The sequence below is a fragment of the Falco rusticolus genome, chromosome 1, assembly GCF_015220075.1.
Source record: "Falco rusticolus isolate bFalRus1 chromosome 1, bFalRus1.pri, whole genome shotgun sequence".
NCBI lineage: Eukaryota > Metazoa > Chordata > Aves > Falconiformes > Falconidae > Falco > Falco rusticolus.
The window spans coordinates 10,941,986-11,012,581 of record NC_051187.1 but is presented as its reverse complement, the minus strand read 5'-3'; the positions used below and the strand labels follow the sequence as shown (position 1 = coordinate 11,012,581).

Genomic DNA, 70,596 nt, shown 5'->3' with positions numbered 1-70,596 from the left:
GTGCCAAAGAATTCTCATTCCAACCAGCATGAAGTTGTCAAAGCTGGAAATAATATAAGAGAAAAAGAAAACTGCTTTGAAAAAGAGCTAATTCCAGCAGAATAGTGTCTTTGGTGAATTAAAAACTCTTCTTGCACTTACCAAATGTTTCTATCCAAAGGAGGGGAAAAAATATTCTCAAAATTATGATGTTTCCAAGAATCATCTAGGCCTCCATGGACAGGTGCTCACTGCTTTTAACAAAAACTGGGGTGAAAATGTAAGGAAACAAGAGGCCAGAGGCATTCCTGGACCTCTGCTCGGTAAAGCTGTAACCATCACATGCTGAGGACATTCTGTTCCTCTGCCACAGGCAAGTCTCCTTGCAGGCAGCCTGATGGATGGGGTAGGATGGGATAGGATGGGATATTTCAGTTGTAAGGGACCTATAATGATCATCTAGTCCAACTGCCTGACCACTTCAGGGCAGATATAAATAGAAAAGAAAGGACACTGAAGAAAATTCAAAATAGGAGGAAGAAAGGGGTAGTTCAGAATGAGAGGTGACCAAAGGGAAGGACTGCATGGAGTTGGTGGGAGATAACTGGGGGATCCTACACCTAGGGAAGGGGAAAGAGGCCCATACAGACACCCCCTCCCCTTTCTTCAGCTCACCAGACATGCTGCCAAGCTGTGGGAAGGGAGCGTGTGTGTCGGGGAACCCTAGGATGGAGCATGGCCCTAAACACGATGGGGTGAAGCAAGAAATAATGGGATGATGGAGGATGCCAAAAGCCTCTGGTGTGGAGAGGACAAAATTCTGAGGACAGAAGGAAGGTAAGGCACCAGCATGGAGGAAGGGATGGGAGGATGCTGGGGGGGTCAGAGGCTGGCATGCATGGAGGTAGATGGGGAGAGCATGATGTGCGAGCAAGCCTTTGGGATCAGCGTCTTGGGAAAATTAATTTCTTTATTAGAGTATTCAGCAGGAAACTGAGACCAGCCTTTTCACATTGGCACCTCTGCAAGGCTGGGAGCTCCTCAGCCTCGTCCGTACCTGGGTGTCTCTGTAAAACGTTGAAGCGCAGTGGCAAAACATGTTGCTCTCACGCCTTCCCTTGGATTCTGCAGTGGGCAAACAGCTGTCAGGCACCAGGACTCTATTCACACTAAATATTAAGTCTGTGCCCCAGACTTCCCACGTGCTGGCTGGGAAAAATAGTGCCAGTGTGAACTTGTTTGGCATCACCTCTGTAGGCTTCGTTTCAGACTCCAGCAAAAAAAACCAACAAAAAACAACAACACCCAGCCCAGAAACTGGCAAAACTTGTGGGTTTTCAGGGGAGATTTAAAGACAACCTCAGGTACACAAGCAGTTCTCAGGAAAAAGGCATGGGACTGAGTAAACCTGAGAGAAGTCAGGATTTGAAGCAAGTGATAAGAAACTCGGTGCCCAGTCTGTCAGCTGGACCTAGTCAAAACCTTCAATTGAAAGCACTTTTAAATCAAAAACCATTTGATCCAGTGGAAATGCTCATCCTGATGATGTTCTGAGGGTTTTTTATCACAGCACAAATCTTTCAGGACTTCAACAGTTGAAAAATGAAATATGCCTACCAATCAAAAGAAAAAATCAGTAAAACCCTTTTATTTTGACCATGTAGCTAATTCTCTTCTATTTGAATTGCCAAAGAACTGCTTGAAGTGTTAACCTGTCAGTTGTCAATACCCAGAAATACTTGTTTTCTAGCATTTAGACAAAAGCCAACTAATTTTATTTACAATTTATTAACTTCCCGCCCCAACCCTTCCCCCACCTCGAAACTGCCTTCATCTCATCTATTCTGAATTGAGCTGGGGTGACCTGCTTGAGACTCCAATGGCTTTAATATTTATTATTTGCAGAGGACAGCAGCTAGGATGGAGCAGATCCTTCCTACACACCCTGGGACATTCAAGTAGGCAGAAATGTATGTGCAACATGGCTTTGTTCATAGCAAAAAGCAGGACAGAAGTGGCTCTTTTGGGTGAATGGCATTGACAGGACAGAAGCCATCGACACAGGCTTAGGGGGGCTGTATGCAGGAGATCGGGAACAAAGACCCCCTCGCTGCCAGTGCTTGGAAACCTGGGTAGGATGGCTGGACACATGAGGATGGTTTGCTGATTTTCAGCACAGAGATGAAACTACTGACCCAGCTGCTGTCTGGCCTAAATAAAATCAAATAATCAACGTCACATGAAACGTCACCAGAAAGTAGGAAACAAGGGTAAGCATTTGCAGCACTGACTCAGTACTGAGAGACCCTGGATCAAGCCCACAGACCGAACCAGCCAGAGGAGAGAGCTGAAACGACCCCCTCAGATCCCAGAAGGTGCCCCATGTGTTCAGCCCCCATGAGGTCTCTTCTGCTATTCCAGCAAAATTAAAAAAATTGAAAAGTTTTTTCAAGGCCAGCTAAATTCCCATGACAGTTTCTGCTTTGGTGAAAAAGCAAGCTTGCCATCTCCACCCTGGCCCTCTGCAGCGAAGCAGGCTTGTGGTCTCACCCCTGGATCATATGGAGTCAGCAGGAGCTTTCACCTGCCTAAGGACAGGACCACACTGGGCTGATGGAGACCATCAGGGCCAGACCGCCACCATGGAGGCTCTTGGGGTGGTCTCCTGTAAAAAGGCAGATGAGAATCTCTTGCCTCCTCCAAACAAGCTCTGCAGTGGCCAGCCAGCCCTGCTGCTTTTATTTTGGCTGAACCAGCTTTCCAAAATCCAGCCACGTGAGCATCTTGTCCTATCCGCGAGACCCTCTCCTGCCACCGATGCCCTGCTCTCCCACTCCCCCCACTCTCCCAGCAGGAGATGGGGAATGGCCAGCCCAAGCAGGAGCTGCTGATGGGAGCTGCTTCCCGGGGAGGGAGCACCCCACAGCCCGGCCGAGCTCCCCGCTCCCCACGCAGGGCTGGCGGAGGAATGTGGTTGAAAGCCAAAGAGTTGTCAGGCTCTCCCGCTGCAGATTTGCCAGGAGGTCTATAAAAATGTCATTGTCTCTCAGCTGCTGGTGATTATATTCCCCTTTACTATGGCTGCTGGTAATATGTATGTGTATATATAAGGGGGGATATCATTTCTGCACAGTGCTGGCCTCCCCCTGGCCTTTTTCAAACAATAATAGACTAAATATAAAGAGACAGAAGCCGTTACTTGGCTCTTTAACCGGTGCCAAGGAAAATGAATAATTAAGAGTGTATTACTTGCAATGAATTTATACTGATGCTTTTAAGTTAGGACCCACTAAGACCCTTTTTAAAATACATCATTCCCCCTTCATCTTTCAAAAAGACTTCATATTCCAACCTAATACTTTATAGCAGCTACTGTTTAGATCTGAGTTAAAAGAAAGGCAGGCTTTAGGTTTCCATTACTAGCCAGAAAAAGAGCTTGGGCGTAAAGGAACGAGGCAGTTAATCTGTTAGGTCTGTGTTCTACCTGCCTGCAACTTCACATCTCATCAGCCAGAAAAGGTCACTTGGGGATCTTCAGTGCAAGTTGCCAGAAATGTGGTTCTCAAGAGAGAAAGAACAGACACCACCACCACCATCCCCCCCCCCCCCCCATCCCCCCCACAAAGCTCACTTACATCGATGCTGGTCCCAAACACGAAGGTGCTGGGGAGCAGCTGGTCCCAGGGGAATCCACAGAGACGATGAGCTCAACTGACATTTTTTTTTCTTTTTTGGGGGGAGCATCTCAGTGTGAATTCAGTGAGATTTAAAAAAGAAATGGTACATCACCCTCTGCTCTATACCCAGTCAAGGTTACTAGTGGGCAAAGCCTGGCAACAGAGGGGGACTGTCCCTGTGCCCTTGCTGCTGGAAGCCCGAGCCTGTGGCATGCCAGTCTAGCAGCCTGGAAAAGGGTTTGATGGCTGGGGAACCCCGGGGGACCTTGTTTAGTGAAGGGTTGCAATCTTTGGGGCCACCCATTTGGAACCAACACAGAATTAATTTCTCAAGGGGAGAAATCAGTGCTGTGTATTAAGGAAAAAAATACCCTCTGCCACCTTCCCCTAATTGCATGGCCAGATGAGGATTTGGTAGGCAGCTGTCTGGTGTGGGAAGCTTTGTGATGTGAAACAGATGACAGCAAAGGACCAACAGCGAGAGGTTTAGGATGCTCTGTTTACAGAGCTTATTCAAGAAAAGACCGGAGAAGCGACTCGATCACAAAACCTGCAGAGAAGGCTCTGAAACCAAGAGGCAAGGATGCAGCAAGGGTTAGTGGCTGTCAACCAGAAGTTAAACAAAACTGTCTGGAAATGAGTGCAGATTCAGAAAACTTGGCTGTCTTTACACATGCGTTCAGTCCCACATGAGCACCTTAACAGAGAAGTAATTTGTGGGAATCTCGGACCTGAATTATGCAGAAGGTCAGACTGGATCATCCCTGGGGTCCCTTCTGGCCTTGCAAAAGGTTTTTGCAAAGTGGGTTTTTGCAAAAGGCACCTGGTGGGGTCTATTCCAAATGCGAGAACCCAGCTGTAAGGTCTGCAATCAGTGCCAAAAACACGGGGCAAACACATAGACGCCGGTGGCAATATAAAACCAGGGCCTGAAGCTCTGTCCAGCTGACTGCTGGGCACTGACGCTATGCCAGTAAGGATACCTGACTGCTCCGGCAGGGAGGGCCGCACGCCTTCCCAAACTCACGTTTGCCCAGGCTGGTGAAGGTATAGAAAAAGCCTGTGGGAAGTGCAAAAAGGACTGAAAAGTCCCTTTTTCACAGGCAGTTCAGCAGCAGCCCCTTGTGATTGGCGTGCTGCGGTGCAGTTATAAAGCTGGAACTGCCATGAACCACGCGCCCTTCATGGTAATTCTCTGGGTAACACCCTGGCAGTGCTCTGAGAAGGCACACGAAAATACTCATCGTTAGAGGAAGCCACAGAAAGCTGTAAAGTGACGGTGGATTTGTCCCAACAGTTTGCAAGACCTGAGTTAATACATCTTCATGTGATCCAAAAATCCTTCCCAAATTTTCCTAATGAAGAGACCACTCTTACTTCGTACTTCCTCGTACTTCCTCGTACTTCCAAATGTGAGGTGACTTAGCTTACAGAAATGATAAAGAAAACACAAATTACATCAGCTCTTCCAGAAAAGCAATAAAATAGTTCCAAATTACGTTTGTTTTCATTTGAAGAAACATTTGTGGAGCATCGTAGGTGTCCACCAGAGATCTCCCACTCACAGCTGCTTTTTGGCAGCTCCATTACAGCAGCCAGCAAGTTGTTACGTTTAATGAATCTGTAAGTCCAGTAGGTCTCATGAATCAAAGGTTTCTCATGAATCAGTCTCTTGCTGGAAAACACAAGCTCATTAAGCCTCCAAACGTTCTATCTAAAACATCTCCCCTTTGAAAGACCTCTCATTGAGGTTTCTTTCTTTCCATTCAGCTCCATCTTTCTCTCGTCTCCATTCAGCCCTGGGCAGTGCCCGAAGCGGAGTGACGCTTCCCATGCCATGGAGTGGGCAGGTCTAACCTACATTGTTCTTATTTCTTGCCATCGTCCGAAGGAGAATCTGTCATGCAAGAAGCTGGGCAAAGAGGGGTGTCCCGCTCACGTGGGACACTGGTAAGAACAGGGGACTAAAAGGGACACATTTGGGTTTGATACTAGCTAAGTGCCGTTTAAAAATGTGGATCTCCCTGTAGCTCAGTTTTCCCTGATGAAAATAGCTGAAAAAAGGAAAAACTTCAGCCAGACTCTCCTGCAGCCTAAACTGCGCTGAAGGTCTTTGCTCTTCAGGTCCCACAAACATCTGAAGTATCATCTGTGCCCTAGAGGGATGTGGATACTGGCTCAACCTCCCCAGAAAGTGGTGCTTAGCACAAAGAATGAACCCTCTCCTCATCCCCTCATCTCCATCATCACAAAGTGATCTTATGGATCTTGACCTCCCCTCAGCATCAGCAGAGCAGTGGGTAACGCAGGGAAAGTGAGCCCCTTGCTGCTCAGAGCCCCAGACCGACCAAGGGGAAAGCATGCCCCGGGTATAAACACCACGCTGCTCGACTCCAACAGTTGCAGATTCATTATTTTTTTTCCCCCAAACAACTTTGTAATAAATAAGACCTTAAACTGAAATTGCTCTTTAGAGAAAGGCATTTCCACTGGGCGAGCTCGACACACAGGAGCAGTATTTGCAGGCACTCGATGCCTCTGATCCCAGAGGCGTTAACCACACGACCGGTACCCAGGCGATTTCAAATTTCTGTTGAATATTCCTACAAGTGCCACTCCTGAGCTGATTTAACACTGTGGCTGTGGTGTCTAATAGCTCTCCAGTGATTAATAACAGCCATTTGTTCAAAGCTAACAGCCCCAGTGTGACAGTAACAGATAAATTAGCAACATTAAAAATATGCTAAAGAAAACATTTATGTACTGGATCAGTGTAGTATGTGATAGTAATACACATCAGTTGTGCCAATAATGAGCTATTAATGATGAGTGCTATATGTGTAAGCAATTTTTGCCCGGTTCTCCTGTTATCATTCTGACATTGTTCATATTGAGCTTGATAAGATGGGCTAGTTCTTATGGACGTTAATGTTTTTTATGTGCTCAGGCATGAATATTGCAAGCAGATGGTGGGAGGAGCAAGAAGAAGGTATTGCATTGTATCCCTATCAGTTCCGTTTGTCACGGAGGATTCAATGTGCCAAGTAATATTTGGGCATAAATTATAAGGCTGTTTACCAAATTACATCCCCAGCATTAGATGTCATGCAAAACATTTTAATAATGCAAATTAAAATTCTTCTGTTCAACAGATCCCAAGATGCTACACTTGCCTACCAGAAAACACTGCAGCACACTGCTGCCTGTGGGGGTGGCCAGCAGCCGGCTGAGGGGGGTCAAGCCCACACCCTGCATGGCAGCCCGGCTCCCAGCCAGGTTCCAGCCCAGAGAAAAGTGATTTAACCAAAGGTTTGATGAAAGCCTGAAGCTGGCCTGAGCCACATCCTCAGGGCAGGCTGAGGAAAGCAATCTGACACATCTCCACTTGATCATGTGGAGCCTGCGGAAATAATCCCAGGGCATCACAGCACCCATCGGGTCAAAAAACCTGCCAGTGCAACTGGGTGCACCTTTGTGTTGTGGATTATTCTCTGCTCATGACCCCAAAGAAGAACATCAGATTATTGTGTTCTGTTCAGCTGCTGAAGCAAGAAAGGAAGGTCCTTTTGCCGAAATTACACAATGCGATACCAAGCCCCGGTAAAAACTGGTGTATTGTTAGGATGGATTGGCTTTTATTTCTCTTGTTTCCACCACTGGCATTCAGGTGCATGCCACGGGACAGCACAATCTACAGTTTTCCCTGTACCTAGAATTATATGTGATTATAGGTACATACATATATAGGTACATATATATAAAAATAAATAAAAAAACCCCAACATGCAATAGATGCTGCTGGATGTCTCTGTTTTGGTGGGAACAAACTATTGTCAATATTCCTGAGCAAACCTTGCAAGGCAAGCATAAAACCTGAGATTTCGGACTCAGCAATAGAAAACCCTGAAAACAGTCCAAACCCTGTTCCCAGATCTGTACGTACAGGCTCCAACCACGCGAGCAATGGCTGCTGGTGTAGTCTGAGAGCAAAATCTACCTGTGATGTGAATTCTGCGCGGCATCTCAGGAGACGTGTCTCCAAAGGGCTCCAGGTACAGGACCGTGCTGTCAGCACACCCGGGCGTGCGGCAGCTGGATGCAGAGGCTGTGCTGACAGATCCCTGATCTCATTGTTTTGAGCAAGTTGTTATAGAGAGTTCAGCCTCCGCTCGACAGGCACATTGCAACTGAGATATTCATGAGAGAACTATTTATCTCTCTTGTCAAAAAGTAATGGACCAGGATGATTATGCTTGTTTAATCCCATCTAAACACTGCTTCCAAGTTAGGTCTTGCTTTAGGTGTTTGTTTAAACACTCCCATTTTCCATTTTGAATTTTTTTTGGGGGAAAAAAAAAAACCCAGACCATTTTCAACCATAAGCTTCCCATGTAGCTGAAAACTCATTTCTTATTTAAGAAAAAATAATTACTTTAGTGAAAAATTTCCAACTACCTTTTACTTGGGATGTTCTCCTCCTTGGGTCTCTGGTGGCTTTTGCAAGGGAAGGACTCAGCCTGGGCTGGGAGGAGCACAGCCTGCAGCCCATCCGCATCACCGCTGTCGAATGGAGCCACCTGCTCCCGCTCACCCACCATGAGCCTCGCCAACCCAACCATGAGTGAGCTCATGGGACAACCATCCCACCTCGAGCATGACCTCACGGCTTAACAGCTCCTTGGCTCCAGCACGTGGGAAAATGTGAGCGCTTCCCTCTGCTCCTCAGTCACAGTTCTCAGTCTTCCCCAGGAGCCCAAACCACCCCTGAGGACTACCCAGGAAGCAGCATGGTCTGGTGAACAGAGGCAAAGACCTTCACCTGGGTTTGCTGTGATTTATACCAAAGAGCTTCCTAACTCAAGCCCTAATTCTCCCACCTGGTTGCAGCAGAAGCTTCCCCACACAGGCTTTGCAGCCCTGCCCTGCACAGCATCTCAGTACTGCTATTTACAAACACGGCTGGTTGTCATTGCCTGTTCCGAGGCTGCTTCTGCAGAGACACGGAGATGTCACCTGAACCTCACTCTTGAGTCACACAATCTAAAACCTGGGACCTGCTGCCCCACAAACACCAGCCTGCAGCCCTGGAGCAGCAGAGGAATATCAATGAGTCACCTCAGGGTCAATGCTTGCATCCTTTTTATAAACTCATACAAGCAGGAGAATCATATTTCAGGAGATCTGATTTGAGGCAGAAAAAGGCACGGAAATACATTTACCTAAGGAGAGAGCATGGGAACAACAGGCCAAACGCTGGCTGAGCAAATGAACACTTTCAAATTACTGTGCTATGTAATATTAGTCCTGCAAACATGGCTGGATTTTTTTTTTCTTCTCAATTACATGACTCCCGAGTCTCTTCAAAACCGGTGGTGCTGCAGCTTTGCTTTCCATCTAGGGTTTCTGCCCACAGTCCAGCAGGTCGAGACATCACGGTGTGCCAGCAGCTTGGAGCTACCCAGCAAACCTGCAGCCCCCCACCCCTGCCCAGGCTGAGAGGGGATGCCCTGATGCCCTGTGATTCAGCACCTCTCTTTGCTGTCGTGCAAAGCTGCCATCTGCTCCCATATTGCACACCACCCCAGGCTGTTTGCATGCAGTAGGAACAGGTCAAGCTTTTTTTTTTTTTTGTACCCCCTTGGGCAATGCATCCCTGCAAGTCCTGAGCTGCAGGGAGCTTCCCGACACATCTCACAAAATGCCCTTTACAGATTAACGTGGGGCGCAGGTTTCAGCTGAGGTCATTTGCTTGCTGTGGCAGATTTGTGAGAAGGGCAGCTGTGATCAAAAGGATCTGGACAGGGCACAGAGGCAGTCACAGAACCTTCTCCAGATTTAATGGACATGAGGAACTGCACTGAAACTTGGCCATTTGGTTGGACATGAGCACTGAAACTTGGCCATTTGGTTTTGCTTTGAAGGCATGAGTTATGGCTTGTTCCCAAACCAGCAGGGGCAGATGTATCTCTAGATGCAGATGGTGCCAGAACTCAACCCTAAATAACCCGTTGCTGTTGCTGACCATGGCTTTAGCTGACTGACGTTGGGAAGGGCCAGCTCTTGCTGGAGGCCAGTGCTGCACAAGCGAGACAGGCAGGGACTTAGATGGCAGATGTCTACCTGGCTATCACAGGCCTGGTCCTGCTATGCCTTAATTTCATCTCTGCTATCAACCCAGCCAGAAGCTGTGGCTGGCTGTGCTGCCACTCAGAAGAGAATTCCAGATTTCACTCATTCAAGCCAAATCTCAACCTGGCTAAGGAAAAACCGAGCAATGCAGATCAGGCCTATCAATCACTTGGACTGGCTTTCACATTTTTTGCAGGCAGCAAAAGCCTTAATAAAGATCAACTGCTGGAGGTTTCCGACATTACTGGAGAAGTTTTCCAGGTTGCTGGTGGAGCAGAAGTTAACCAGAACCCAGTGCATATGCTGGAGCCGCAGGGCTGAGGAATGAAGAGGACCACAGGGAGCTGAGCCTCAGCCAAGAGTGCACAAACCACCCAGAGCCCCGTGGTGTGCAGGAAGGGTGAGGAAAGCGAATAGCTCAAAAGGCTGGAAAAAGCAGCCCAGGGAGTTGCATGGTGGCATTGGAGGACAATAAACCCCCAAACGTGCTGTTCAGATTCAAGTTAACTCTTCATTGCAAAGGAGATGGAGTCAAACTTCTCCTGCTTTCAAGAGTCATCCGTCCTTCAACCCTGAGCCCCCGAACAGTGAATTTAAGCCTCTGCGAACAGACGATTTCAGTTGCCCTAGAAGCAGCTCCCTAAACCCAGCACGGACCCAAAGCACGCATCTGTGCACCTGGCCAGAACGGGTTTGATGTCAAGACAGCTCAAGCTGAAGCACGTTGGCTACAACGCAAGGGAGACCTGAGGTAGCCCCGCAGAGCTGCCAGAGCTCGGCACATGCACGGGCAAGGGCTGTGCCCAGAAAAGCAGCGCTGGAGAGGCTTCTGCAGCAGCCCAGCCGTGCACCACCCCCCAGCCCAGCTGTGTCCCCCCCAGCAGCCAAGCCATGTCAGCCCAGCCATGTCCCCCCCAGCAGCCCACTCTGCCCCCCAGCAGCCCAGCCTCCCCCCTCTCTGTTCACACGCAGGCATTGTAACGCAGCTGATCAGCCAGTGCCCAGATATTTCCTTCAGCATTATGAGGCAGGAAATCTGCCTGTGCTGGCAGTGCAAGCTCATGTTGCCGACCTTTGCCCTGACGGTGTGAACATTGCACGCTCCCTCTTTCCCTGTCGCTAGCTCTGCTCTGTATGTGAGTCAGTGCAAGATGCTTATCCTTTCCTGGCTTGTTTCAGACCAAGACTTATTTGCAAAGGCCCAACTGTCATCACATTTATTTTTCTTCCGGATGCTTTTCTTGGCCTGGCGTGCTGGGCAGCCATGGTATGCAGATCCAAAGGACCCCAGATGTGCTATGAAATGATGCAGAAGCATCAATATTTTCACTTCAAATGGATGGGGTTTTCTGCTGATAGCCAACTCGTTGCAGTCAAGGTTGTTTAAGGGCTTGAGAGAGAAGAAAAGCACTGATGGAAACGAAGGAGGGAAGAAATGCTTGAGTGCAACGGTCTGAGGGAGGTGACTTGGTTTAACAGGGCTGATTATGATGCAGAAATGGAGTTGCTGAAAACCTGCTCCCCCGACTTCACTGCTGATAAATCTCTGTGCTTCGCTATGAATGACTTAAGCAGCAAATCTGACAGAGGCACGTTCCCAATAGCTTTATTTTAAAGGCATTGCTTCTACAGAGCACGCTCTGAAGGGTCTGCAAAGGTGGGGCCTGATCCTGCCAAAACAGCTCCCTGTACCGAGCTGCGAGCATCCACGGGGGATGCAGGTCGGTTCTCTTGAGCAGAGCCAGAGGTGGTGTGGTGCAGTGAAAAGAAGAGAGGGGTGGGAGGCTCAGGGGCAGGTTTGGAGCCCAGGTAGCCCAGTGGCACACAGACCAATGGCAGCAGCTGCTCCACCTTTATAAAGTCATTATTGATGGATGGACTGGAATAAAAGCAGAATAAGCAAGTCTTGAAACCCCCTCCAGGTTACAGTCACACCAACCACCTTGTTTACATTAAGACCAGTTTGGTTCAGCTAAGGTAAGGCACAGCTGTGCTAGATCCTGTGCAGACACCGGGACCCATCCTGCCCTGGCTAATCTATGTCATCAAGAGAGAAAGGAGGTGGGAGAGGAGCACGCTTACCCTCCCAGGCAACTTGGAGGCATCCCAAAGTCTGTGCCTCAGTTTCCCGGTTAGAAAATGGGCATAGCAATACCCACCAATTTTTAGCACACACCAAAAAGCTCTGTGTCATATTCACGTGGTTTTACCATTAGGGCAATATTAGGATGTGCTGGTTCAAACTGCAGGAAAACAGCTAGGCTATAATTAACTACAGCAAAACCTTGTGATCAGGTATAGCTTTGATGCAGCTCCATCAGATACAGACCTTCTCTCTTGAAAGAGGAATTGATGTTCATGTAATACAGCCCTGCTCATCTCCCAGGGGCTTTCAACCGTGTGAGGGACCTTAGAGCCAGCTGTGTGATGCTTTCCAGCTCCAGCACTCCCCAGATTTTTAAACCGAGCACCCTCGGTGTGATTTCTTTTGATTTACTTATTATAGAAGTTTTTTTTAAAAGCCTCTGATCGTCTGGGTTTTGTACATTGCGTGACACTGGGAAAGAGAAATTTGGGCTGTGCAGCTTACTTCTAGTGCAGTTCCAGGACACATTAACACCAAAGGCAGGAAAGTATTCCTAAGTAGTAATAGCTTAAATAAAAAGGAGAGAAATGCAAGCCAGAAAAATGGAGAAACAGAAGTCTATCAAAAACATTATTAATAAAGGAGAACAAATACACTGAACAGACTCTTTCAAATGGAAAACCGCAGATACTGCAGGGCACTTTGCCTGCTTGCAATAAATGGAAGGTGGCATGAATTGCTACATGCCATCAAGGGGAGCAGGGCAGCGTGAAACCAGTGGAGTACACTGAAAGAGGACTTACGCCCAGAGCCAGGTGCTTTCAACAGAAGTTTATAATTTCTCATTCATTGTTAAACTTCACATTTCTCCCTGCACTGGCAGATTCAGGCTTCCATGGGAATAGAGCAAACTTCACCCCCTTCACAGACGGACTATGAAGGAAACAGCCCCTTCCCAATCAGGGGATTAAAAGTTACATATATATATCCAAATAAGAAATGAATACAACATTCTTGTTGAGAGCAAAAAGGTGTTTTGAGCTCCCACTCATAGACAGGAGACAAGCGGGCCTGTGAAGAGCAAAGCAACGTACTCTGTTTTCTTACCGATGCGCGTCTCCACCTCAACTGATTTTGCAGCTTTGGCTACGATTTCTGTCATCTCTGCCCACTCCTATAAGTCCCTCTCTTGTTCCTTGTACAACTTCCCTCACAGGACAATTTGGCTGTGACACATCAGCTGCCATGCTCGGCTGCAGGAAAGCATTACAGCGAACTTGAGGCTGTCCAAGCCTCAGCAGGATCTGGGCTTCCACCACCACCACCACCACCTCTCAGCAGCCAGTTTCCCATACAGATACACAAATTTGTTATTTAGTTTTTACCTTCCTGTCAAATTCAGTTGAAACCGGGCAGAGCGTTCAAGCATGAGAAGGGGCACAGGGCCAGACAGAAATACACATCCCTCCACCAGCTGAAATGCTCAGATGCCCTTTACCAGGCGGACTCAAAATATATTTCCTCCTGATAGAGGGAAAAATGCTCACAGGAAGGTCTGTGGTCTCACAAACAAAACTCTGGCAGCCGCAAGCATCCCTCCTGGATGCTCCCTCAGATCCCAATGTCAGCAACATCTTCTTGCTTTGTGCTAAAATGTTTTTCCTCTGCAAACAGCATTTCCCAGGGTGGAGACATTTTCAAAGATGTTAATTTTTCCCAGATGCTGAGAATATAACATGGGGGGCAGAAAAAGAGACCTCACCTGCACCCAGTCCTGCCCTGTATGCAGTATCCAGCAGTGCCCAGTACCTACACCTAGGCAAGGATTATAGGGGGCAAGGCAAGAACACAGCCCTGCCATCCCTGGAGAGGCCTCAGCTCCCACTGAGCAGCAGGATGGGAATCTGCTGAGCTGGAGACAGTCTCTGAGCCTTGGTCCCTGCAGAGGAAGAACCCAAGCAACTGGGTTGCTCCCCTTGCTACAGAAAGAGGCAAACAGCTCCCATCCCACTTGCCAATGTGACCAGCTGAGGGATGAGAATGACCCTTCCAAAACCAGATCTGATATTTGCATTCAGCAAGCATCCAGACAACATTCCCAGCCACACTGCTCGCCCACAGTAACTCACGCTATGAGATTTTAATTGACAATATACATTTTTTTTCCCTCTGCAACATCTTTTTGCTTAAGTCTAGCTTAATCTACTTGACCAAAGAAATAGCAGCTGGAAAAGCTAAATTTCCCCTTTGAACTAGTAGTTCATGCCTGGCTTACCAAAAAATGTATTCAAATCCGGTAATATTCATCATAAAACTGCAGGGAAGGAAGTGGGAAGGAACCTGGGGGCATCATTCCTCAAGCATTTAAAACCAAAGCTTCATGTCACTTCCACGAGAATAAAAGAAACTATTGACCATTTGATGGCTCCCCTTTATAATCAATTCAGAATTAGGCTTTGAATATTCATTTGGTATTTCTGCTCCCCACGTTTTGCTTGCTCGAATGGAAATGCATAGAGAGGACTTCTGTGTTGATTTGCAGTCCCTTCACAAAGCACCTTCTGAAACCCTGCGACCAGGAGTAGCCACGGACCACCAGCATGAAAATACCTGAGCCAATCTGTTCTCCTTGTCTCAGTCCAGGATTGACTTGGCATAACCCATTCCTGGCCAAAATAAAATAAAATAATAATAATCCCCCAATGCCAGTGCTGGTGGGTGCGTGCAACCTCTTGTTTCCCTGCTGTTGATCCAAACAGCCCTCCATAGTCCTCAGGCTGGAACAGGTCCGAGCAGCCAGTTTCTCTTTTGTTTGGCAAGAAGAAACATCGTTTTTTAAATCATGCAAATGAGGAACAAGTTCCATGTATAAAATAAACAGACAACCCATTTTTCACCTGTAATTGTTTTTTTGCCACATTAATAAAAATATGGTGCATATTATGGCTAATGAATATGTAAATGAGAGATGATTAATAGCTTATTTGGAGAGAAATGGGTAGATTCATTTACCTTCTGTAATTCCTCTGTGCTTCCCATCTTCTGTTCGATGTCCTTCCAGCTCCCATCTCTTAACGCCTGAACTGGGTCTCTTTGATGCAATGAAATAGAAGAAAAAATATTGTCCATATTAAACTCGAGACATGCCCAAAACATTTGTTTTTTTTAATTTCTTTGAGGACATCTATACCATGCATGGAATAAATCTCCCATCACCCTAAAACACTTGGGCTAAACAACCTGGCCTGGATGTAAAGTTTTAGGATCTGTGTCCCAGCTGGATAAATAAACCTGCTTGCCAAGGTGTCCTCCCGTGGGGGAACCTTGGGGTGTGAGCATGGGCTGGGAAAAGGTTTTCACTGAAAATCTCCTTTGATAGGTGCCTTTTTCCATCCTTTATGAGATCCGCGTCTATGAGCAATACCCCTTGTTTAGATAATATTATGTGATTTTGGTTTTACTCTGGAAGCTTTCTCCAGAAAGTGTCTGGTGGCAAAACATTTCCCTCTCTCATGCCCCGCTTTTGTATAAAGTCCACCCTGCCTGTGCTGCCTGTCCCACATAGACCCCTTTCAGCCTTGTTTCATACTCTCTGGCACCACAATGGCAATATGGACCCCAACAAAACCCTCAGCCTTCACCCTGAAAATGCTAACTAATTTGCGTTAATTCGAGAGCTGGAGGTGAGACCTGTCCGAGCCCTTGGAACACCAGGTTGCATTTATTGGGCAGCTGAAAGCCCAGAGGGGTATTTAGCTTGAGGGGACACATCCTCCTGCACATTATCATCTCATGTGTGAGACTGTTTGGGCTGCAGTCCATTCACAGGGAGTCCCCCGCATCCTCCCAGCATCACTTCTTTACCTTTTCTTTCGCAGAGGAGCGAGAGTCCGTTTGCTGCTGCTATAAGAGCAAATGAGGCAACCTGGCAGGGAGGTTAGGCTACCGAGCCTGCAGGAGGCATCTCTCATCAGCTTGTGATCAGGAAGGCAGCGTGGCTGTGCCTGCTCGCAGGCGTCCCCAAACCGGCGAGGTGGTGCAGGAAGAGCCCTTGGAGTCTGTGTAATGGAAAAAAATGCAAACCACTTTTCAGTGGAAACACTGTGAATTTTTGTTAAAAGCCAAATGCTTCTTTTCTTTCTTCTTTCTGAATTTCCCTTGCTTTCCAGGCTCTATTTTAAAGGAAAAGTGATCAGGGAAGTTTGCTGCTCAGAAGGGCACTTGCAGCTCATGCCCATGCATGACTGCACTCAGGGCAGCCTCCCTGTTGCAGGAAAGGTCCCTCCTTTCTACATTTAAGCAGGGCTGTTATGAAAAGCCAATTAGTCCTCCTTTTCCCTTGAATTACTAAGATTTCACCTGAACCGTGGATTATCCTCTAGCTTTTACCAGTCTACACAACTCAGGGTCAGCACATGCTGGGACCGCTGCAGCTCACCCAGGGCTTGACCAGGGGCCACCCGAGCGAGCAGGAATCACACAACCCGGTGCCTCCTCCGCAGCATGGGACTGCTAGAGCCAACAAAGGCTAATTTTTGAGCCATGATGATGAGGTGGGCTGCAGCAGAAGCGGGAACTGGACTGTTTGCAAAGTCCTTTAGCAATGCCCAAGGTCCTCACAGAGAAGCCCGGCTCCTGTGAGCACCAGCGCCGGCTGCGAGTTTGCTGGGCTGGGGCTGTCTCACGCCGCAGGGCTACGCGGGACAGAGGGAGCAGCCCCTCCAGGTTGTGGCAGGACTTTGCTCCAGCATGCCCGTTCATTCAGTGTCTGCATCATCTAGCAAGGGGTGCCACTCACGCCGTTCACACATGCTTTTTGGCTGAAATAAAACAGCCATGCTGAGACACCACCCCACCCCCCCCCACCCCCCACCCCCGAACTGCTCGGTACAAACCACTTGAGCGCAGGCACTGGGGTCAAAGGAATTTTCCTTTGTTTCACTGCAGTTTGGTGGGTTAAAATGGGCAGAAACCAGTGCTTGGCAGAGATTTTTTTTAAAAAAAAGATTTTTAATTTTTATTAACTGACTGGCTGCAGATTGCTAAGAGGCAACTGAGCTGGTCAGGGTCTTATTTCCTTCCCAGCCCCCCAGGACACACAGGTGCTGACTGCGCAGCGTTTTGGAGGACCTTGCATTAATCCTTTCCAACCCTCTTCCCATGCCCTGAGCTCACTGTCGGGACACACACACCCTCTCGCGGCAGCAGTTCACCCTTCAAAGGGCCCCGGCTCTGCTTTGTGCAGGCTTCGTGTCTCCCTGGTGCGACACGTGCAAACAAGGGAAGGCACCAGTGTGGGAATGACCCGCTGCATCCATCATACCCACCCTCCCCACAGCCCCGAGACCCTTTGCAAAATTAGGAAACTCTTCCTGCAGCTGCTGGGAACAGCTGGATTGGGTTGCAGAATCTTTTGGAGGAGTTGCTGAACTGGGTGTACCTTACCTGAAGGACTGTGGGTGCTTCATTTCTGTAGAATTCAAGGTTTGATTCTATTTTGGAAAGAAGATTTCCAGTGCATATTCACATCTGCCCCTTCCCTCCTAATCCCAGGGTGGTCATTTATCCCTACAGAGCCTTCAGCCCTTTCCCAGCCTTCTCCTATATCCAACACCATGGGCTTATCATAAGCCTCAAAACAAAAAAAAAAGCTTTCTTCAGCTTCCAGAAACAGATAACTCCTCAAGAACATCAGCTTTCCAGAAACACACAAAACTAATTTTTAGGCCTCCTAGTTATTGGAAAACACAACCCAAAAGGCAGCTCCGAAACATGGCTCAGATAACTACTGCTTGCATGAGCAGAGGTGATGGAGCCAGCCCTCCCTTCAGCTCCTGGGCTTGCTGTGGTGTCCCCAGCTCAGGGACAGCAGGACATGCCCAAGGTCACAGGGGAAGAGCCAAGGGAAGACTCAAAACATCAGCTCCAAAGCCCCCACCTGACTCCCTGCAAAGCACTTTCCTCTTGTCTCACCACCCTTCCCCACTGACACCCCTCCTTGTGCCCCTGCGAGGACAGGGGGAGGGACTGTCACCCCGCTATTTCATGAGGGCTCCTGCCTGAAAGCAACCAAAAGGTCCCACACAATCACTGAAGATAAACACAGATATATGCAACGGGAAGGTTTCTCCTGAACCCTGATGGAAGATTCTCAGATAGCCATGGATACAGGCACACATCGGGGCTTATTAACAGCTTGGGGGGGGGGGGGGGGGGGGGGGGGGGGGGGGGGGGGGGGGGTCAGCCCTTCCCACCCGGCTCCATCCATAATGGATGAGGCTTCAAAAGCCCATGAGTAGCCCAGGAGAAGGCAGCTGCTGTGAATCTCTGCTCCTGCGCCACGGGCAAAGGAAGCAAGCGATCCAAGCACAGAAGGAAACAGGTCTTTTATCCATCCCCTTTCAAGGGGGATTCCCATTAAGGGGAAAAAAAAAATTATCATGAATAACTGGATTTCTGACCTGCAGCCTGGTTCAGCACCATGCCATGCTTACTCATCCACGTGTCCTTTCCCGCACGCCTGGCTCCAGCATGCTGCACCGTACAGCCAGATATTTTTAATTGGAGCAAGCAGGCGCAGGCTGTCCCTTGTGTCATTGCGTGCACCCCGCTGAGCCAAGCAACCTGCAGTGTCGCAGATTGAACCCAGACATTGCCTAATTTCCTGGGTGAGCCCAGGCAGGCAGAAACTCAGCAGCAGAGCTGGCTACACACCCGCCATCAAAATGGAAATTTAGCTGTAGACGTGTCACTGGAAATTAAAATTTTTGCAGGGGAAAGAAAAAAAAAAAAAGAACTATTATTAATCATTTGTTCCAATTTTTCATTAAAAGCAAGAATTTTCCTTAAAGTAAATGTTGGTTACAGAAAAGCAGCTGTTTGTTTTGTTTTCTCTAACCAAAACCAGAAGATTGGTCTTGAAAAAGTTTTTGAAAACCAGCTGCTTTGGTCAATAAAGCAAAAACAAAAGGAAACTGTTGCAATGATTAAAACAAACGTTTCTCTCTGAACTTCCAAGAATATAAAGAAAAGACACGATTCAATTGATTGTAGTCAGTATTTGAATCACTTGACACTCCGCAGATGATGAGTATTTGCTGCCTGCAGCATCCCAGACCTCTGCAGCCCCTTCCTGCTCCGGGTGTGCCGCAGTCTCAGCAGGACGGGATAACAGCCATGCGTTGGCAAAAAAAAAAAAAAAAAAAAAAAAAATAAAAAAAAAATATTCCTGTGCCCAGGCTTTCAAGGACCAAACCCACAACAGGACAGTAATTGTCTCTTGTTGGTATTAGATCTGAAGCCCTTCCAGGCAGCCCCCCAGCACCACGTGCATGGGGAGCTTTCGCATGGCTGCGGGTGCAGAAAGGACCCCCAGAGCCCTGAGCTCAGCTCCAGTTGGTCACAGCTCATGGAGACACGTTGGGAAGTGCTGTGCCACAGCCCTTTGCAATCCCTTGGTGCTTTCTTAGTTACCTGGACTGGTGTTTCCATCTCCCCCACCTTGACCATAGTTCTGTCTTTCCAAGGCTGATGAAGTTAAGCAGATCACTCTGGCAGACTTGTCTCTCTGGCTTACTCGCAGCATTTCAGTCACTAGGAAAAAAAAAAAAAAGAGAGAGAGAGAAAAAAAAATAAATCAAGATGTCTCCCTGGATCTTATGTTCTTTATTGATTTTTCAATTTGGACAAACAAAGCGTCATTCAAAAACCAAACTCTTCCTCATTAATGCACCTTCTCTGTATCATGTTCTATAGCAATCAATTAACACATAAATAATTAAAACAACATTTTACAATAAAATGTTTTGTCCATAAGAAGGCCTGTGATGTGTGAATTACAAGGCATTAATTCATACCTAGTTTTCTTAATGGACCTTGACCTTCGGCCTCATGTCTAGTGACAATGAAGTGTGAATTAATCCACCGTATTTCATGCACTGTCAACTCATCCCATCTAAATGGAGCACAGCCCCCCCGAAAGGTCACCCAAATCTGCAGGGAGAGCAGATGTGGATGGTGTCAGCTTTACTGCAGCCCTTGGAAAGGTTTGGGGTGCACTGCATGGGGTGCCCCAAGGCTCCAGCGGCACCAGGCAAAGCCCGAGACCATCTCGCCTCCCCAGCCCTGGGCTTTATTTAACTCAACGCCAGAGCATATGGGCTTGGGATCCCCTTGCAGGGTAAAAATGCCACCATCAGCCCTCCCGTTGTTTAAGCAGAAGCTCGCCTAATGCCTTAGTCTGGCCTCTGCAAAGCCTTGCGGGATCCAGGCATGGGCTGCTCTGCGGAGGTCGCCCACCCCACGCCAGCCCCACCACCCAGGGCTTCACATCCCTTGAGGGCTGGGTGAGCAGCAGCACCCCCTTTGCTCTGCACCCCATGCATTGGGTCCATGGCCATTACGGGAGGAGCAGAGGTCCAGAGCTCAGACCTCCAGTCCCTAGAAAGCCCACATCCTGGAGGACACCGGCCCCTGGTCCTCTCTAGGCAGCGGGTTCACTCAGCCTCATTGGAGGGATGCTTCGAAGGAAAGGATGCAAATTCTATTACCCATCCCTCAAGGTTTCCTCCGTTAAAAAATCAGATCTGGGCTGTGAACATGTCTGTGCTCCTGCACTTTGAGATGAGCTTTAATTAAGAGGTAAAATTATTAAAGCTGCAAGTTATTATAGCCTTAGGACCCCGGCCAGTGATATGAAGCAGATGGTCCAGGGGCAAGCAAAAGCCCTTTAATAAAGAAGCGTTTGCAATTCATGAGCATTAATTATGTCCACTTCTCTCATTTTAAAATGTTATGCTTGTCAGCCCTGGTATTGTGTGGAAAGCAAGCATGATGAATTAGGCAAACCCCTTCTGGTTCAGGACATATTCTTTGTGTGACGAAAATTAAAAGTATTATCTCCCAGAAGATAGAGTGATTAGAATATTTAAGCACTCGGGGTTCCCCACCCTTCCTCAGCCTCCCTCCCCACCACCTCAGCTTCCCTTTTCAGGTTTTGGAGGGCACTGCTGGGGTCCGGCTGCCCCAGGAGGCAGCAGGGGATGCATCTCCCCGGTCCCTGGGGTGCTGACTGAGGGCACTGGGGTGCTCCAAACAGCTGTTAAACGGGGAACTGGTGCCACCCGGAGCAAGTCACTTGTCCTCGTGCTGCACCCCATATATTATTTATAATAAGACTAGCCCATGAAACAAAGATGAGGGAGAGGGTCTATCCCATTGAATTCCTTGCTCTGCTGCAGTTTGCTGTCACCACCACCATGCTTCCTCACCTGATTTCCATGGGTGTGAAGTGCCACACCATGGTACCTGCTTGCCAGATGTTCTGTCCTGCCACCAGATCCCTGGCCGGAGCTGCAGCGTTTCAGTGGGACCACGCACAGCTGGAGAGAGCCCTGCCAACCCAGGCAGTGCTGGGCTGGGGAAACCAAGGTGATACCACATGGTACAGCAGACAGGAGGCTCAGATCCCAGCCTGGACCTCCTAAAGCTGCAATCACAGTGCCCACCTGCCCTGCTCACCTGGGTGGTACAACAGCTTCAGGGCTAAAAGCAACGCACCTGGGGGCTGTTAGGGGAGGGCAGCATCCAGGATCCAAACGCATGGACAGCCCTGGGTAAGACCAGCTCTGCAGCCATTGCTGTCACTCCTCTTTTTGCAATGAGAGCCATATCTTAAACTTTCGCTAGTCCAGGGGCAGGAAATACTCTGACATCCCTGCAACAGCACCCAAGTCTCCAAATCTCAGCGCACCCACACTGCATGGGAGAGTGGGGCAGAGATTCATGCAGGACTTCCCTCAGGCCAGTTTACCTCCATATGCTGCTAGCACAGCCTCAAGCTGCTGAATAATCCCAGATTTTTGGAGTCTCAAAAGGGGAGGAAATATTGAATCTGTGCTACTCTTTTCAGAGAGCATCCATGACTATGTGGATTCAGGTAAATGCATATATGAGACCTTCCATTTGGGATGCAACAGATGGAGCAGCCTTGCTGTGCTGCTGGGAGGGAGCTCTGGCTGATGCCTGGGCCAGTGCTAGGTGAGCTCTGGTTGCTCATCACTTTCATTGATGGACTGAGAGAGTTGAATCCGTTTGTCTTGGTGGTAAGAGGTAGGCTTGAGACTGGTTTGGGCTGTAAGGGACAGATTGAGGAGGTGTGGGAAGCACTGGGAGCACTTCAGAAAAACAGCCACCGACAGCACTGCCCATCCTCACGTGGAACCTGAAAACATGGCACAGGGAACTGGTCACGCCGGCACATCAGGAAACCCCGCAAAGCCACGTGAACGTACCAGTCTGTCTTATTGTTGTCCTTTGCTTTCTCCCCTCATCTTTTTTCTCTGGGCACTTGAAGCATTCGTTAAGACCATTTAAAACATAACAGTGAATAATTTCTCCTACCACCCTCAACAACGAGAATCTCAACAAAGAGCCGAAAAGCCTCTCCTTGCATTTTCCTAGGTAGAAACTCAGGTTTTCCATGCAAGGGAGGTCTTGTGCCATGCCTGATGTTACAAGGTCGGTGGGAAAGGGCAAAGGATCTGAACTTGCTCAGACTGCTCCCCAACCCCCAAAGGCATCAGATAACCCAGTCTGACCTTACAGCATGAAGCCGCCTGCCCTCCCTGTAACAGCTTCACCCACTACAGAGCCTCATTTAAATATGACATAGTTTACATTCACAGAAATTTACTGGCTCTTCCTTTTGCCCTAAATTAAGCCCCATTATGGGACCATTTGATTTTTCCAGGGGTTAGTCAGAGAAGCCCAGGACTGGAGGAAATCATCTGTGTAAGCCCCCTGCAGAGTCCCAGCAAGGGCTGAGCACCAGGCTTTGGGAGGGTGCGAATCCACTCTGAAAATGGACCAATTCATCCCAAAAAAGCCATCCCACACACTGTGCTGACCACTGCTAAGCACCAGCCTGAGCTGGTCTGCGTTGAAATGAATCCCCAGCCTAGAGCCTGGAAGCTGATGCTTTAAGTGAAATGGGTCCTGCCTGTGAACCCTTACACAAAATAAACAAACCCAAACGCTTGGGTCTGGCTTTATTCAGGCAGCCCAGAGGAGGAGGTGGCTGTGGGTGCTTGTTTGCTGCAGTGATGGCTCAGTGCAATGGCTGGCTCGTACCTTGGTGCCTCTGCATTGCACCAGAGCTTGGGTCAGCTCATGACACCCTTTGCCCCCCTCCCTGTGCAGGGGTCCCAGGGGACAAACCCACCCGCTCCCACTGTGCAATGCAGGCTGGCAAGTACACACTGCTCCTACCTGCGCTTTGCAAGGGAGAAAACTGAGGCAGCAGTGGCTTGCCCACCGAAAAGCATTGCACAGCGTTGGTTTTAGGTTGGCTTGGTCGAATCGATCCACGAGGCCGTGTGGATGCTGAGCTCTGTCAGCACAGGAGCTCCCTAGGACCCTGCATCCAGCAGCCTGCTGCAAGCGCTGCAGGAACCTGCTGCCCCCTCCTGCACGTTTCTAGGGATCAGGGATTTTGTTTGCTTGCCTGCCAGCTTCACGGGATTTTATTTTTGCTTCCCGATTTAATTTGCCTGTCATTTATTTATAGCTATGCTTATAAAATATGCGGCCCCTTCTGAAACCTCTGTCCACATCAATGCTTGCAGGGACCAAAATAATTGCCACGTACACTGCTGGGCAAGACCAGCCCCAGAGGTAATGATCTCAGGCTGCTGCGGGACTGTGGAGCATCCTTTCCCAGGCCAGAACATTCAGCCATGCAGCCGTTTACTGTATTAACACTAAATTTCATGCTTGTGTTCCCATCCCTTCCCTGGCCACGTCTAGGCACTTCTGGTCACTCCCTGCCAGAAGAAGCACAGCTGGTGCTGCCATCTGAGCTCAGAGCCACTGCATGAAGACATCTCAGCACAGGGACAGCATCCCGACAAGGTCGCCAGGGTTTGCTCTGAGACCTCTCAGGAAGAGGAATGGGCGACCCTGCTGCAAGGTTCTCTAGTGAACCCCAAAGTGTTGTCAGTTGTCTCAGGGGCATCCAAACAGGCTTTAGGGGCAGGTATGGGAAGCATCTAATGCAAACTCTTCTCTGGCATGGATCCTGCCCAAAGAACCATGAGCTAAACCTGCCAGGAGCGCCCAGGCAGGGCTCAGCCCCAGCGCTGGCTCCCTGCTGGGAGGGACCAGTCCTGCAGCCATCCTTCCGAGGGCACCGAACGTCCCTGGAGGAGCAGCTAACAGACCATGCCCAGCAGACACCCAGGGCTCAGAGCAGACCCAAGGCTCATCCTTGTGCCCGAGACATCCAGCCAGGGCCGGGGGATGCGGCTCAGGTCTCCAGGAGGGCAGTGCATTTTTGGAGCAGCACCTGGAGGCCAGGTAGGGCTCCCCACAGTGACTGGAGCCAGCCTACAGCACAACTCTCCCAGGTCAAGCACCAAAGCACGGGCCTCTTCAGCTACTGAAGGATAAATCAAATACACAGCTACCTCCTGCCACTGGTGGGTTATTGACATATGCAATGCTTCTCTTGCACATGCATGCATATAATTTGCATACGCAATTATCCCTTGACACAGGTATCTCAATTGCCTTGCTGTGAGCCTGCCCAGCTTGCAGCCGGCGAGAACACACGCTGCTTTTCCAGCGCAACACAGGGGCCAAAGGAGGCTCAGATCCCCCCAGCGCTCATTTCCCTGCCTCACGCACATGAAACCCAACCCCACACCACCGTTTTCGACCAAGTTCAACACCAGCACACCTCACCCTAGCTCATTGCCAAATTCAGCTGATTCCTCGGGTCCTGGGCCGGGCACACGAAGGGCTGTGCAGGGCTTGGGGAACATGCACCCCCAGAGCTCCGACAGCCACCGGGGCTCGGGAGCCTCCTGCTCCACCTGCTCCTGGCTGCAGAGGGGTCAGGTGCAGCTCCACCAGCGCAGCCGGGGGCACCGGGGCGCCCCTGGGCTCAGGGGGTCTCTCATTAAGGAGGAATAAGAAGAGAAGAGGGGGGGAGAAAAATCAGATACTGAACACAAGGAAAGGGAGGTGGAAAGTAATTCATTATCCCAGCTTACACCCAGGCCTATTAACTACTCCCCATCCCCTCGGCGTGGGCGGTAGGAAATCCTGCCCCGCACCAGGGCAGATGGCAGCGCCTCCAAATCACCCCCAGGTGCTTCACGGTCAATTAGAGGGAGTGTGGAGCAAGGGAGAGGGGTTAAAGATTACGCAAAGGGCCAGGCCAGTGACACAGCGGGGAGCTCTGCTGCTCATCTATATCATAGACACTAATTTGGTTTAATTTACTTCAAAGACTCTCCTGTAGGCTGTGGCATACGCAGGGCTGGGATCTATTTTTCTCAAAAGATGTTTGAAAGAGGGCAGGGGCCTTTCTCTTGAAAGCATCCCAAAGAGTGCTTTGGGGTTTGGTGTTTTTTGTGTTTGTTTGTGGTTTTTTTGTTGTTGTTGTTTGGTGGGTTTTTTTTCTTACAAGAGCTGTCTCTAAAGGCAGATAAGAGGGAGCCCTGGGAAATGAAAGCCAAAAAAGTATATATGAAAGGAAACACAACCAACAAAGACTGAAATGAAGCAGTTAAAGCACTTCAGAATAAAGCCTCTCCCCACCCAGTGCCTGCCGAGGGGCAATAAAAGCATCCTGCAAAGTACTAGCCACAGATTACCCCGGGAAAGTTAAAGTGTTGAATTATCTCCCAGGAAGCAAATAAACCAGGGAACGACTTGGAGCTTTTATCCTTTCATCAGTCTGGGAAGAAGTGGCTTGTTAATGCTGGGAGGCTTAGGGAGAATGGGAACACAAGCAAAACAGGGCAGCAGCTCAGAGCAGGATGCCCCTCGGTGGGCAGGAGGAAAGCGGGAGGACTGGGTCCTGGGTGCAGCATCCACCTGCTCCCTCCTGCACGGTGGGCGAGGTAGAGCCAGGGCCAGGGAGCTCCGGCTGCCAGCCCAGCTCTGAGCATCTTCCTGCAGCCTTGGGTGATCACAGCTGCCCTTCTCCATCCCACCCCAGGGAAGGGGCAGCACCTCCTTGGGGGGAGGGGATGCCAGACACAGCAAGAGCTAAGGGGTTTCCCTGTGGGAGCATCCCCGGTGCCCTTTCAGCCACAGCACAGATCATCCTTGGCTGAATTCAGGGTTAGACCCACTAAACACTCCTGGGGGTCTCTGCAGCATCTCAGGCACCTCCTGACTTCCAGGCAGGGCACTCCAGCACTGGCACCAGTGACTCACTGCTCAGCAGCCAGGCCAAAGCGTCATCCCCTGACTGCAGCCCCCAGTCAGCCTGTCCCTGCGAGGGGAGAGAGGAGCTGCAGCAGAGGAAGCACTCCATAAATCACCCCACAAAGAGGCTGTGTTCAAGGAAGCATCAATAATCATGTTAAATAATTACGAGGGAAAAAGTTGACCAAGTGAGAATGGGAGGGCTACGGGGTCAGCACCAGAGGGCAGAGAGGGGAGGGAGAGTTTTGAGGGCAGTCTGGAGGATGAGGGCAGCAAAGGGATGGGAGGGCTCAGGGGATGGGTAATAGATGCAGAAGAAAAAGTGTTGCTAGACTCCAAAAGCAGGCTGAGACTGCTCCAGCCAAGTCCCAAATGGATCTATATATTCACTAACCATATCCCAGCTTCAACCTGTTTGAGGAAAATGCAGCCCTCAGCACCCCTGTGCTAGGGAGAATCCAGCAGGGGAGATCTGCCATGGATGCTTTTATTTAAAGGCCAGTCCTAGTAGTGGTGGTGTTATCACATTTAGTTGAATTAACCAGATTACAAAACAGCAATAAAGCCTGTTCAGACAACATACAATCTGAGTCTTCTGCTAGTCTCAAACAGGGCTGAAGTGGGCAGCCTCAGAGCCCTCCCATCCAGGACAGGTTATCTGACATTATTTGTGTCAAATAAAAACAACAGGAAAAAAATTGCCACCTACCTCAGTTCTTGCAACAATAAAACAAACATGGAAGTGGTTCATCTTATTTAGTTGATAAAAACAGACTAAGTAACCAAGGTAGACAAAAAAAAATAATAAAAAAATTAAAACAGCAACCTGCATCAGGGCTGTTCAACTTATAGTGCCAGGGTCACTTACCTGTACTGCTTCCTCCACACGGATTATATAGGATGACTAATTGCATGTTGCCAGCAAACTCTGCCAATTTGCTAATTGACTTGAGTTTGTCATGAGGCTATCTGACCCTCTCTGCAAGGTGTTGGCCCTTGACATGGTCCTGGATTTGCTTCAGGTGTCTTCCATGTTCATTAACTGATTCCAGCAAGGGGGTGGGGAGGGACTGGAGCATCTTTAGGCGACTTGTGTGATGCCTCCAAAAGCCTGGTTCTCTATAAAGAGCCATGCTTGCTCCCACTTGGTTCATCTTTGTGTGTCTGCAACTGAGCACTCCCTGGCTGAGTCACACTCGAGTGAGCCGACTTGTTCATTTTGACAGACTAAAAGACTCTTGCAACCTGTCAGCCACCATGGGCTGAAGAAAACCTTTCCTGCACGAATTAATGTGACATTGACCAAAGAAGTCAAGCCAGAATGAACTAATTAGCTAGCTGGCACTTAGGGCAGCAGCAGCTGCATTTCCCCAGCGTAGCCAGCGTGCTAGCACCTGCCTTATCGGCACGTGAAAAGACCAGGTCGGTGCCAGAAGAGAGGGCTTCAGAACCCCAGCCAGGGCTATGCCCAGGGTGGGAGTGCTGCTGCGAGCTTTGCAAGGAGACCCGGCTGATACCCTGGCCCAAGAGATCTGGTTGTCACCCCGGGCGAGGACAGTTGGTTGGCACCCCAGCCATGCTCACCGGAGCCCGCAGCGTGGCCAAGCTCAGCCCAAACACTTTCTGTCCGCTCAGGGCTGCAGGGAAAGGCTTAGCTGCTCCTACCCATGCCAGCTTTACAGCCAGGTCCTGCACGGGGACCATGCCCCTGCACCTGCGAGGTGTCCCCCAGAGCAGGGTTGGTGGCACCAGCGGGGCTGGGGGCTGCTCTCACACCACAGCCCGGGAGGGCTCTAGGAAGCGCGGTGGGAGCTGGGAGCCATGGCGGGCTGTGTGGGGAAAGGGGGCTGCATGGGGAAAGGGGGCTGCGAACAGAACGGCTGCTCCCAGGCACCCAGGATTTTTATTCCTACCATAATTTTTCAATTTACAAGGCAGTAAATGAAAGAGGAAGACGAGATTTGCTCAGCGCATTTTTCAGAAGTATTTACTGCTGAGAACGCTCAAAAAGCCATTTAAACAATTGCTTTTATGATACAACACACATTACAGAAACTTCCCTAATATTTTTTTTCACCCCTCTGCCACTTTGCATCACGCTGCTGCCGTGTTGTTCAGTTAGCTGGTTTATGGGCTGTTTTGATTTTAATTGGGCTGTAGCCCCAGGATGCACTGAAATTTTTGAGTTTCATTTAGCTCGGTGTGCTTACAGCTAATCGGGCAAAAGTGCTGGGTCCTGCCTTAATGTCTCCTGTCATCTTGTGAGCCAGGAGAGCCGGGAGCGGGGAACACAGCACCCGATGGGGGTGACGCACCTCCAGCCTGGGTGCTGGTGGTCCCCCACAGCCCTTGTAGAGATGGGTTCCTGGGCTGGGGTCTAGAGGATGGTCCCTGTGGCCGTTGGATGGCATGAGGGGTAGGCTGAGGCCTGGGATGCTCAGGCTGGTGTTTAGGAAAGGCTTTTTCACGGGGCGGGGGGGAGGCGGGGGAGTGTCGGGGACTCAGCCCTGGAGGGTGCCAAGGCTTGGCTGAGCAAAGCCCAGCTCAGCCCGGGGCATGGTCCCACCCCAGGCAGGGGACAGGACTAGAGACCTCTGGGGCTCCCTGCATTTTTAATTCTTAATTATCTGCACTTTAACCCAGCCATTCCCAGCGGGCAGTAAGTGACGCCAAGAGGGGGGGACAACCCTCCACACCGCCAGCACCGCGGCTGGGAGCTGCATCCCACCTACCGCCCCCAGCCGCCCCCAGGGACCGGCGATGCTCCCACCCCGGGGGCACATCACTTCAGCCCTGTCCCTGCTGTCATCTGGGGGGACACCCGGACCCTGCGCCTTCAGAGCGCGGCCCCCGCAGCGGGGTGTCCTGCGGCGCCCCGCACCCTGCCGTGCCGCCTGCAGCCAGCGGGCGGCGCCCACGCACCGCGCAGGGCCGGCCCCCTCCGCACCGCTGCCCTGGGGCAGAGGGAAGGGAAAGGGAAGAAGGGAAAGGGAAAGGAAAGGAAAAAAGATCAAAAAAAGCCCGTTCCAGGCCAGCACGGGGGCTGTGGTGGAGGGACAGGACGCAGCTGCCGGGTGTCGCCCAGCTCCTGTCGCCACAGGGCCACCCAGGTGGGAGCACGTTTGCAGTGGCTGTGAGCCAGGGTAATGGGGGGGGGGGGGGGGGGGGGGGGGCAGGTTCCCACCCAGCCGAGTCAGCCCCCAGGAGGCAGGCTGGGGGGATACACATCAGCCCTGGTGCAAATAGGTGGCAGTTCCCCTTGGGCCCATTTCCAAAAGGGATTCAAACCTTCGTGTCTTTTCCACATCAAAAGTCACCTCGCTCCTCATGCTTTTAAAAACGCATCCCCCGGACAAAGCCAGGATGCAGCACTGAGGTGTTGGCACTGATGCTGCTCACTTGTTTACACCTTGAATGGATGGAGAGCACCGCGCTGAGAGGCAAAAATTAAGCAGTCAGCTTTTTGTGCCTTCTGAGATAACTGATTCAAACTAAGAAAGAGCATCTTTAATTTTCCCACAGGAGGAGGAAAAAGCACATGTGTTCCTACCTGCTCCTCAGAAGGGAAATGTTTGTCCCCTTTGCATGGTGAGTGGTGCCAAGCCCAGCAGGACCCAGGGTGGCCGTGTGTCCCAGCACTACAGCTCGTGGGGGCTTAAATGCTGCTTCAGCAAGTGAGATACCGCCCTGGGCTTAGTTGGAGCTCAGCAAAATTAGCACATGGGGGAAATACTCCCAGCTGGAAGGTGATGACCAGGAGCACCCAGATGGGGTGGTCCCGCTGCGCTACCCACGCTCTGCATTGGGTGGCTGAGAAGATGCAAGGCAGCTCCTGCTCCTTTCCTTTGGGATGTGGCTGGGATGAGGGCTTTGGGATCTGGCCTGATGTTAATAACTGGCCTCAACAGGCAGCCTTACAAGAGCCATTGTGTTTCTGCCAGCACCGGTTGCTACATCAGCACAGACATTTAACAGCCAAATGAATGGGCCAACGGAAGTGTGAGCGTCTGTGCCAACCACTGGGGCTGCAGGTACTGCCCACAGGGTGCTAATCCCCCCGGCCATAACTGCACCCCCCGGCTCTGGGTGTTTCGGCACACAGGACTGAAAGGCTCCTGCTGTTTGTGCTGGGTGGCAGAGCCAGCCGGATCCCCCCAGGGCAGCTGCTGCTGACCTGAGCCGTCCTGGCTTGGGACACTGGGAGGGGTGAGTGTGGTCCTGCCAGCTGCTGCCCGGCTGCTGTCTCTGGGGAGCTGGTGGTCACATCACGTGAGCATCCTAGGACAGAGGTGGAATGATAAGCACGCACCAGCACTATGGCACTGGGCTCAGCTCCTGGCCCCAGTGCGAGCTCTGGTGCAGTCTTACCCCTCCGGCACAGACACATGTGCCACGCAGGCAGCCCAGCGAGCTCAGAGCCTCTCTCAGCACCATGAATTATCCCACAGATCCGCTACATGGCATCACTCGGAGCCTCTCTCAGCGCCATGAATTATCCCACAGATCTGCACATGGCATCGTCGAGAACTTCCGAGGCGTGGCCGGGCAAGCAGACTGGTAGAGCACAGCCCAGCTCTAACCCGCAAAAACGCCAAAAGCAACTGAGTTATTCTGACTTTTATTTCATTGCTTCTTAGTCCACACAGTCGGTATAAAATCAGAAAAGCAAAGCAAAAAAAAAAAAAAAAAAAAGAACCAAAAAGAAAAAACAACCCCAAAATGAAACAAAAACAACAACAGCAACACAGTGTCTGGAGTCCTCAGAAGGCAGCCTGGGGTCTGCGCAGGTGCCCGTTCAATTCATGGCCAGACATGTCACTGCCACACAGAGAGAGGACAGACATCCCGCTCCGGCCGAAAACAGACCGACGGGCGCAACCCAGAGCTGTTTCTGTTCCTCTTGACCACAGCGGGGGGAAAAACGGAACGTCAGTTATAAATGCTTTATTAAAAATAATAGTAAGAGCAAGTCTAAGTACAAAAGCAGTTATAGCTCATTTATATTACACAGAATTATTTTTCATTTCTAGCTTGGTTGTTTACCTCCAGATTGTTAACTGAATTTCCAGTGAATAAGGTTAAATGGCTAGCAATATAAGGAATGGTAAATAGATAGCACCATTTCATATATCTGGTATTTGATTTCATAGATATACTGGGTTTGCTTCTTTCTCATCGGTGGTTTAGCTCCACGGCAAGGATAAAGCACATTTCACGGTTGGGAGCATCAGTGCCCCAGCAGCTCGGCTCGGCACGGCACGGCACGGCACAGCACACCCCCCGGCCCCACTGGCACAGGTGCCGGGGGCACCCCCAGAGCCCCCGCGGGCGAAGGCAGACAGCCCGTGCTGGATTGCAATCCAACCTAAGTGATTTAAAAGCCCAAACTCCCAGCGGGTGTGGTGGCAAGGCAATGGGACTTAGGCACATAAGTCATTTAGGCACTTGGGGCAATCAAAGCCTTTGTTCCAAAATCCTTCAAACCTTTAGGAAGCATCTCCCATCAGATCTGGATGTGCACTTCAGTTACCAGGATCACAGCATGTGGCAGGAGTGGGGGGGACTAACCCTCCGGCTGGCGTAAACAGGCATAACTCTGATTTATGCCAGCCTAAAACCAGTCAGAGCTGGGGTTTTCTGATGGTTCGATACAGGCTGGGATGGGGAAGGAGAGTTCAGGTCAAAGAGGATTTTGCATGAGAGAAAAATCACTGCGCTCTTGTTACACTGTTAGGAGTAATAATTCCTTAGGCACTTGCTTTAGGCTTTAAAACATAGCATATGGTCAACAAAAGCAAACAATACTATGTACATATATGTAAAAAGTGTTATAAATAGGTTTTTTAAACCATAGATACTATATACATCTTCAATTAACAAGTAACCCTTTGAGTGTTTCCTTTTGGGGTCGGTTGGGTTTGGTTTTGGTTTTGGTGGGAGGGTTTATTCCTTTTTTTTTTTTTTTTTGTGTGTTAATTTTCTTTTCCGTTTTCTCGTCTATTTTCCCCCGCCTCCGTCTCCTCCGTGGACATCATGAGTGCCCTTGTCACACCACACCACCTCCTGCAGCATCACTCGCGCTTCCGTAGGATGACGTAGACGATGCCGCTGGCGAGGGCCAGGGGGAAGGCCAGCCACGCCAGGATATAGGCGAAGCCGTAGGAGGTGTTTTCTGAGGCTTGGTGCCAGTCCGTGTGCCTCACTGTGAAGATGGCCGCACCGGTCATCACGCAGAGCCCTGCCAGGGAAGCACACATGGGTTAGCAACGCCATGCACGGAGCAGTTCCCTGCTGGAAACCTGGAGCCGGAGTGGATAATACCCAGTACCAATATGGGAAACTTTTTATTATTGCCCCCTTGTTATCGTGTCTCTTGGACAGCTACAGATGATCGGGGCGGGGAGTGATGCTGTGGGCTCTGCGCTGGCTGCAGGTGAGTGGGGGTGTCTGCTGGACTGTGGAAGTGAAGCAGAAGCCCCTGGAGCAGGCAAAGCTGGAGCATCACCCGGGCTAACCCATCCTTCAGGCAAGCATCAGGCAGCCCCCTGCTCCAGGCTGCTGCTCCAGACCAACCCTGCTCCCTTGGGCAGCTTGTTCAAAACCCAGAGTGTAGCCTGAGCAGAGCTGCTGCAAGAGGGCACACACAAACCCGGCTTGTTTTAAAGCATGAGAGCTTCTGTATCACCTGCTCAGGCAGACAGCTGGGGTGAAGGACGCCCTGGCCTGGCAGGGTCTGTGCCGTGCGATGCCTTGTCCCCTTCCAGGGCTGAGCGAGGAGCTCAGCTGCAAGCCCCGCTCGCTGCAAGCCCCCCTGCGCCCATGGCTTGTCCCTCTTCCCAGCTCCTGGCACCCACCCTTGCCAGCCAGGGCCCAGCACAGGTCCCCGAGGGCTGTCCGGCCAGGCCCAGCTCCGGTAGGCAGCATTCAAGCTTTGTTGTAAAAACAACCCATCAACGTTGGGGACTGCCCAGAGCGAACACAAAGCCACCTCTATTTCTGCCCGAAAAGAAGCTCTTTCAGTCCATCCCAGCAGTTCTATTATACAGTCGTGGGGCTGTTGTCGGAGCTGAGTTCCAAATACCCTGCACGGACCTCGGGACCACCTACATTTAACCACCGTGATATTTGAGCTGTAATTCCACTTGACACTGCTCCTTTGTTCTGGGAAAGTGCAGAAGTGGGAATATGTTTCATTAACACGCCGCTGGTGCGGTTTCCATTCTCTGAGCACGAGAGCCAACTCCCACTGCCCCGGCCCATGCACAGGGAGCACAACAATTGTCTGCCGAGGCTGGTGGGACAGAAAGCAGGCGCGTGGCCATGCCAGTCACCTACAGACAGCAGAAAATACAGCAGCAATTGTCCGTGCGAGGAAATTGGCAAAATGGAGGCAATGGTTCTGACTGCACTTCTGCAGCATCTGCACTACTTTCGGCCTGGAGAACACGCTCGGGAAGTGAAGCACAGCTGCATTTGGCTGCTTGCACCAATGCAAGCAATAATGCATCACCACTTTAAAGCCTGGTTTTAAGAACACCCTCTAGTTTTGTTTTGACAGGCCAGGAGGGCAAATGCTACCGCAAATGTGCTCCTGCAGGTTTGCACGTGCTGCCCTAGCCCCGCAGATGAAGCAGGCTGGGTGCTGGTGCAGGCTTGAGGTCAGCTCTCCAATGCAGGTTTCTGCAAAAAGCTGTGGGATATGTGGAAAGCGCAGCCCTCGAGGCTGAGCTTACCCTCTCCACCCCTCAAGGACAGCAGCTCCAGGGTGGGAGGCATGACAGGAAAGGGATGAAAGTGATGCTGAAGATGGAGAGAGTGATGGAAAAGCTGGGTCAGACCTGGAGAGATCCAAACCAATGTCTCTCCCATGCTGGGCTTATGCAGCTATGGGAAGTTACCTGTCAATGTGATGGACCCGCCAAGGATGGAGGGGAGCTGTCAAGGGCCTTTTGATGCCTTTGTGATGGCTAAAATCCCATCAGGGCAAATTTAGCTAGACTTCAAGGCATGTTCCCAAGCAGTGTGGAGAAGGTGCGGGGGATGCATCCTGCCCTGCTGCCGCACAACAGACCCGAATGACCTTGTGCATCTCTTCTCACCCTGACCTCCACTCCCCAGCTCCCCTGAGCCACAGCCTAAGCCACAGTGCAGACCAGCCCCTGACCTGCTCCCCGGCTCTCAGGACACCACTGCCTGGCTCTGCCACGCAAGAGCACCCAGCAGTCCTGCTCCCGGCACCCGCTGGTTCAGGTCCAGCGCTGCTGTCTTTCAGGTTCCAAAACTGGAGACCCTCAGCATCGCCAGGCTGCATCACGCCGCGAGGCGGTGCAGGGTGATGGAGGGCTTCAGCAAGAGCCTTCCCATCCCCTCCCAGAAGGAGGGAGGTCCTCTCCATCTCTGCTGGAGCTGAAAGCAAAGCACTCAGGTGGGTAAGACCTTGTCCCTGGCAGACCTGCAGCAGGGCTTTGTGGTGCCAGGGCTTTGCAAGGCATGGATAAATACCTGCAATGCCTGAAGGCCACAGGAATTTCTTCCATTGGCTTTAGACAGCAGTGGCCTTCCACAGCAAGCTGCAAGGAGACCACATGAGGTTCAGCTCCTTTGACCAGAACCATCCATACCTCCTCCAGGTGGGATCTCCTGAAATTCAGGGTCACAAAGGCCACAACTGCCCTGAGCCCCCTTCTCCAGCCCTGATGGGGGAGAACAGCAAGGATGGCCACCAGTGCCCACCTCTGCATGGTCCGTTCCAATCCAGACCTCTGCCTACAGGTTCCTCAGGCCATAGGAATAAGATCACTCTTTTCCTGTCCTTCTTACTGGCTGGGGATGGATTTTGACCCATGGCTCAAACCCAACAAGGAAAAAGACAGCAGGTCTATAGCCTGACCCTGCATCCCCTTAGGACACCCAGCACAGCACGGACAAAAGGATTGCAGTCCCATTTTTTCTTCCTCCAGGAATGAGGATTCACCACCAATCACTCAGGAGAGAGAAGCCTTCTGCTCCCAGATCTATTAGACAAGCTCTCAGGCAGATAATTGCATTATTAATGCCCATTTCCCCTCCCTGTGTCCGTGCCTGTAATGTGTTTCTACACATCCATCTTTTCAGAGACAGTGAACTGATCTGAACTCATCACCTGCGTCACGGCCAGGCAGATACGCTTATAACAGATTTCATGCCACACCTGCTAATAAAGGTTAGCCCCGAACTTTTCCAGGGTTTGTGAAGATCGGTTGCTTAGAGGATGCTCAGAAACTTTGTTTAAATTCAGTGGATGAGTTTTTCCACTGATTTAGGGGCAGGACCTGGGGTGGCTTTTAGTGTAACATCTAAAGCTCTAGCAAACAACTAGTCTCCTTCCCAGACAGTCTGTCATAATTTAGCCAGAACCTTGCTGCACCATTTCATTTTTCTGGTCTTGAATGCTTGAAAATCCTCCCCACTGGTTTCATATGTGGAAACGTAAACGGAGCCCGTGGCTTTACAGCATCTATATTTGGAGAACTGCAACGTAGGACATGAACCGTGGCTCATTTCCAGTGCTGAGTTCTTTAAGAGTTAAAAATAGTAGCTGACAGTTCAAAGTCAGCTGGCTCACCCTGCACGCTCCAGCGCTCTTTGCTGAAGTGGAAAGCACCAGGCCCCCTTATGGCAAGTTTATAAATAATCATTGCATCCTCTTTTGCCAAAAGAGGTTTGCCACTACTTCCCCCAGCCCGCCAGCAGTTGCGGAAACCTCGCCCAGGCCAGCGGAGGTGGGTCCCAGAGCCAGCGTGGCCGCCCTGGACCCTCAGCATCCCACCCGGTGCCATGGGAGGAGGGGGAGGCAGAGCCCCCAGCCTGGCAGCCCCCGCGCCCTGCTTGCCCCACCACCCACGGTGGGCACAGCTCTGCCTCCAGCAGGCACCTGGCCCCTCTGAAACCTCCCCGGCCAGCACAGCGACCCCCTTACACCTTCCACGATCCAAAGGTTTGGATGCATAACGCCCTGACAGATGGATCCCATCCCGCAGCGTGCGAAACCTCACCAGACCTGAATTATTCATCCCCTCCCCCCCACCCTGAGCCAGGCAGGAGCCAGCTCAGGGGTCCTGCTTCCTGTACCCCAGGGTGTGATCATTCCCACCATTACCCGATCATTCCCACCGTTACCCTCTCTTCTGCTGGAAAGCCCTTTCCCCACCGCTGACAGCCCCATCGATTGGCCCCCACTTACCAGCAAGGATTTGGAAGATTCCAGTAACGTAAAACCGCCCGCCCTTGGTGAGTGTGAACAGCTGGCAAAAGAACAGGAACAGGGATAAGACGCTGAAGATGATGGAGAGGATCATCATTGCTTGGACTGACTGCAGCCATTCTGGGGAAAGACAGACAGACAGAAACGTCAGTGTGGGCACCACAGATAGCAAGCGCCCACCACAGCCCGTGGCCTCAGCATCCTCCTCATGCCACCATCCCATCCCTGGCTCCCATTAAGTTTAACAGCTGGGGGATGCAGCCACATCCAGTGCTGCACCAGCTGGTGTGGTCCTCAGCACAGGCAGAGCGCTGCCTGGGATGGAGGATGCCACGTGCACAGACCTGCATGCTGGGGTAACATGAATTGCGGGGCCACACACTTTCACAAGGAACATTTCTAATAAAATACGAGCAGAGAGACGAGCTCCAGTCTGAAGCCTGCAGAAACAGTGACGAAGCCTCTGCCCCACCTTCATGTCAGGCCCTGGGAGTTCTGCTGTATAGAAACACAAAATCCATGTGCAACAAGCCATGAGACACCGAGCTGGCCAAGCTCAGAGGTAAAATAAATACACAGTGAGTGAGAACACCCTCTGCCCTTGTGGAGTCAAACCTTTTGGAAAAAGCCTTCCCCAGCTGCCAAACACAACTGCCTCCCAGAGCAGACCAGTTAAACCAGCCCCTGAGTGAGTCACTGCCCAGCTATTTCCAGGCTTCGTGGGTGTGTAACTCCCCACGTAAAAAATAAAATAAATAAACAAGCAAAATGCTGCTCCATCCCATGAGCTGCTGCAGCTTGGTGGAAAGAGACAGTGCCTGACGGTACTAGGACGGCGCCCTGCGCACAAACACCTCTGCCTTTGCTTCTCCTTATAGAATCTGAGATCAAAATGGGTATTCACAGCCTTCCTTGAGAGGGTCTTTAAGGATGCAATATTGATTAATTCACCATGGAAGGCAGACAGGACTTGGTACAGGTAAACTGAGACACAAACCACCCAGTGAAAGGCAGAAGAACCATGCTTTGGGCTGGATCCTCGCACAGGGGACAGCGAGGCAGCACTGAAGTCTCAGTCCCAGTATCATCTTCCTGCCAGTTTTACTCCCTGCAGCTTCGCTCCCCCGGCCGCACGCTGCGAGAGCCAGCTTTCTGCAGCAAGTACCTGAAACGCAGCAAAACTTCCACATCAAGCTATGCTTCAGCTCAGCGACCTTCGTGTGGGACTGCCCTGAGCAGCGTCTGCTCTCAGAGGAGCAAGCACGCTTCTCCCCCAGATCCTCGCAAAGCTGCACTCGTGGAGGGGAGAGAGGAATTTGAGCTGGAGAGCGAGGTACAGCCTTCAGCTGGGACAGCAGTGATGATCCATGCCTGAACCCTTCCAGCAAATCCGTGCCTGCAGGGAACATCCTGTGCAATTGAGTAACGTCTGGCGCGTTTGGCTTTGCACCATCAATCCTGCCCCTCGCCTTTGCCTCCCCGTGTTCACGCAATGGAGCAATTCAAGTCCTGCTCACCGAAGCAGACTGAACCCACCCAGAGCGGCCCCTGCTCATTGCAGCCTGCTTTTTCCTTCCCCTCCTTTCCACCATTCCCACACCAAACTGCTCTGCAGCGTTACCCGGCCCTGCTGAAGAGCTGCTGCGCTTCACCCGAGTCAGCGCCGCTGGGTTTACATCCACATGCACCAGTTGCTGCTGTTCCTTAGGAAGGAGCAGCTACCACTGCTGTCACTCCCAGGAAATCCCAGCGTAGCTTACACACCGATGCGCAGACGAAATGTCCCACAGATTTCATCACTCTCAGCTGGCCAGGCAGGGAAACCCACTGCCTCACCCACAGCTGCCCCCTCCGCTCTGCCCATGCTCGGCCAGGGAGCCCCGGAAGGAAGGAGGCAGCTCAAACGCTGCTAAAATCAAGTCATAAATCATTCCTTAGATGGGATCAGAAAGTATGGTTAGAGGATGCCCAGCTGCTGAATTGCCTTCTCCATCCACGTTCCACCACAGAAAGGGCTCCCGTCCCAGGTGTGAGAAGCTGAACCTTCATCTCACCATCTCCCGAGCCCCACAGCCCTGCCCCACTCCGTGTCCTGGCTCAGCCCACGCCTGCCCAGCCCCAAGCCCTGCAGTCAGGTCCAGGACCCAGGAAGCCAAGTCTTTTGTGATCTCAAAGGCCACGGGATCTGGCCCAGAGAGGAGCCCTTTCTGCTCCGAGGTGGATGCTCCAACTGCCAGTTATTTTAAGGAGAAGGCTCTCTAGATGGAAAGCTGAGCTGAGCTGCCCTTTTAATTGCATCCGCCTTCCCGTGCCTCTTTTTTGGTTCTGAATGCAAATGATTGATACAGGCTTTGCACAATCCCGTTGTAATAAAGAGCTGTGACAGAGGAATACAAAGGCAGGCACTGAGGGAGAGGGGAAAGCCCACCGTGACCGCAGGGCTCTCAGCGGCCAGAGAGCAGCAATCGCACAAGCTGGCAAGCAGGAAAATTGGAGATAATCCCACAGACCAGAGCTCTGGATCTGCTCACATCCAGCCCTTTGCTGACTTTTATTGGCCTCCTTTGTAAAAACAAGGGGCAGGATCCCCAGCTTATGACTCGGAGACCCACCAGTGCAAGCCGTTATACTCCCATTAAGTCCAAGCCCAGCTGCCCCCAGACTTCAGCTGTATTAGCACAGCTCATTGCCTTTAATTCCTTTGAAAACACCACTAGAATGGCGGATAAGATTGCTGCTTCCTCAGCCCCATATGCTCTCAACTCTGCTGCTATTAGTGCTCTCTCCTACCTATAGGCTTTTAAAAATAAAGCAAGTTTGCCACAGGGAGGTCTGCGCCCTGTCAGTTGTACCACGGGGCTGTCAGCACTGTTTACTCCCAGGCTGTTATTTGTGGTTTCCCCTGGGCAGTGAGTCGATTATTCCATTTTTCTCCTGCATCTCTTCAGCTCTGTGTTTATCTCTTTGTTCTTCAGGAGGAGGAAGAAAAGGAAACAGAGTGGAAAGGACAGATAACACCCTGCACGCCGCTTCCGGAGAGGACCCGTTGGGAGCAGTTTTCGAGCCCTTTCAGGCAGTCAGAAACAAAGTCAGAAGTTTTTACAAAACAATTTTACAAAACAAATTTGAAAATTTCCCTAAGCCCTGCAAACTCTGATGTGCTCATGCCGCCGCTTGTAACAGCGGGGAAAAAGATTTCACCCCGGGGATGCTGAAGACCACGTTCCACTGCCCTGAAGTCTAACGTGAAAGATGGAAACTCAGAGCAGAAATGGAAACCCAGAGCAGAAATTGCAGCTGACCCCACTAGAGCAGCAGATGCTAACCCAACCCCTTCCAGCAAAGCCCCAGCCCCCCTTGCAAGGAGGTTTTATACCCAGATGAGGGGTGCAGCTGAGCAGGATTGATGGGGCAGGCAGAAACATGCCCTTGGGCAGGAGCAGAGGGCTTTAAAAGACAGGCACTGGCTCCCCAGGGTTTAATTCACTGCTCTGTTTTAGACACCCTGTCCTCTTTTGAGCTAGCCAAGAAGAAAGAATGAAGTACAAACTGCAAAGAAACTTATATGAGCAATCAGCTTATGTACTCGCTGTAAGACATCACTAGATTAGTGCTGGGCACTAAAGCCACCTGTGTGCCATGAGCTGATGGTAACATTCGGAGGAAAGCTTTCCCTTTGCAAACTGCATATGCACTGCATCCATCAAAAGCAGCCACTTCTCAGGAAGAAAGCACCCACTAAGGAGGTAACTGCAGCACATAACATATACAAAACTAGAGGGAGGGGAAATTCACGCCCACATCTGCAGGGTAAAACCTGCTCCTGCAGTGCTGCTGACCATGTATCAGCAGGGTCAGGAGCACATGCACCTACTGGCACAAGGTACCAGCCCAGCTCTGTCCACAAAAGCCGTAGTATCTGAGAAGGGTTTTTTCAAAGCAGACTCTCGGGCTTCAAGGTCTGACCAAGAAACTGAACCCAACCTGCATCCTCACCTGTGAAGCAGATAGGTCACATCGCAAGCGCTGGGGCTTGCAAGGGTGTTAAACCTTGATACTCAAACACACCTTAAGAGGGTTGAAAAAGGGTGAACTAAAGATGCAGAAATATTAGCTCAATGGCATCGTTCTTCTGGGCCTGACCTTCAGACTGCTGCCCCTTGGCAACTCGCTGTAGCAACTCAGAAAGTCAAAAAAGCTCAGCTACCCGCAGCACTACTCCTGAGTGGCACAGACCCCCCTGCTGCCTCCCACAGCCCCGTCACCCAAAGTGAACATCTCCTGTTGGGGACAACAGCATCACAGTTCATCAGCTGCATCCAGCAGAGCTGCTAACATCTCCTAGCGAAAATCCAGCTCCGTGACACTGCAGTTTTCTTCTGCTTTGGTCCCAGACCTCCCACCAGCACGAAATCAAACCTTCCCCAGCTGCATTTGTGGCTGCTGAATGTTCAAGCCAGGAAAAGCAGGTTTTGCACCCAGCAGTTGCTCCTTTCCCATCCTCCTATGGTCCATCCTCTGGAGGGGACCACAGAGTGCTGGTTGAGGTATTCCTGGAAAAACCACCAGAAAAGGGCGATTTTAAAGGGCTCCCAAAGTGTTTGTAAGGGCCAGGGGAGGAGCAGGTGAGAAACACTGGGGCTGCGGGGAGGCAGTGAATGAACTCAGTACTGCCCGAGACTTCTTGGTCCTCTTCTGTAGCTCCTTCAGAAGGAGATGAAACCCCCAAAGCCCTCTGTTCTCCTCTCGTCCTCTTTTCCTCTCAGCTGTCCTCCCTTTTGCCTTCTCCTTGAAGCTGCACCCAAGAAGTCCCCGAGGCCAGGAGATCTGTAGCTCTCCAGAGCTGCCATGTTCAGTCATCCAGTCAGACTGTTGAAGCTCACAACCCACAGAGGCAACCTCTGATGCTGTGGAGGCAGCAGAAAGCTGCTGGCACCATGAAAAACACCTTCCAACAGCTCCACAATGCCCAAGCCAGCTCCTCTCCAAGACCCTCGGTGTGGTGGCTCCGACTTCCTTTTGGTTTGTGTGTGAGAGTGAGCTGAGGTGGTCGACACGTCACTTCAGGCTCAGGTCCTCCAAAGGGCTTAGGTACCAGCTCCCACTGATTCCGAGTCCAGGCACCAGGAGCAGGGATGGGGAGCGATGCTGCCCTGACCCACAGGCACGTTGCAGGTATACACCTGGTCTGTGGCCACAGGGGCATCCAAGAGTCTCATCAAGGCCAAAAAAACGTTGATTTAAGGGTTCTCCAGCATGGTCCTCTGCAGTGGACCCACCGACCCATTCTTCTGGTTTTGCAGTCATTGTTAGTCCACACGTCAACTTCTTCCTCCCTTTCTCTCCTCTTCTATGGGCCAAAGCCCCCCACACCGCAGGGAAGGTTGACTGACCCCCTTCCACAGAAAAATGGGAGCCAAAGAGCCCTGAAGCAGCTGAGAAGGAAAAGCACGAGTTCCCTCCCTCTCCTTATCAGATGCTCTTTGTAAGAAGAACAAGAAACAGTAAAAAAATGGCTTTAACCAGAGGAAATCCCTTTAATATCATAGGCTACGTGGTTATGGGAGAAACTGATCTGAAATACAAAATGTTCTCCGGGAATACCCCACAATTTATTTGAGACAACTAAGGGGCAAGCTGTAGTCACCCACAGCTGGCAGAGAGGGGTTCAGCCCTGCCCCAGTCAGGGCAATGAGGTCAAGCGATGGCGAAGCGGGTGTCCTGGACCCACAGACTGCCGAGGGTAAAAGCTGGCTCTGCTGCAGACTGCAAAGACCCTGAAGGATCAGCTACGTCCCCAAATCAAGATACCTGTACATGCAGTCCCTGAGCTGAACGGGGCCAGCTGATGGCTAGAACCTCAAGCGTAAAGGCTACTACACAAACAAGCTACTCGGTATTTACTGCAGGGCTCGTCATAACAGATCCAGCATCTTAGACCTGGGGAATTTCTCGCTAGTTTGCAGCTGCCCAGCAGAAGTAAAGCAAAAGGCTGCGACGGTGCTGTGCCCGCAGGCTCAGCGAGACGCGCAGCCTAAGTGTGGCAGGTTACTTCAGCATTCAACAAAAAGCTGAAACCACTTTTTAAAATCCTTGCACTTCTAACTTGCAGGGGTGACTAGACTATTGCTTCCACCTCACCCTCGTGCACTGGGAAGTGTCCCCTCGCCAGTGACAAACCCTCCAAGTCTCAATCCACTTGGTGCAGTCTCAGTCCTTCCAGTGGGCTGGAGGGGAATCTGCTCCCATCTCTTTTTGTTGAGGTATTTTATACTCACTAGCAATACTGGAATTAGGCATTGAGAAGTAATTTTCCTCAGCGCAAGGCTTCACTGAAGCCTAGCAGCGTCGTTTTCAGTCACAAAAAGGATACAGCAGGTTAAATGGCACCTCCATCTCTCAATACCTTTTCTATGCCATGTGAATCCAGCCTTGCTGGAATAAAGGGTCTGAAAGAAGGGCAGCAAAGCCACTCGGGAGGGGGGGCTGACAGACCAAAAGCGATGGGGGTTCAGATGTTTCAGTTATGCATTTTAAAGTGGAGAAACAGCAGCGCAGCTCCTCCTGGGAACAGCTGATGGGTCAGGGCACCGATGCCCCTAACTCATGCCAGGAATGAAGATCTGTCCTGCCTTCTCCAGCCCAAAGAAAATGCATTTCAAGCACCAGCAGTGCTGCTTAGGGCACCACCTGCCAGAGCAAAGAGGGACAGTCAGTGTGCAGAAGAGCGGGGCAATGCCCCGGTGTGAGGCAGTGCCTGCCCCATCGATGGGAGGTCCATCCCTGCCCACCCAGGCTGTCCAGGGCAGATCTCCATGCTGGACAACCCACCTGGGCTTTGCTTGTGGCCATCACATCAGCAAATTAGCAGGTGCATCACACGGCCCATAGCACTTAGTAATCATGTGGACTGGCAGCCTGCACATTTCCCAAGGTTTAGGGTTTTCTTTTCCCTTTAAAAAAGCCAAAAAACCACCAGCCTGTCTGCGAACAAGCCAGTCATGTGAAAGCCACAGAGCAGTGACAGGAGAAACTGTGGGAAAACAATAGGAAAAGTGTCTCCTGATGTTACAGGAGGATGCGGGGATCTCCAGGGAGGTTCCCGTTCCTTCCCCACATTCCCCACTCCCACTGAAATCAGAAGAAGAATAGTAGAAAGTAGCAGAAAAAAAAATCTTCTTGCCTGCATGAAAATTCAGTTGTGGAAGGCAGAGGACATTTTTGGAGGAAAAAATACCACCATCTGCAAATTTGGGGTGGAATCTACTTAAGAGCAGTTGGGCGGTGCAGGTCCGGCCGTGTGCCCCATGTTTGCAGCGGGATCGCACAGCTGGGGGCTGGCGCGCAGCCGTGCCGACGCACAGTTCTGGGATTCAGAGCTGAATTCTTGAGATAAGTCTTTTCCAGGAATGTCTGACAGTGCAAACGAAGCAAAGATTGCAACATTTTTTCCATAGTTCTCGGCCTCTTGAAAAAAAAAAAAAGGCATTATCTAACAAGCAAATGCAAAACTCAAAGCAACAAGCAGGCAGTTGTAAAAGGTGAAGAAGTGGGCATCTGCCCCCAGCCTGGTGTTTCCTCCTCCCTCCCTGCACACATTTCCACCAGGGCTGCTCAGCCCTCACACATGCACGGGGTTCAAACCCTGCCAAGAGGAATGTGGGAGGTGGGCGCTCAGCCCCCTCCAAGGCCAGCTCCAGCCTGTACCCCAGGTCTGCTAATGTCCCAGGAAGCCCCGGTCTGGCAGTCCTGCAGCCAACTCTTGGGCTGTTCTGCTGCTTATTCCATCCCGTGGGATAATCTGTGAAGTCCGGAGCACAGTCCCCAACCTGCCCCTGTGTTCAACACAAGTGCATCTTGCTGGCACCTGGTTTTAGCAAGTTGAGTTTCTCGTTGGGCATCTGCATAATGGTCATGGAAACAAAAGGGTCCCTGTGCAGCTGCCCCCTCCTCACCGTGCTGAGACCGAGAGGGGCACCGCAGCACAACACCCCCCAAAGCCCCCATCCGTGCTGAACGCACAAGACCCCACCCTCCCTAATTCCACATATTCCGAGTACTGAGCACCACCCCTTCCCAAAAAGAGAGGAAGAAGTGACTGCACTACAGCGGCCACTGCAATGGCCAGAAGAAACACCGTCTCTACGTCAGGACTAAGTTCTGCCAAAATTCCCAAGCGAGGATTTCTTGCTCTTAGCCCAGAGCAGACCTTGGCACTCTGCAGTTAACCATTAAGTACCCTCCTTGGCACAAGACAGAGAAACAAGTTCTTACAGCTTTCTACAACTGCGTGTAGCACGCACAGCCGTTGGAAGAGATTTAAATGGGAATGGTTTGCAGTATCTGGTATGGGATCTTTCTTATCTTTTAAAGTAAGCATATTCCTAGCAAAGAGCATATGAGGAGCATAACAAGGTTGAGGGAGGGACAAGCACAAGCCTCAGAGGTGTCTCGGCCACAGTATCCTTGCCCTGTGTTCCCACTATCGCTTCACATAGTGACCGACCACAATTCCCCCAGCAGCGTGGGGTGGTGGGAGCAAGGGGCCCAGAGATGGGCAGCGGGGAGGGAGAGAGCAGGGATCTACTGGAAAGGAAGCCACATGGCAGTTTTGTTCTGGTTTTACAGACAGATTTTAAAAGCCTTGTGCAGGCCTAGGAAATATCTTTTAATTTTGTGTTCCTACAGCACCGGTGAGCTCTGGATCCTGCATCCAGAGTCCCACCAGATGAAGACTGGTCCTGAGTAGCACTGCTCCCACACTCCTGTCATGGGTGGATGAGGCACAAGCCCTTGCCCAAGCAAAATCCCCTTCTGATGCCGGAGCAGAGCCTTCATATGAACAAGAGCTGTCAGAAAGCTCTTTCAGGCTCGAGCACCATTGCACCTCACTCACAGCAGCCCGCTGGGGCACCTTATCAACCAAACTCAGCTGCTCAACTGCATTCTTAGCAGGGTCATCTTGACTATAGTCCCATTAATGATAAAAAAAATGAGGGAAGCCCTTCTTTGAGCAGTTTCTGGGAGCAGGGCAATATAGATGCACAACACCCAGCGGGACAGTCAGATGTGGAGGAAACGATCCCAACTGCTTTTTGGACAAGCCCCTCTCAACACCGATAACTCCTCGACACGCAGCATCCTGCAAACACCCAGAATAAGCAGTGCAGGTTTGAAAAGCAAAAGAATTGGGGAGGCTTTACAGCCCTGGGCTCTGGGACTCCTGGGGGCCATCGCTGCCTTTTATTTCAAAACGCAAAGTCAGCAGTTTTGGAGCACGGATGAATGGCCGTGAAGCAGCCTGCCTACGCTGCAGATAGCCAGCACCAGCCAACTGCTGATGAAGGACATGGCTCCAGAAGGCTCCTCGGCTGGGATAGGATCCAGCCGCTTCCTGGCCAGCCTGGACACCACCAGGCGTCAGCAGAGACCAGCACGGCAGCTTCGTTCCCACCCAGAGCAGAGCCTGGGCCCGTGCACGGGAACAGCCGCTGCTTTCAGCCCAGGGGAGGTAAGAGGGAGGGTGAGCATCAGCATCCACCCCCCTGCGTGGGGGAACCACGACTGTTTTGCTCCCAGCAGGCTGGGGATTAGGGTGACCCGCATCTCCAAAAACCTCCGATAGTCCCCCATCGCCGCAACCCTTTGAAAGCATCTCAGTGTTCCCTCCTTGTCGACCTAGTGCTCCCAGTGCGACCATTCCCTCCTTGCCGACACCACGCGGCATTGGTTTGCTCCTGTGCCAGGACCATGTTTCCAGCACAGTATGACTGTGCGTGCAGTGACATCGCCATGATTCACAGGTGGTTTCACTGGGGGAATCTGTTTCCATGGGAAAGCAAAAGCCAAGCTAACTGAAAACGAATGCTGGACACACTGGCATTAGCCCTGTCTTCTGGGGAAACTGAGGCACAGGCTTGCCTGACACCCCGAGCACAGATTTCTCATTCCTGGTACCTCTGTATGCCCTGGAAACTCTGTCACAGCATCTTAGCAACTACTCCTCCCCTGCTGACCTCAGCAAGCACTTCGCTGGGCGATGTCACCCAGCGTGACATCAGCCTTCACCCAGCTTGGTCCAGAGGCGGCTGCTCAGCCACCCCAGCTGTGCAGGTGCCACGGGCACCATTTCAGCAGCAGGATGAAGAGCCTGAGCACTCAGCACATCCCACACACAGTGCTCAACAGCCAGCTGTAGGGTGAGGCGTGTGCCTGAAACCTCAGCCTGTCATAGCAGCAAAAAGCAGTGCAGCTTTCCAGGCAGGGACACGCTGTCAGTGGGGTACCACGCGCATCTTTGCGACACCCTCACAACCGGAGCAAAAGGGAGGTGTGCCAGAATCAGTCCCTCCACGCCCAGCAGGGCGATGGGTGCTCAGCAAGCCCTGCTCCAAGGACTGCCTCGTGTTTGTACATCCGAGTGAAATCAAAACAGGCTGATAACAGGACACCACCCAACAGGGCTTGAGCCAGTCACCTCCAGTGCGGCTGAGCATGCCAAACACACTACCACAGTGCTACCAGGAGCTGCCCCGCAGCTCGAGGGCAGAAGGGCAGAGCAACGGGCACTGGGTCTGGTACCCACGCTAAGCCCCATCACAACATCAGGGACTGGTAAGGTGTTAGGGAGCCATCTCTCCACTACATCCCCCCATCAAGACATCAACAACGTGGTGGAGCCCTGCCCCTCCATCTGGGGACAGGGCAGAGGAGGCAAGGGGAAGGGCTGGGAGGGAACAGCTTTGGGGGTGCAGGAAAAAGCAAGAGGGAATCACAAATAACCTGCACAGGCAAATCCCCCCTGATTTCCCATGTCCAGGGAAGTCACTAGAAGTGATGGGCAGCACCAGCCCTGACTGCTGGGCAGCACTCACCGTTCGTGGACGACGTCAGGCAGTGGAAGACGCTACCAGAAGTGCAGTTCTGCCAGAGGTCTGCCGTGTGCCCGCCATTCACCAGCCATTGCTGCAAAAGAGACGCAGCCCCGTGAGCAGGACCCTGGCAGGAGGCAGCAGGCAGCCGAACGCCCCCCCACAAGGCTTCGGCACCGGCCAGCCCCAGTGCGTACTGGTACGCGCGTGCCTGGCCAGGCGCTCCCAGGCACATGCTTTTCTTTGGGGCGTTTGGGGTTTGGAAAGTAAATACTGATATTTTCTTTTAGCTGCTTTCGCCTCAACGGCAGAAAAACAGAACCTCTTTATTCTCTTTAACATGGATCAAGTCCCACGGGGGACGTGCATTTCCCTCCCCTCTGCTGTCCTCGCCTGGTGCCAAGCCGGGCTATTTGAATGTTTCCACGTGATTTCTAACGACTCAGAAGATTTTTGTAACGTCTTCTACTACCATTACCACTCCCCCCCTCAAAAAAAAAAAGAAAAAAAAATAATATGGGAAAGAAGAACCTGGTGAAGCAAGCCTGGAATTCACTAGCTCCACAAAACTGCTGCCTTAAAACCAAGTCAAACCTCTTCCTAAGAAGATTACACATTAATTGGGCTTAAGACTGAGCGCAGTGCTGGGAACCCTCACTGCAACATCCAGCCCTTCCCACTGCTTGCAAAACTTGAGCCTTGAAAATCGCCAGCAGGAGCCCATCTGGGTTAGGAGACAGAGGCTGTGCCTAACTCACAGCCCTAAAGGAGCAGAGCTGGAGAGCAAAACGCTGGTGCTGAGCAGCCAGTGCCCAAACCAGCCCCCTTCCCAGGGGTTTTACCCACACTGGCTGTACTGGTCCTGCGGGCTGAAGCCCATGAGCAGGCGGAGCTCCTTTGCGAAAGGGGAGCGCAGCGTCACCCCCAAGGAGGGTATTTTGGGTGCTCTGAGGCTGCTCCCTGATGCGAACCAGCGTGGGGACGATGAGGAGATGGGCTTCATCAGCACCGATGCCCTGAGCACCCGCTGCCGCACGCAGCCCAGCACCCCACCAGTTCCACCTGCCAGCACAAAGCCAGAAGGAGCTCTCTGTGTGAGATGCTCCAAAATTCCACTGCTAGTAAGACCAGCAATCGGCAAGTTTCCCGCTAAAAGCCAGGCTGTAAAATAAACCACAAAGAAAAATAACACCATCTGCTCTTGCCATGCCGTGCCCCCCCCCACAGCCGCCCCTGCCCTGCCGATGCCGGAGGAGCCCGCACTTACGCTGACGATGGTGGAGACGAAGAGCAGCACCAGCACGGTGACATGGAGCACGATGATCCCCAGCAGCAAAAGCAGCATCTCGGCGGCGGGCAGCGCTGGAGGGGACAGGGATGCCGCTGGGCGCGGGCCCGGTCCGGGGCGGCAGGAGGCGCACGGCAGCGCCTGGACCCGCCCGCGCCGGGGGATGCTCGGGCAGCGCCCGGCTCCCGGCTTCCCCCCCCCCCGGCCCCTGCCCGGCCCCCCCCCCCCGGAGACCCCCGGGGGCCCCTCCGAGCCCTTCCCCCGAGCCTGCTCCCCCAAGCCCTCTTACCGAGGGGGCTACCCCCCGCCCCGCTCCCCTGGGGTCTTACCCGAGGGCGGCCCCCCAGCTCCTCTCCTCCGAGGGGGGGCTCCGATCCCTCTCCCCGAGGGCACCTCCGGGGCGGGGGAGGGGTCCATCGCGGCGCATGTCACCCGAGGGGCTACCCCGGCCCCTCTCAGCTGGGAGGGGGGTCCCCTGCCCACCTACCCAAAGGACCACTGGGGGTGACTCTGCCTGCTCGTCTCCCCAGGGCAGGCTTTCCCCGGCCCATCTGCCCTGGAGACCCCCGGGGGACGGTGGGGTCGGGGCGTTTACCTCGGCCTCTCTTCTCCGGCGGGTGCCCTCGGCCCATCTCCCCTCGGCACCCCCCGCTGAGGCTCTTTTGGACCCTCTCCCCGGAGAAGGGGGGGGCTCTCCCCAGCCTATTCCCCCCTCGGCACTCTCGGAGAAGAGGGGAGGGGGGCTGCCCTGACCCCACTCCCTAGAGGACCCCCGGAGCTGGGGGCCTCCCTCAGTCCCTCTCCCCTGCGGACCCCCGGAGGGTCTCTCCGGCCCTTCGGGGTGCCTGTTGCCCTCCCCGGGGAGCGCCCCGCGGTGCCCCCGCAGCCTGGCTGGCGGAGCGGGCCGCCCGGGCCGTACTCACGTCGCGGCGGAGCCGAGCGGAGCGGAGCTGGAGCGGAACGGGCGGCGGGAGCGGGCGGCGGCGCTGACAAGTTTCCCCTTTAACCGGGGCCACCGCCCCGCTTGCGTCTGCGGGACAGGGAGGGCTCTGCGGCGGCGCCCGGCCGCTCCTCCTATAAATGTGGCAGCGCCCCAGCCCCGGCCCGCCTCCCCCGAGCGAGAGTCACTCACCGTCCCATCCCCATCCCCATCCCCATCCCCATCCCCATCCCCATCCCCATCCCCATCCCCACACACCGCCGTTCCCGCCTTCGCCCTCCAGCCGCGCAGCGGGGACATGTGGGGCGACACCCACCCCATGGCCTGCCTGCCCCCCTACTTCTTACCCACGACGCTCCCCCCTCAGCGAGGACCCCTGGCTTGGCCACGCGTGTCTTGGGGGGCACTGCGTGTCAGGGCGGCCGTCACGGAGCTGGGCTGTGCCCCACGCAGGATGTGGCCAGTGTCCCGCAGCTGGCAGCTGGGGCGGGGGGTCCTAAAGCAGATAAGGGGAGGGCTGGCAGGGGGTTTCCCCTTCCAGGGCTGCCAGGGGACGGGGCACAGGGAGCTCTGCTGCATCAGGTGGGTGCCAGAAGCAGGGACCCGAGGGACAGGACCTGGGGAGCGAGCATCTGGCTGTGCTGAGCTGAGGGGTGCTGAGCCGAGGGGAGCGTCATCTGATTTACACAGCGGGGCTGCCTCCAGGAGAGCGACACCTTTGCCATTTGCTCCTACGATGGCGATGTGATTCTGACTCTCGAGCTGGAGTATCTTAGCACTTGAAAGCCAAATTCTGCGGAACCGAGCAACTTTTTGCTAAATAGAGTATGAGATTTTCCAAAATGCTGGAGGACTCGATAGCTCGGAGAGGAAGGGGTGGCTGCACTCCGTAGGCAGCCCGTGCTCATTCCTCAACCACAGCTAACCTGCTGAAATGAACACCCTAGAGCCACCCACACCCACACAGCCCTAGTCCCCACAGGAGACGTGCACACTCCTCCCCTGCACACTCCGGGGAGTCCTGAGCACTAGCACCAACCTCCCATCACCTCTCCCCTCTTCATGCACCAGCTCCAAACTAGTCCTGCTTTGTTGCAGAGACGAGGGAATTCGGCATCCAGCCACCAAAATTGTAAATCTTGGGAGAAAAGAGGGAGAGAAGCGTGCTTGGCTCCTTCCTCCTGGCAAGCACAGGCGTGTTCCCTGCAGCACAGGCTCTGGCTCCTCCGCACTCGTGTAAGTAGTCCCATAACACACGTTAGCCAGCAACTGGGAGTTCAGAGCACTCTGGGGGTGAGGGGGAGATGGGCCAGCGGCTCAGACGAGGCCCCTGGCCTCACACCATGCTCCAGCCTGTTTCAGTACCTGCCTGCATGCCCCACTGCAATGCCACCAAGCCAAACTGTGCTCCAGCAGTGCCAGCTCTGCCTGGTGCAGGTTTGCCCAGCCTGGTTCCAAAGGATGTGATTTGCCCTTTCTTCTGAAAAATGCCCGCCCATTCCCCTGCTACCACCACCGCCCCCCCGCCCCCGCTGCTGCTGCCTGCCACAGCAGCCTGCTGCATGTGCCGCCGTCAGAAGCCAGTGCCATCTGTGACTGCAAGCCCCACAGGACTACAACATCTGCACAACCATCAGGACATTCCTCACTAATGAGGCTATTTCAGGCTGTCTTGCCTCTGTGGGTCGGCTGCCCGTGCTGCTTTCAGAGCAGAAGCCACCACGCTCCAGGCAGCACAAACACAGAGCGAGAAGGGTCTTGTCCCCAGGGACTGCCACTCAGCCTGCCGTTAGAGACTATCTTCTGATTCGGGTGTGTAGGTCTGAGATCTCAGCTGCTGTCTCTCTGGATAAATAATCTAACCTGCTCCCCCAAAGCAGAGCGGGAAGATGCACAGTGGTGAAAGGCAGCTGGGAGGTGTGGGACTCACATACTGCACCCGAGCTCCTCCATGAATGCGGGAGAGCAAACCCACCTCTGCTCCAGTTCTGAAAATGGTGCCAAAAGCAGCTTTTTAAGCACAAAAGAAATATCTGAAACTCAAATCAGGGAAAGAGTAGCCTGCGGGTAATGAAGCCTGTTTTGGCTGAGAGTCGCAGATTAGGAATGGTGGAGGCAGCCCAGAGAGAAGAGCACATCACTCCCGTGCTCCTCAGACACTTCTCTTCTTGGAAAGGTGCACGATCCAAAAGGAGAAGGGCTTTGGAAAAACATCTGCTGAGCACGTGCTATGACAGCAGCTCTGGTGATGGGACCATGCTGCCCCAGGGAGCATGGCGAGTTCCCGTGAAAGTGCTGGAGGCAAAGCTCCTCCATGTGCCCTCCATCAACCAGAGGTGCTGGATGGCGACTGTCCGGGCCAGGACAAGAGGAGGCAAGAAAGCGAGGATGCTCACAGCAGAGCCCTTGAGGTTTTGCTGCAGAGACAGCATCGCCAGCAGAGCCGGCACAGGCTGGAGCACTGCAGTGCTCCCCATCAAGGGGCTCACAGTTGCCCCAGCTCAGTCTCCATGTGAGTGTGGGTAGCAGTGGCCATCACCGCCTAAATAAAAGCAGGCGCCACAATAAATTTAAAAAATGTTTTGTGTACAAACAAGATTCGCCACAGGCTGTGCTGGGAATACTGTAAGATTGGTGGATTGTATAAACACTGGGCAAGAAAATGTGGATTTCTCACTTTGAAACTATTCCATGGGATCGCTTCAAACTCTTTATGATGCTCAAGCTTGAATTTTTAGAATAAAATAATGAGAATTCAGGAGGGAAAGTGGGGTTTATGTCACTTTGAGGGGCTCAGATGCTAATCTGACAAGGTAGTGATGGACTTTGAAGACTTTGCTGAAAATGATCTAAGCTTTGTTTAAGTGTCTGTGGCATCACCTGAACCAGCACATCATGGGCTCTGCTGCCACTGGTCCAGCGTACACTTGGCACCATCCCCTTCCGCAGGCCCGGTGAATGACACCGCTCTTAAAACAAGCATTTTCAAACTACACAGAAAGACAAGATTTTCTCTGTATGTCTTCTTGTTTAACCCCAAGATTTTGCTTGGTCATCACAATTTTTAGGGACTTGCTTTCTGTTCCCTGCCCTCGTGATTAAGACCATTAGCAACAGAGGGTTTGAAACACAGAGGGGAAGGGGCAGACATCTGCACTGCCATCAGCAAGCCCACAGCTCATCTGGGGCTGGGAACAGGACAATGGGGGGGAAAATCCTGTTGTCAAACAGCTGTGCAACTAGGGAAAGGAGGAGAGCAATCTATGGTTTAATTTGCATTGCATGGAGAACGTATAGTGCTCCCCCAAGCAACGCACATACATATATATGTATGTATATATAAATACACCTACACAGAGCGGAGTAACTGTCTCACTAAGTTTTCCAGCTCTCCACCTTGAGCGCACGTCCCCAGCTGGCAGCGAGAGCCGGCTCAGCAGGCTGCCAGGACCTTGCCCTTTCCCCAGCACACGGAGGGATGTGCGCTGAGTGCACTGGGTCTCAGCCAGGCACCCGGGGGCAGGCAGACACTGTGCCCTGAGCAGGGGCACCGCTGCGGGCTGCTGAGCCCCACGGCCGGGCTGAGAGAGGAACGGGCCTTTTCTCCAGTGTAAAACGCTTTTTGGATCAAAAGGCACTGAGTGGTTTTTACCTTTTTGGATAGAACTGGTAGAATGGCTATCTGAAAAGCCATCTCTAGCAGAAAAAAAGAGAAGACATTTAAATTCAGCAGACTTCTAAAACAAGAGGTCTAATATATCTTGGACACATTTACTTACTTTTCCTGACATTTGTTCTCCACCAAACCAAGAAGAATTTGCAAAATATTTTAGTCCTGTCTGCATTCATGCCCAAAACCCAGCTTTGTCCAACTTTGTACTTTGAGCTCCAAGCCAGTTGTCATCACTGATAGGGGCAGGCTGAAATCACTGGAGAAAATCCCACTGGCTTCAATGAAACCAAAATTTATCCACTGACTCCAAAACCAAAAAAAAAAAATAAACCCACTCAACCAGGCTTCCCAGCTGGGACACGGCTCTGTGCCAGATGTATTCAGATACTTTCAGAAATTGTGATTTGTGCTCATCTCCTGCATACTGACAGCATAGAAAAAGAGCCAACCCGCTGCGAGCTCCTGCGGTGAACCTACAGAGGATACAGACCTACGCCAGCCTGGAGCTACCTTTCTGCCCAAGCTACTGGGTTTTACACTTCTGCCTTCAGCAGTCCCAGGTCTGGCCCCTTTTTCAGTCACCTCCAGTGTCCCAAGAGTGGCCACCGATGCTCTGAGCGTGACGATGCTCCATCTCCTGCAGCTCCCTGCTGAGGGACACAGCAGATGCTGTGAGTCTGCACAGGCTCGAAGAACAGCTAGAACAAGACCATGTGAAACAAATCCATCGGGGGCTATTAAATCCAAGGACAGCCCTGTCAGCTCAGGAAGTCCTTGAGATACTAATTGCTGGAAGCTGGGAAAGTGGACTGGGAAACTATCACAGGGTGCTTGCCCTGCTCTGGTGCTTTTATCTACGCATCCTCTGTTGGCTCTGTCAGGGGCTGAATCTGGGGCTTGCTGGACTTTGGTTGGAGCCAGCACAGCCACTTCGACGATCCTACACTGCCCGAGTTTTCCTTAGCATTTTGCCAAAGTTTTCTTCCCTCTCTTCCCCTTTCTTTTTTCGTAATAGCAATGAGTTTGGGGTTTTTTCTGACTGCTGATGCTGTTTTGGGAATTCTGTCTCCCTTGAGCATAATAATCTGCATTAATTATGCAATATACTGTTAACATGGGGTTTGGCAAGCTTTCACTTCACCCAAATTCATATCAGACTCCTCCAGGACATCTAATAATTTTTCTTTTCTTAGACAAAAATATCATCCAAGCCTCCTTTCGGAATAGCTTCTTGATAGACTGGCCTTGACAGTTCAGCTGGGTCCTGGACTGACATGAAGCTTAGCTTGCATGAAGCAACGCTGTCCTAGTTTTACTAATTTATTTTCTTTCCTCCAGTCAGTAAACAATCAGTTTACAAACCCGACTCTGCAGGGTTTATTGGAATGATGCAGGAGGGTGGGAATATGGCTGTGGGATGCAAAGGAATTTCCACAAACCAACTTTCTCAGCAACTTGGCTGATAAAGCCAGCAATAAAAGCAGCCACGTCGTTCTTCAGACTGAAGGCATTTAAAGAAAGGAAACATCACATCAGTGCAGAAAGGCAGCCGAGGCAGCCGGGGATACTATTTAGAAGTGATCTATGAAAGCAAATCATGTAACGGTACGAAAGCAAAGGCATCTCGCACATCAGAAGCGGGAAGGCAGGGCAGTTGTTTAATGCACTTGGTATAGATCAAAGACAGAGGCTGCTCGGCTGCAGCCCCACAGGCAGCCCCACAGTGACTGAACCCAGCGGCTTTACCCACCAGCAGCTCAGCCATGGGAGGCAAACCCATCCCTGTGCAGGAGACCCTGCCACAAGCCACGTGTCTATGGGAATGTCACCCAGAGCCCTCTCCCTGGAGACCCATTTTTACAGGAGCTTTGTGGCAGGGCTGGCTGCCACCGTGAGATGTGCACAGGACGCACTGTCAGAGTGGGGGGAAAAAAAAAAAAGAAAAAAAAAAAAAAGAAAAAAAAGACTCAAACTGAAGCACATGTAGGATTAGACAATCAAATCCTACAACTGGGCGGGATTTCAGAGTATCAGCTGCCAGAAGAAGTAACATCAATATTGTCAACTTATGGAAAACTGGCGTGGGGAGAATGAAGCCCCAAAGGGACCTGGGAATTCTCTAATGTCTGGGAAATCTGCTGCAGGAAAGCGGAAAGTATTTGTGAAAGAAATTAGAGAAGCTGCAACTGAAATTCCTCTGGTCACGGCTCAAATGGAGGAAAGAAACGCACTGCCAATATTGTGTGAAGAAGCACTGCGAGGGCAGGACGGCAAGATAAAATTTAGAGAGAGAGAACTGTGACACCACATAAATGCTGTCAGTTAGGAGAAAGCCTTAGAGGAGTTGGGCTGGTGGGAAAGATGAGTGTTTGGGGGGTGCTGAAAGCAAAATCGGAGAAAATCGGAGGCTCCGGGTGCTGACTGTTACCGGAGTGCCCTCAGAGTAAAACGGAGCTCAGCTATATTTTTTGATGTGGCTCAGAAATGAAGGTGGAAGTAAAATGAATGTGAAGCTGTCAGCGATGCCAGGACCTCGCACAAGTTACTTCAAACCATGAGCCTTTCAGAAAAGGGCTGGGGACGAACTCACGGGGCCCATTTCTCAAAAAAGAAAACGGGCAGCTCTGCCTGAGAAACCAGCTGTCTGGAGCCGGGCTGCAAAACAGCAGGGCAGCCAAAATCACCAGGATTTGGGCAAGTCAAAGTAAAGGAACACGGGCAGAGCAGGCGCACAAAGCAGCACAAGGCTAGCGAGGATGCTAACGAAAACCGGCAATCCCGGTGAACTCGGCATGCCCTCGGCATGTTCTGGGGAGGGAGTTTAGTGGAGAAAGGGAAGGTGTGATGAGCTGGACAGTCTTTTCCTGCTTACGGTTGTATCTTCTCTTTAGAAAGGGTGGCTTCTGTCTCTGACAGACTCTGGCTCCAAGATACACACAAAGCAGAGGAAATCTATTTTTAGTTTCCACAAGACAAAAGTGCTAGTAAAAAAAAAAAAAATGTTAAAAAGACAATTGCTTCCTGTGTAGGGCTGCTGCTGCCGAGGGAGACCCTGCCAGGGTGCTGAGGTTGGGGCAGGACCTGGGCACAGGTCACAGCTCTCAGGGGCTGTCCCGGGGACAGCAGGGAGGGCAGGCAGGTCTGTCGGGACCTGTGCTGTGAGATGGAGTCATCCAGGGATGTGGGACAAGAAAAGATGCTCTCAGCTCCTGAGAGCCCCCACACTGGACCAGGAGGTCCATGCCCTGCATTCCCCAGGGAGGAGAAGCGACTTGAGCCTCTGCTTCTTGGGGATTCTTGGCTTTAGGCTGAGCTCAGCTCTGCTGGGGTTAGAAGATTCAAGAGTGTCTAAGTGACACGTGAGTATGGAGCCAATTTGCAAAGTGACTTTCACACTGAACCTGGGATAGATTGAAGGCTTAGCCCTCTGAAAATTCCGATCCTTGCAAAACAGGTCTGTGTCACAGCAGGAGAGCAGGTGCTGTGGCAGCCAGGGTGGTGACTTCAGGACTGATTCATTCCTCCGTCTTCAAAGCGCTTTGGTGCTCCCACCACCAAGCTACACGCAAGAGGTTAAATTAGGAACCAATCCATACTCACCAAAATTAAAACCACAGCATTTTCTTCAATTACCTAGTTGAAAGTACTTCCTCATTTTAGGACCCCAGCACTGACATTTTAGATGACATCTAAAATTTTTCAAAAGCAAGAAAATGATCATTAGAAATCAGCTTAAAATATAGGGCTTTCTATTTAGGAACAGAACATACTGCAGCGATTTACAGGATAGTTTGTGTTTCTTCTGCTGCACCATTAAAATTACATCATGGATGTCAACAGCTAATTACTCTGACAACTAGCTTTACCTCCCCTTGTGATTTTTCCACAGACTCGGGCAGACTCAAAAGGAGGAAGAACGATAGTTTTGCTCCTAAAATCACAGACTGGAAGGGTAGGAATAAATCCCTGTGGGTGGATTTACTCTTAGTTGCATACAGGATATTTTCAGCTACTTTCTGGCACACTGTGAAAGAGCGGTGGAAGGAGAGAAACCAAAGGAAAAAAAAATCCTGGTATACCATGTAACACACAAAGCAATCATTTAATTTCTACTCAGGGCTTTCAACAGGAAGTGGAAGTCTAAACATGTATTTTCAAAGCCAAGCATCTTAGCAGAGCTGGAAACGCATCCTAGCAAAGCTGGGAATATCCCCTGCAACAGATAGCGTGGGCCCAGCAGAGCCCAGCCTAGACATAACCCAAGAGTCGCGTGGTGCTGGGAGAGGTCTCGCGCATCCCCATGCAGGTCCCCTGGTCGATGGAGAGCCAGCTGGCTGTGACGGCCAGGCTCCAAGACCAACTTGGCACGAAGCAGCACTTGCAGCACACCCTCAGCACGTCTCAGCTGCTGCTGAAGGCTTGGGATCATCTCCTTGATTTCATGGACCTCCTTGATGAGGCTGGGGAACAGCAAGAACCCCCCATCTGACAGTCCCATCACAGGGCTGGTTTATAGCACCGTGTTGCTGACGGGCCCTGTGGGCACAGGATCTCCCCCTCCAGCGGTCTCGGGCTGACTCGGACCCCCCATTTCTGGCAGACGTGTGGGGAAGCCGAGGGCAGAGCCCCTCTGGAGGGGAGGGAGGCACGGTTCGGTTTGCTCTAAGGCTCTGCCAACGCACAGCCGCATCTCCCAGTGCAGCTCATCTCCCAGAGCAGCTCATCTCCCGGAGCAGCTCATGCCACCCAGAAGAGGGACAGGCAGCGGCAGTTTCCCGTTCCTGTTTAGTTTTGCGGGTTTGTTGGTTCCCTCGCCTTTGATTTCCCTGTGCAGGGGTCCTGCCCACACCCACGGATGCACATACAGCAACATAGGACAGATGGGAGAGGCTGGAAGTGAAACAAGTGGAGGATCAGAAAAAACGACGGGGTGTGAGATGCTGAGCAGGCTCTGGGGCGGTGCTGAAATTGCTTTATGAAGGCTTCACCTGGAGTCATGCCCAGAGGGCTCCCAGGAGGAGGTGGGAGGTTGGGGGGCCTCAAGGGGGGTGCTGCTGGGTGCTCAGGGCAGCCTGCTTCTCCACGGCCCCTTGGGGTGCAATCCCAAAGAGCTCACTGTGTCCTTGAAAGGATTCCTGGGGTCCCTGGGGAGGACAGGACAGCCCCTACTGCTTCTCCATACGGTAACCCCCCTCTTGTAGCTCCCCAAGAGGAAGGAGCCGAGGGCTCTCAGCATGAGCCTGGTGGAGAGTAAAGGGGTTATTCCTCAGAACTGAGCACATCCCACCGCTGGGAAGCAGGCACGGAAGAAGATGAGGTTTACCCAAGTGGGAAAAATCCAGCCCCTCATAGTGGGGCATCAGGCTGCACCTGGCCGTGGTGTGCAGCCTCCTCCACGGGTGCAGAGCTCTCCCAGCACCCAAAAGCTGGGATGCCTGCTCATTGCTTTTGATTATATCAGTGCACACTTGTGGAAGGACTATTTAGAAAAAAACCACATGATTAATTAATGTCTTACCAGAGCTGGGCAGCATCCTGGCACAGCTCCACATCTGGTCTCCATGTGCGCTCATCCAGCCGGGTCTGAGCCACTTTTAAGGGACACCTTTTGTCCTTAATGGCTTTTCAGATGGCTCCTATGTTCACATTGATCTGGAAGATTTCCTGCAGTGTCTGGTGTGAAAAGGAAACATATGCATAAATTAAAAAATGTATTCTCAAGTGACCACTTAATTTCCCTTTTCTCCTGCCTGTCTGCAGAAACAAACGAGTTCAATAAGCAGACCCTGAGCTCAGACCACTGCCCCTCTGCCACATATCCAGGCACAGATCCAGCAGGGATTTCTCTTCAGGGAAAGGCCTCTCTTTGCTGTTGCTGTCACATCAGAAGAGGTTTCGGAGTAGTGATGGATCCATTGAATTATCAGCTTCCCAATAGCACTGCTTGCAGGAACTGATCATCCATCAATAGCAACGACTAGAGGGAAGTTTTTAATGGATCCTCATTTAAGGATGTGGTATCAGCCCACAGTGCTGCAACTCTGCTCAGTTAATCAATACTGTGTCCAGCACTTTTCAGGGAGCTTCCCGTGAGCCCCACCAACCTGAGCCCGGTGCCCATCACTGGTCTGCGCTCCCTCTGCTTGGCAGAGCAATGCAGGAAACACAGGCAAAACCACGCAGCAAGCAGAGCGCTGAGGCTGAAAGCACGTCCTTGGAGGGGAAGCAAGCCTGCGACCCCCCCGGCAGGCACCCCAGCAGAGACCTTCTGCAGGGCAGCCAGCATTTCTGGAGTAACTACCAGGAGATGCAGCCAGAATTGGCACTTCCTGCTGGAAATCCCTGTGCTGCCAGGCTGTCAGCTAGGATCACAGAATCCCAGACTGGTGGGGGCTGGAAGGGACCTCTGGAGACCACTTAGTCCAAACCCTACTGCAGCAGGTTCTCCTCCAGCAGGCTGCAAAGAGTCACGTCCAGGTGGGTTTTGAACATCTCCAGAGGAGACTGCACAGCCTCTCTGGGCAGCTAGCGCAGGAGGCACAAGCAAAACACAGTATCCACGGAGATGAAGTTACAGTGCCAAATCATCCTGCTCCAAGAAGAAAGTCCCCAATACTTTTGAGTTTCAAACAGAAAATGATACTGTAACCAACTTCTTCTGGTGACCATCCTCGGGCCAGGTCTGCATGGAAGGTGGCGTCACGGGGAAGTGACAGTGTCACACCAAACAGGAGGGGCTAGGGCTACCTTGGCCAGTGGGTCTGGTCTTGCTCTTGGCTTCAGCAGTCTCAGAGATGCGGTTGGTGAAGGTGACGCTCACCCCGCTGAAATGCTGCCACATCTCGTTGGCCATCACCATCAGCAGGTTCCTGATGTCCTGCAGCTTGGCAGAGGCCGCCTGTTCACACTGGGAGGGGAGGAGGTTGTTGTCCGTGAACATGGTCCGTGACTCTGGCACCGAGATCCTGGTGAGGGAAGGGACAGGCCCCTGGTGAGCCCGTGCTGCTGCTGGCTGTGGGCAGGCACGGACCCTGCCAGGGAGCAGCGTGGATTAAACATAGATCAAACCTGTGTTCTTAATTTGACCACATGGAAAGTGAGATATCTGGACACCATTTGTTTAAGAATACTTATCAAAAAATTCCACATCCATGAAGACAACTGTGATACTTATGAAAGCTCAGACAAAAAAACAATTATCCCAGAAAAACAGGTATTTTAATCAGACCTCATGTTTACGTGTTTGAGGCATTTAAGTGCTTCCCAGCTTCACAACAGCGCGCAGATTGCGGTCGATTCACTTTGCTCATAACTTGCTCAGTTTCACACTAAACTGAACGAGCATTAGATGATACTCGATTCCCTGTCTGTGCATACAGGATGAAGTTCACGCCTGTGCAGTAGTCCAGAACAAGGTCAACAAAAGACTTAAATACCACATAAGCTCCATTTAAAACATGCTGATCCTCGGCACATTTTACCCCCCTCTGAATTTTAGCGTCAATCCTTTGCAATTCATTTGCCTGTCTAAATATGTCTGAGCTCTGCTGTGAATAATTATCAAAACATTAGAAAAATTGAATCAATCTATGCCCCTCCATAAACCGCACGTGCCTGTGCGAGCAGCAGATTTATTCCCTCAGCCCTTTGCCACTTGGGGCATATCTCTGCAAGTGCTGGTTTAGGTCCCCATTCATTTACTGCAGAGCCAAAGCTGAATTCCTGGCACCCAAAAGCAGCTGAACTCTATCCCGGGACCATGCTCTCTATTTCTTTATCTTCTATGTCATGTCGGCTCCCTGCCAGGCCCTCTCCATGCAGGGGTGAACCCCCCCCGACCTTACGTCAATGAAGAGCGCTCAGGCAAGCACTGACACATCTTTGAAAATATGCATAAACTTAATGAGCTGTGCAGAGGTGCTGGACTGAATTCATTTCCAGGCTGATCTCTGAACCCTGATATAATGTTTAATTAGGTGGGACTCGTTTTTACCCGTTGGATGTTCAGCATCCAGCTGAAAGCAGAGTGGTGTTCTCCCTTTATGGTGAAAAACGGCCCCTCCGAGGTGGGTGTCTCTGGGTGGGATGGATGTGATGCCCTTATAGTGGGCTGAGGAAAACCAGTTCTCTGCCGGGGAGAGGCACCACACATCCCGGGGACAGCCCAGCACTCGCGGGCTGCCTGGCATGCGCTCACGTGGCGTCAGCCTGCTCCAGCCCTGGGCAGCAGCCGATGCCATCGGAGGTGTTCCTCAGGTGGTGGCACTTGCTGTCGATGCGGTGGGCCATCCGCTTGTTGGCCAGGTCCCTCTCCAGCTCATGCTGGGCCACCCAGTTGGACCTTCAACACACAAACAACAGCCATGGGTGGGGATGTTTGGGTGGGAACTCTACCCTCCCCATCCCGCTTCCCTGCAACTCCCACAGCTACGTGCTCCCATGAGCATCACTGCCCACTTCCCAGGGAGCCTGCACAGGTTTTACACCTGTGGCATGTGGGTAGATGTCGGGGGTCACCTGGGGGTTTCAATTACTGCTGTCAATGCACACCTGCCCTGCAGCAGGAGATAAGGAGTTCCCCCTTACATGAGCTGGGCTGCTGCCTCATCCAGGCACCTCTGCATCCTCTCCTGGCAGGACCCGATGACGCCGACTTCCTGGGCGAAGGCAAAGCGTGACCCCATCAGCGTCCGTGCTCGATCCTCCTGGTCACACTCATCCCCTCGGGTCCCTCCAGCCTTGCACACAGCAAGAACGTGCCTGCCTGTCTTTCTGCCCAAAGCAAACAGGCAGGGAGTGGAGAAAGTGCCCCCCAGCCCCAGCACACTCGCTTGTGCAGCTGAGCCCGCCCGCAGTGACCGGGAGGGGCCGGGAAGCTGCTGTGGCCGCGGCCTCTGAATTTACTTTCGGGGTGGATTGGCAAGTGTTTTTTCATCTTGACATCAATGTCAAGTGTTTAGTTCCACTACATCGAGACAGGGACAGATCCTGACCTAATACGAACAGGCATAGTGGTTCCCCGGACCAGCAGCGCTTCACATCCCCATCCCCAATGACTACTTGCCCTTTTGGCTCCCAAAATTTTTTCCTCCCCATGAGAAATCCCATCCATATCGGACAAGAGGAGATGCACTTCACTTTGGTGTAAATCCCCAGCTATTTCTGAGAAACCCCCAGCTCCACCAGAGGAAGGCATGTGCTGCTCTCAGCTCACGGACTGCGGCACGAACCTATTGCGCTCGTAAAGCCCCAGCTGCTGGAGCCAGGTGATTCCTGCTCCAAACCCAGGAATTTTTAAGCCCTCCTGTCTGCAGGTGCCAGCTGAAAAAGCACAGCCCAAACATGTCCCAGACACTTAAAATCCAAAATGCCATTACGGAGATATCAGCTTTGATTATTTTCCTAAAATCTCATGACCTTTAAATTAATCCTTTAATTTTTCAGGGCCTGACTCATAAGAAAATAAAAAAATCTTCTAACGGAGCAGTGGCTTCACAGTCCCAGGGGCTTCAATGTCCTTCCCAGTTCCACGATGCCTTTGCACGATTGTACTTCGCTGTACCCCGCGTTCGCATCTCATCTTCTGTGCCAGCTCTCATCGTGTTTGCTTTTTATTCATAATTCAAAGCAGACTATATAAAGACAGGCAGGAGTGCACATTTTATGATTTCTCTAAAATACATTGCTGAAGGGTATGGAGCACCAGGCTGATGGGGAGCTCAGGGGGGAGCTGGGGGGGTTCAGCCTGGAGAGGCGGCACCTCTGGGGGGCCCTGATGGCTCCCTACAGCTGCCTGGCAGGGGGTGTGTAGGCAGGGGGGGTCAGTCTCTCCTCCAAGTAACAAGCAACAGAACAAGAGGAAACAGCCTCAAGTTGTGCCAGGGGAGGTTTAGACTGGATAGTAGGAAAAATGTCTTCATCAAAAGGGTGGTCAAGCCCTGGAACAGGCTGCCCAGGGAGGTGGTTGAGTCACCATCCCTGGAGGTACTTAAAAGCTGCGTAGACGTGGCACTTAGGGAAATGGTTTCGTGGTGGACTTGGCAGTGCTTGGTTAATGGTTGGACTTGATGATCTTAAAAGTCTTTTCCAACCTAAACGACTCTGTGATTCTAAGCACACACGGCGGCGGCCCTGCTGCAGCCATGCTGCTCTGAGCAAAGCAGAGCTGGGGGGAGAGGTAATATCTTTTATCAGACCAACTCATAGAGTTGGGAAAACCAAACAAGCTGTCAGGCACTCGCTGCTTTCTCCATACCTGTGTGTGCATATGTGTGTAATACATATAGATACGTGTCTGTGACATAGATACATACAGGACCTGTTCTGCAGGGCTCCGGAAGGCAGGAAAGGATCACAGACTCCTTGAAGAGGGACAGAGGACCCCGATATACTACAGACACAGAGAGCTGGTTGTCACCTAGTCCTTCCTCTGTAAGGGTAAGTCTTACTCCCACTGTGTGGGGGAACGCCGCCCCCCGGCCCAACAGGGTTTGGGGGTGGGAAGAGTTTATACCTCAGCAGCACTAAGGAGCCAGTGAGGGAACAGGGCTGAAAAACCTGTTTAGGGAGGTTTAGGTAAAAATAACTTCATACACAATCTGTGTTGCCAAACTTACTGTGAAGAGCCGTTTCTCCACATCGTCATGGACTAGGTCGATGCCCATCCTCTTCTCCTGGTGACACACGCACTCCTGAGTGACCTGTTGGGGACACGCCATCACTGCTGGCTGCTGGGGCAGGGCTCCCTACAGGGATGCTCCCTCTGCCAAGTAATGTAAGAAAAGAAATTATAGGTGGTCACAGAGATGACAGCGCAGGAGAAAAGTGCCCAGGGCAGCTGGTTTAGCTGACAACGAGCAGCTGAGCTGCAACATCAGCATTAAATCAACATGAGGGAGCACACGTGTCCGTGGTGCAACCGCAGCTGAATGCAGGGACCTGTGTCAGGCTTGACGCTGACCTTGCCAGAGCCTCGTAGTAAGGCATGGGCTTTTGTCTCCCAAACCGTGATTTTGGATATACCGCTTTATAAAAATATTTGGTTAAGCAAATACTGTTCCGATGCGCTCAGCATGCGCTGATCGGGGATGCAGCAGATGGCAAGGGATTTGTTTATCGCTAACTTAATTAATGGCCTCTTAATAAAAACTTTCTAGATGTTACAGAGCTGTAATGAAACTTCATCAGACGTTTGAAAGGCTGCAGATGCTCCAGCAGGAGGCTACAGCCTGCAGCCCACTGGACAGGGCGTACCCGGAGAGGGGTCTCCATCCCAGCCAGGGCTCTCTCCAGTCAGTTCTTCATGTCTGTGAGGGCACTGCTTGCCCCAGCCACCTCTTCCAGCTCACGGCACAGTTCTGACTTCCAAAATCCTGTATCAGCGGCATGTTCTCCCTGAGTTTTGGTGCTTTATTCTTGGGGTTTTTTGTTTGCTGAAATTTACCCTGTATCACGCGGGAGGTTTCAACTCTCAGATGCTCCACGTCGTGCCGGGAAGCCTCTGACTGTTCATAGTTGGTCAGGTTGGAGCTGTACCAGTCATCGGGAGTGTACTGGGTCAAAGGGGGTTGTTCTGTTGGAAATCAAAGGAAGCGTCTTGCTGGGAGCCAACACCTGGGAGCTTCTGGAAAAGGGAGCCAAAGCTGAGTTGATGGCACCTGCTTTATAGAAGGCATTGAGCATCCAGAGGAAGCTGAAGCTCTGGGGCAAGGGGTGCTGAGGAAAACAGTTCTTATAGCTTGAAGCCATGGTGCTGATGGAGGCGGGAACTTGGCAGGGCTTGCTCTTCGATGGGCATACGTTGCTGGGAAGGGAGAGCCATCCAGCTCTATTCCTGAGTGCTGCTATTTGGGTACGTGTCCTGCACAGAGGCAACAGGAGGAGACAACCTCACTGACAAAGCTCCTGCACTTGTGTTACTTCTTACAGCAACACACGCAACTTATAACACAGGCAGTGATGCGCACAGCACCCACACAGCGCCTGTCCAGGCCTAAAACTCTTGAAAACAAATCCCTTCTGTCAGCATCCCAAGCATTTGTATACATAAGGATTTGTCTTTGTTGTTAGTATCCAGCGTCAGGTCTTGAAATACAGAGAGAAACAAATCACGGCTGCTAAGGAGGACGACAGATATTATGCCTCCATTTTCCTTAAATCTGTCAGTCCAGTCAAACTGGAGTTGCTGATTCTCTGCTGTTCATTTGTTTCTTTCGGCTAGTGTACTGCTGATCTTAGAGTACTCCAGATACAATTTTCTCTTTAAAAGTTCCATTACCAGCCCCAACAGCGCTGGACACACAGCTGGTACCCACCCAGCACGATTTGTGGGTGAGGGACTCCATCCTCATCATCTCTACCTTCACTTGCATTAAATGCTCAAGCGAGGAGTCTGCAGGTGAGCTGAGTTTTACAGGACTAGATCCAAATTTGAAAAATCCCTCCTATTTCAACCTAAAAAGAACAGCCACGTCTTCCTGCAAAGGAAGAAAAATGTCTTTGGCTCACCTGATGTAAAATAAATGCACTTGGAAAGGAGATCACCCACAAAGTCTTTTCAGAGCGGCTCGTAAACACCAGCCTTGCGGTAAGCCTAGGAGGAATGGCCACACAGGGAAGTTTTGCTACCAATAACTGCAGACAGCACTGTGGGTGCTATTGCCCTTTTCAGACGGAGGCTATCAATTATTACCAGAAATATAATGCAGAGGGCCACCAAATGCACCCAACACACATAACCCGAGGACAAATGCTCAGGAGGGCACGTTGTACTCATGAAGTTCTTGTGCGGTTACAGGTGTCTCCCACTGGCAGAATAAGTCTCCATGGCTGTTGTCACCCACTGCGCCGTTGCAGGGATGTGTCCTTCCCCTAGCACCGTCCCGTCCCCACTGCTCCCAGCCTGGCTCAGAGCCCCAGTGACAGATGAGGACACTGGCGTCCTGTGATCATGGATGGGAGTGGGGCTTGACACGAAGCATGCGCTAAATCCTATTTGTAACAGCATGAAATCAACTTTATTCCTTTAAAAATGGGATGTTTGCATGAAATAAACTTGCTTTCACTCCGGAACAAAGCATCCACAGAAGCAATCACGTAACTAGAGGTGTAATTGTTCCTCCTGGGCTACCCTGATCACTTTGCACGTGTAGGTGAGCTGGCAGAGACTGACTTGTTTTAAAAATCAAAAAATCCTTGGGAAAGACAGTTGCTTTCGTTTTAGTCACCTCTGCAACAAAGAATGCATCTTTCTGCACAAGGGCAGGACCAAGGACTCAGGCTTTCCTGCTGGAAAGCTTAATGGGTGGTAGATGGGAGACACAGAGCCAGGCAGCTCTGCTCTCGAGCTAGTGCCAGGGTCTCAAAACGCAGCTATTAAATAAACAGCAAACGCAGGAGAATAACAGGTCCTTTAGCTAGGGCAAACTGCAGAAAAATAGGGATGAGTCAGAGGGGAAAAGTGCACAGCCTGCAGCTGGGAAATCTTTGAACTTTCAGGCTGTAAGCCTTGCCCAAGTCTGGCCGTGCTGGCACAGGCTGCCCCAGTACCTGCCTGGGCACCGTGCTGGCACCGCATCTCGCCCCAGATCCAGCCTGGCCAAGGAGGCTGTGGGATAGGCAGCGGGAAACTCACACCCTCACATTTAGCAAAAGAACTCTCACAAACACGACCCTCCGAGCCAGTTTGGCAGAACTGAGGACAAAATGTCTGTGCTCAGGTCCAACAAAAACCACTGTGCGTGCCGGTTCCCACAGACCAGTCGTTTCAGCCCTTTTGTCCCTGCTCGGGATAGACGAGTGCACTTTCCTTTGCTCCACACCACTTATTTATACCTGAGAAACAGCATTCAGAGAATGGGAGATGGCTTCCCCAGCTCCCACCCTTGCCAATAAATTACTCCCTTTCAGATACTGGCAGACACACATTTAAGAAAGGGAGGAAAAACCCTTGGGAATGGACTGGAGTTACTTTTCCCTGCATTTCCAGCTGAAATAAATGCCCCATCTCCCTGGGGAGAAACCATCCCAGGGTGACATGTTCTACTACCCCTGAACACAGACACATGCCTGGAGCTACCGACGACCTCATTTGGGTACATCTGGACGATATAAGAGATACTGGGGGCGATTAGGAGAAATACTGGCTTTTTCAGTCCTCCCCTCCCAGTTAGAGCACATGCTCCCCCTTAGCTGCCTGGGTGAGGGATGCACGTTCCAGGGGGCTGGGGTGCCCGGAGTCGGGGGACTGATACTCACCGCTGTGCTGTCAGGCTCGGTGGCAGCACCGTCAGGCACTGCAGCATCCCCGGTGCAGTCAGGCACAGGACCAGGGGAACGCTGCCACGGGCGCAGGTTGCTCAGTGACTGGATTCTGCCTAGGTGACTCCCTGCAGCCATTATGGCAACCTGGTGCAGCAGCTCAATGGGCAACCCAGGGCCACCCCTGGGCAAGAAAATACCCTCAAACGGCATCCTAGTTCATGCCCTGGACAACCTACTGCCCTCGCTGGGCAACTTCATGCAGCCCCTGGGCAACCAGGTGCAGCTGTTGAGCAGCTGGACAATGCTCTTAGTCATACGATTTAATTTTAGGTAGTTCTGCATGGAGCAGGGAGTTGGACTCAATGATCCTTCTGGCTCCCTTCCAATTTGAGATATTCTATGATCCTATGAACTCAGCACCCTCAGTGGGAAACCCAGTGCCACCCCTGGGAAACTCAGTGCAGAATCTGTGCAACCTAGTGCCTTTGCTGGGCAACTTGATCGCAACCCTGGACAACCCCTGGTACCATCAGTGGGCAACCCAGCACAGCCCCTGGGCAACAAAGTGCCAGGCATGGGCAAACCAGTGCTCGTGACGGGCAAACCAGTGCCCTCACTGGGTAACCCAGTGGCAGCCCTGGTGCTCCTGGGCCAGCCTGCGGCCAAGACGAGGACTTACTGGGACAGGCAGATGTAGCACGGTGGGGGTGCTGGCACCCCAGGTGAGGAGATGCACGATGTCCCCAGGAGCCCCACCACGGCACAGCCTCATGTGGCACCAGGGCAGCGTGCAGCAGGCACTTGGTGACATCGGGAACACTTCCCAGGAGAGGGACCTTCCTTGGTTATTTCAAGCTTTAGCCTGAGAAAAGGCACTGGAACAGGAGGAGCCCGGTGGTGCCGGTGGGGGTTAGCACAGCCACTCCAGCTAACCCAAGGGGGTTTCTCTCCAACTTTTGAAAACATCCATCAGGTCCTGCTGTGAGGACCTTGGGTCCCACTTCATCCAGAGGAAACCTTTCCGTTTGCTTCATTTTACCACTTTGATTAACTGTGAGCTACGTGGATGGCTCACCCAGGCTGATTCATCCGTCTTCTCAGAGTCGTTTTCAGTCCCCTCTCATCTTCCCAGCCATTGCAGACTGAGATTGCACCAAAATGTTTTACAGCTTCTGAGTGCAGTGACACCCTGCCCCACCGCTCCTGCTCTCCATGCACGCACACGGAGCTGCTCTCCATGGAAAGCCGTGCCTCTACTGCCAAAAACCTGACACAAAAAATAACTCAAACTGTTTTGTGTATACAAAGTTTAGCACACTTTGATTTAACTTTAAACACACGTCTGTTACGGTGTTTAAACCGGGTGAAGAATCAACTTAATCAAACTGAAATAAAAAGTTCAGCACGTTAAGTTGTATCCTTCTACAGCTAAATCAGATAAAATAATTCCAATTACAGCGAGCCAACCTCCACCCCTGGGCAAGACACGCACACCCCCTTGGACCAGCCCCGCTCTCTGGTCCCTGCGTGCTCCCAGCCTCCCTCTACACCCGCTCTCATCCCTGCCCAGAGCTATTTTTGTGTAGATGAATCACTGCACAACGAGGGACACCACTAATTGTTGTAGGCAACCACGTGGGTTTTGAAGTATTTGCTAAATTAAGCAATAATAATAATTAGATAATATTGTAAATGGCCCACGGGCGCGCTGCAAAGCACGCAGAACAGGACTTTCTGGGGAAGCAGCCACAAGCACCATGATGCAGCAGAGGGACAGCTGGGGACATCAAAACCGAAGAAGCTTTGGTCCCACCATAGCATCTGGAGCGGCTCTTCGAGCGAAGGGTTCGTAACATACCTAAAAGCTACAAAGATGAGGAGAATTGGCACGGGTAAAATAGTCACATTCACAAGCTAAATGACTCTCCAGCAAGAAGTTATCGACTGCATGCAGTAAGGGGTCTCCAAATCCCTTATGCCTGGGTCCCACACCAAATTAAGTAGACTATTTACATCATCTCCATTTACAAGTAATTAAACTAGGTTCCTTCACTGTGGCTGCAACTCCACAGCAGCAAATTCACTGAAATTACAAAACTACCCTTCCCGGTTCTGGTGGGGCATACCCAGTTTTGGTGGGCACGTAGGAACATAGTTTGTCCCAAAGCCTCGACCATTTTAGCTCAGAATCAAAAAAGAAAAACAAGAGAACGCGAGGCTGACGTTAAGCAGGGGGACAATTTTCAGCATGTCAGCCCAGGTTTGCCTAGTTGACTAAACTGGAATTTCAAAGGCTAAGTACAAAATCTACTGCCAAAAGCTGTCAATCTTTCTGTCACAGCTCTATATTCTTGCTATTAATACAGCATTACGCTGGATCATAAGCTGCCCTTCTGAAAATACCCAGATCCAGATCTTTTATAGCATCCGTCATGAGTCTACATTCACCTATAACATTGCCCAGATGCAGGTTTACGCCACTTTTGAACATTCCTCTCCCTCCTATAAACGCTGTACCTGCCTGAAAGGGATCAGTTGTCTATTCAATAGCAGAATAATTTTCAAAAGCCACATTCATTTATGGAGGCTTAAAAAAATTTAAACTGTGCACCCTGCATCCCCTGCTGTCACACTGAAGGACCAGGATGCTCACAGGCAGTGCACGCTGCAGCCTGGCCTAGGGCTGCTTTAGGGATTCAAACAGGCTTCGAGATGTTATCTATTTACAAAAGCAAGGCTGGCTCCTAGGGATGAGCTGCACAGAGCTGCAGCCGTGGGGACCCCCAGCGGGCTCCATCTGCCCATGAAACATGAGACTTTCCAGGGTATTACTGAGTTTCCTGCGTTTTGGTGAAAATGGAGTTGACCATAAAATAGAGTGTGCCAAGGACTCTCGAGGTGAGGCTTGGGCTGCTTTGATCTCTGCATGTAGCCCATGGGAAAAGATAGTTGTGACCATCTCTGAGCCCTCACTTGCCACAGCAGAGGCTGGGACTGGCAGGAGGAGGGCTGAGGGGCTGGACACCAAACCCAGAGCAAGCGGAGAGGAGGCTGGGCAGGTCGGCAAGGAGAAAGAGCCAGCTTTGGACATGGGCAGCCACTGGAGATCATCTGGGGCTCTCCCTTCCTTTGCCAACAGCCCCTCAAAGAGCTTGTGCTCTTCAGAGAAGCTCAAGAGTCCGTGCTGGCCCCTCCACAACCCCATGCAGCACCTGGGAGTGCCACCATCCT

The 70,596-nt window shown here is 51.7% G+C and overlaps 2 protein-coding genes across 2 annotated transcripts; both read right to left on the bottom strand.

Moving 5' to 3' along the window:
- Positions 1-31,017: 31,017 nt before the first annotated feature.
- Positions 31,018-49,542, bottom strand: PMP22 (peripheral myelin protein 22). The gene is made up of 5 exons (XM_037409647.1): positions 49,414-49,542; positions 48,470-48,564; positions 47,206-47,296; positions 36,311-36,451; positions 31,018-32,326 (listed from the first exon to the last, which is right to left on the bottom strand). Exons 2-5 carry the CDS (start codon positions 48,545-48,547, stop codon positions 32,160-32,162), a joined length of 477 nt encoding a protein of 158 aa, XP_037265544.1. The 5' UTR covers positions 48,548-48,564; positions 49,414-49,542; the 3' UTR covers positions 31,018-32,159.
- A 7,644-nt stretch (positions 49,543-57,186) lies between these two features.
- Positions 57,187-67,500, bottom strand: TEKT3 (tektin 3). Its single transcript, XM_037400794.1, is given in 13 exon segments — positions 57,187-57,451; positions 57,453-57,563; positions 58,622-58,776; positions 59,851-59,860; positions 59,862-60,068; positions 61,301-61,444; positions 61,690-61,760; positions 63,720-63,803; positions 64,357-64,523; positions 64,526-64,661; positions 64,663-64,862; positions 64,865-64,946; positions 67,360-67,500. Coding segments are annotated over 13 exon segments (1,608 nt in total). The 3' UTR covers positions 57,187-57,351.
- Between the last annotated feature and the right edge of the window lie 3,096 nt (positions 67,501-70,596).

What these genes read in the sequence shown, in the direction of transcription:
- PMP22 (XM_037409647.1), bottom strand. Translation starts at nt 48,547, where the DNA reads ATGCTGCTTTTGCTGCTGGGGATCATCGTGCTCCATGTCACCGTGCTG. An exon ending in TCGTCTCCACCATCGTCAGC is followed by an intron (nt 47,297 to 48,469) that starts GTAAGTGCGGGC and finishes TCTCTTTTGCAG; the next exon opens with CAATGGCTGGTGAATGGCGG. An exon ending in CCTGACGTCGTCCACGAACG is followed by an intron (nt 36,452 to 47,205) that starts GTGAGTGCTGCC and finishes GTCTTTCCCCAG; the next exon opens with AATGGCTGCAGTCAGTCCAA.